At 45.3% G+C, this 72,089-nt stretch overlaps 2 protein-coding genes across 2 annotated transcripts; one reads left to right on the top strand and one right to left on the bottom strand.

Moving 5' to 3' along the window:
- Positions 1-51,745: 51,745 nt before the first annotated feature.
- On the bottom strand, positions 51,746-53,928 carry LOC123453090 (ras-related protein Rab11C). Its single transcript, XM_045129851.1, has 3 exons — positions 53,821-53,928; positions 53,437-53,657; positions 51,746-52,478 (listed from the first exon to the last, which is right to left on the bottom strand). Exons 2-3 carry the CDS (start codon positions 53,599-53,601, stop codon positions 51,996-51,998), a joined length of 648 nt encoding a protein of 215 aa, XP_044985786.1. The 5' UTR covers positions 53,602-53,657; positions 53,821-53,928; the 3' UTR covers positions 51,746-51,995.
- An 8,243-nt stretch (positions 53,929-62,171) lies between these two features.
- Positions 62,172-64,576, top strand: LOC123453089 (protein NRT1/ PTR FAMILY 5.7-like). Its single transcript, XM_045129850.1, has 2 exons — positions 62,172-62,640; positions 62,773-64,576. The coding sequence occupies exons 1-2, from the start codon at positions 62,487-62,489 to the stop codon at positions 64,368-64,370; spliced, it is 1,752 nt and encodes a 583-aa protein (XP_044985785.1). The 5' UTR covers positions 62,172-62,486; the 3' UTR covers positions 64,371-64,576.
- The last annotated feature ends 7,513 nt before the right edge of the window (positions 64,577-72,089 follow it).

The raw sequence follows: 72,089 nt of genomic DNA, 5'->3' as shown, positions 1-72,089 counted from the left end.
ATCCTAAAAAAACCTATCAAAGGCAAACCTATACCTTCCACATAGTCCACTTGAGCTGGATGATGACGATCTTGACTTCCTCAAGATGAACCACCTTTCTTGTTTGCGTTGGCATGATGAAGACTAGTTGATTGCTCCCCCGTACTCACTATAGGTGAGCCACTCTTAAACACATCTTCAAGAGTCCATTGCCTGTTGGAAATATGCCCTAGAGGCAATAAGAAATTAGTTATTATTATATTTCTCTGTTCATGATAATCGTTTATTATCCATGCTATAATTGTATTGATTGGAAACACAATACTTGTGTGGATACATAGACAAAACACTATCCCTAGTAAGCCTCTAGTTGACTAGCTCGTTGATCAAAGATGGTCAAGGTTTCCTGACCATAGGCAAGTGTTGTTACTTGATAACAGAATCACATCATTAGGAGAATCATGTGATGGACTAGACCCAAACTAATAAATGTAGCATGTTGATCGTGACATTTTGTTGCTACTGTTTTTCTGCGTGTCAAGTATTTATTCCTATGACCATGAGATCATATAACTCACTGACACCGGAGGAATGCCTTGTGTGTATCAAACGTCACAACGTAACTGGGTGACTATAAAGATGCTCTACAGGTATCTCCGAAGGTGTCCATTGAGTAAGTATGGATCAAGACTGGGATTTGTCACTCCGTGTGACGGAGAGGTATCTCGGGGCCCACTCGGTAATACAACATCACACACAAGCCTTGCAAGCAATGCGACTTAGTGTAAGTCACGGGATCTTGTATTACGGAACGAGTAAAGAGACTTGCCGGTAAATGAGATTGAAATAGGTATGCGGATACCAACGATCGAATCTCGGGCAAGTAACATACCGAAGGACAAAGGGAATAACATACGGGATTATATGAATCATTGACACTGAGGTTCAATCGATAATATCTTCGTAGAATATGTAGGATCCAATATGGGCATCCAGGTCCCGCTATTGGATATTGACCGAGGAGTCCCTCGCGTCATGTCTACATAGTTCTCGAACCCGCAGGGTCTGCACACTTAAGGTTCGGCGATGTTTTATGCGTATTTGAGTTATATGGTTGGTTACGGAATGTTGTTCGGAGTCCCGGATGAGATTGTGGACATAATGAGGGTTTCCGAAATGGTCCGGACACGAAGATTGATATATAGGATGACCTCATTTGATTACCAGAAAGTTTTCGGCATTACCGGGAATGTACCGGGAGTGACGAATTGGTTCCGGATGTTCACCCGGGGGGGAGCCCTCCCGGGGGAATCCCATAGGCCTTAGGGGTGCCGCACCAGCCCTTAGTGGGCTGGTGGGCAAGCCCAAGAGGGCCCTTGCACAAGAGAGAAGAAAAATCAAAGAGAAAAAAAGGGGGAAGTGGGAAAGTAGAGAAGGACTCCACCTTCCAATCCTAGTTGCACTAGGATTGGAAGAGGAATCCTCCTCCCCCCACTTCGGTCGACCCCTTGGGGCTCCTTGAGCCTCAACGCAAGATCCCTCCCCTCCCTCCTATATATACTGAGGTATTAGGGCTGATTTGAGACAACTTGGCCACGGCTGCCCGACCACATACCTCCACGGTTTTTCCTCTAGATCGTATTTCTGCGGAGCTCGGGCGGAGCCCTACTGAGATAGATCATCACCAACCTCCGGAGCGCCGTCACGCTGTCGGAGAACTCATCTACCTCTCCGTCTCTCTTGCTGGATCAAGAAGGCCGAGATCATCGTCGAGTTGTACGTGTGCTGAACGCGAAGGTGCCGTCTGTTCGGCACTAGATCGGAACGGATCGTGAGATGGATCGCAAGACGGTTCATGCAACGGATCGCGAGATGGTTCGTGGGACGGATCGCGGGACTGATCGTGGGATGGATCGCGGGACGGTTCGTGGGACGGTTCGCGGGGCGGATCGAGGGACGCGAGGACGTTCCACCACATCAACCGCGTTTCTTAACGCTTCTGCTGTGCATGCGAAATTTTTTGTTTCCATGTGACATTCCCCAACAGTGGCATCATGAGCTAGGTTCATGCGTAGATGTTATCTCGAGTAGAACACAAAAGTTTTTGTGGGTGGTGATGTGCGATTTGCTGCCCTCCTTAGTCTTTTCTTGATTCCGCGGTATTGTTGGATCGAAGCGGCTCGGACCGACATTACTCGTACGCTTATGAGAGACTGGTTTCATTGCTACGAGCAACCCGGTTGCTCAAAGATGACTGGCGAGTGTCGGTTTCTCCAACTTTAGTTGAATCGGATTTGACCGAGGATGTCCTTGGAGAGAGGTTAAATAGCAATTCATACATCTCCGTTGTGGTGTTTGCGTAAGTAAGATGCGATCCTACTAGATACCCATGGCAACCACGTAAAACATGCAACAACAATTAGAGGACGTCTAACTTGTTTTTGCAGGGTATGCTTGTGATGTGATATGGCCAACGACGTGATGTGATATATTGGATGTATGAGATGATCATGTTGTAATAGTTAATATCGACTTACACGTCGATGGTACGGCAACTGGCAGGGTCTTTAAACTAACGTTTGTGCTTGCAGATGAGTTTACTATATTGCTAGGACGTAGCTTTAGTAGTAATAGCATGAGTAGCACGACAACCCCGATGGCGACACGTTGATGGAGATCATGGTGTGGCGCCGGTGACAAGAAGATCGTGCCGGTGCTTTGGTGATGGAGATCAAGAAGCACATGATGATGGCCATATCATGTCACTTATGAATTGCATGTGATGTTAATCCTTTATGCACCTTATTATGCTTAGAACGACGGTAGCATTATGAGGTGATCTCTCACTAAATTTTCAAGACGAAATTGTGCTCTCCCCGACTGTGCACCGTTGCTATAGTGCATCGTTTCGAGACACCACGTGATGATCGGGTGTGATAGACTCAACGTTCACATACAACGGGTGCAAAACAGTTGCACACGCGGAAGACTCGGGTTAAACTTGACGAGCCTAGCATGTGCAGACATGGCCTCGGAACACAAGAGACCGAAAGGTCGAGCATGAATCATATAGTTGATATGATTAGCATAGAGATGCTTACCACTGAAACTATTCTCGACTCACGTGATGATCGGACTTGAGATAGTGGATTTGGATCATGTACCACTCAAATGACTAGAGAGATGTTCTTTTTGAGTGGGATTTCTTAAGTAATATGATTAATTGAACTAATTGTCATGAACATAGTGTAATGGTCTTTGCGAATTACGATGTAGCTTGCGCTATAGCTCTACTGTTTTATATGTTCCTAGAGAAAATTTAGTTGAAAGTTGATAGTAGCAAACTTTGCGGACTGAGTCTGTAAAACTGGGGATTGTCCTCGTTGCTGTGCAGAAGGCTTATGTCCTTAATGCACCACTCGGTGTGCTGCACCTCGAGCGTCGTCTGTGGATGTTGTGAACATTCGACATACACGTTTCTGATGACTACGCGATAGTTCAGTGCAAAATACTTAATGGCTTAGAAGCAAGGTGCCGAAGACGTTTCGAAACGTCACGGACTATAAGAGATGAAATTGTGATTTCATGCTTGTGCCCTTGTAAAGAGGTATGAGACCTCCGACAAAATTCTTTGTCCACGAAGTAAAGGAGAAAAGCTCAATCGTTGAGCGTGTGCTCAGATTGTCTGAGTACGACAATCGCCTGAATCAAGTGGGAGTTAATCTTCCAGATGAGATAGTGATGGTTCTCCAAAGTCACTGCCACCAAGTTGTGAGAGCTTCGTGATGAACTATAACATATCAAGGATAGATACAATGATCCTTGAGCGATTCGCTATATTTGACACTGCGAAAGTAGAAATCAAAAAGGAGCATCAATAGTTGATGGTTAGTAAAACCACTAAGTTTCTAGAAAAGGCAAGGGCTAGAAGGGATACTTCATGAAACGGCAAAACAGTTGCTGCACTAATGAAGAGACCCAAGATTAAACCCAAACCCGAGACTAAGTGCTTCTGTTATGAGGGGAATGGTCACTCAGGCGGAGCTACCCTAGATGCTTGGTAGATAAGAAGGCTGGCAAAGTCGAAAGAAGTATATTTGATATACATGATGTTGATGTGTACTTTACTAGTACTCCTAGTAGCGCGAGGGTATTGGATACCGGTTCGGTTGCTAAGTGATTAGTAACACGAAATGAAAGCTATGGAATAAAACGGAGACTAGCTAAAGGCGAGGTGACGATACGTGTTGGAAGTGTTTGCAAGGTTGATATGATCAAACGTCGCACGCTCCCTCTACCATTGGGATTGGTGTTAAACCTAAATAATTTTTATTTGGTGCTTGCGTTAAGCATGAACATGATTGGATCGTGTTTGTTGCAATACGATTATTCATTTAAAAGGAATAATGGTTACTCTATTTGCTTGAATAATCACCTTCAATGGTTTATTGAATCTTGATCGTAGTGTTACACATGTTCATGATATTGGTGCCAAAACATACAAGGTAATGATGATAGTACCACTTACTTGTGGCACTGCCGCTTGAGTCGTGTTGGTATAAATTGCATGAAGAGGCTCTATACTGATGGATCTTTATACTCACTTGATTTTGAATCACTTGTGACATGCAAATCATACCACATGAGCAAGGCCTTGTTTTCATTGAGATTAGACAAGATAGTAACTTGTTGGAAGTAATACATTTTGATGTATGCAGTCCAATGGGTGCTGAGGCACACAGTGGATATCATTATGTTCTTACTTCAATGACGATTTGAGTAGATACATGAGTATTTACTTAATGAATCACAAGTCTGAAATATTGAAAAAGTTCAATTCTGTTTCAGAGTGGAGTTCGTCGTAACAAGAGGATAAATTGTCTACGATATGATCATAGAGATGAATATCTGAGTTGCGACTTTTGGTACACTCTTAAGACAATGTGGAAGTTGTTTCGCAATTCATGCCACCAAGAACACCATGGTGTGATGGTGTCATAGCCGCGACCTATTTGATATGGTGCATGCCATGATGTCTCTTATCGAATTACCAATATCATTTATGGGTTATGCATTAGAGACAACCGCATTCACTTTAAATAGGGCACCGCGTAATTCCATTGAGATGACACAATATAGACTAAGGTTTAGAGAAATCTAAGCTGTCGTTTCTTGAAAGTTTGGGGCTGTGACACTTATGTGAAAAAGTTTCAGTCTGGTAAGCTCGAACCCAAAGCGAATAAATGCATCTTCATAGGATATCCAAAACAGTTGGGTACATCTCCTATCTCAGATCCGGAAGCAAAGTGTTAGTTTCTAGAAAATGGGTCCTTTCTCGAGGAAAGGTTTCTCTCGAAAGAATTGAGTGGGAGGGTAGTGGAACTTGATGAGGTTATTGAACCGTCACTTCAACCAGTGTAGCAGGGTGCAGGAAGTTGTTCCTGTGGCGCCTACACCAATTGAGTAGAAACCTGATGATGGTGATCATTGAGCTTTGGATCAAGTTACTACAAACCTCGTAGGTCGACAAGGTCACGTACTGCTGCACAGTGGTACGGTAACCCTGTCTTGGAGGTCATGTTGTTGAACAACAATGAACCTACGAGCTATGGAGAAGCGATGGTGGGCCCGGATTCCGACAAATGGCTGGAGGCCATGAAATCCGAGAGAGGATCCATGTATAAAACAAAGTGTAGACTTTGGAAGAACTACTTGATGGTAGTAAGACTATTAAGTAAAGATGGATCTTTGAAAGGAAGACAGACGATGATGGTGATAAGTCACTATTAAGAAAAGCTTGACTTGTCGCAAAGATGTTTCGACAAGATCAAAGAGTTGACTATGATGTGACTTTCTCACTCATAAGCGATGTTAAAAGTCTGCTGGAATTATGTTAGTAATTGCTGCATTATTTGTGAAATATTGCACATAGGAAGTCAAAACATTGTTTCCTCAACGGTTTCCTTGAGGAAAGATTGTATGTGATACAATCAGAATGTTTTGTCGATCCTAAAGATACTAACAAGTATGCAAGCTCCAGCGATCCTTCAATGGACTGGTGCAAGCATCTCAGAGTTGGAATATACACTTTGATGAGATGATCAAAGATTTTGGGTTTGTACAAGGTTTATGAGAAACTTGTATTTCCAAAGAAGTGAGTGGGAGCACTATAGAATTTCTGATAAGTATATGTGGTTGACATATTGTTGATCAGAAGTAATGTAGAATTTCTGTGAAGCATAAAAGGTTGTTTGAAAGGAGTTTTTCAAAGGAATACCTGGATTGATCTACTTGAACGTTGAGCATCAAGATCTATGGAGATAGATCGAAACACTTAATAGAAGTTTCAACAAGATGCATGCCTTGACAAGTTTTTGAAGGAGTTCAAAATAGATCAGCGAAGAATGAGTTCTTGACTGTGTTGTAAGGTGTGAATATGAGTAAGACTCAAAAGCCCGACCACGGCAGAAGAAAGAGAAAGGACGAAGGTCGTCCCCTATGCCTTAGCCGTAGACTCTAGAGTATGCCATGCTATTAACCGCACATGATGTGTGCCTTGCTACAAGTCTTTTAAAGAGGTACAGAGAGTGATCCAGGATTGAATCACTGAACAACGGTCAAAGTTATCCTTATTAACTAATGGACTAAGGAATTTTTCTCGATTATGGAGGTGGTTAAAGAGTTCATCGTAAAGGGTTACGTTGATGCAAGCTTTGACACTAATCTGAATAACTATGAGTAGTGAAACGGATTCGCATGGTAGAGTAGATATTTGGAGTATTTCCGAATAGCACATAGTAAAAGTATCTATAAGATGACATAAAGATTTGTAAAGCACGCACGGATCTGAAGGATTCAGAACCGTTGACTAAAACCTCTCTCACGAGCAAGACGTGATTAGACCCCAGAACTACATGGGTGTTGGATTCGTTGAAATCACATGGTGATGTGAACTGGATTATTGACTCTAGTGCAACTGGGAGACTGTTGGAAATATGCCCTAGAGGCAATAATAAATTAGTTATTATTATATTTCTCTGTTCATGATAATCGTTTATTATCCACGCTATAATTGTATTGATTGGAAACACAATACTTGTGTGGATACATAGACAAAACATTGTCCCTAGTAAGCCTCTAGTTGACTAGCTCGTTGATCAAAGATGGTCAAGGTTTCCTGACCATAGGCAAGTGTTGTTACTTGATAACGGGATCACATCATTAGGAGAATCATGTGATGGGCTAGACCCAAACTAATAAACATAGCATGTTGATCGTGTCATTTTGTTGCTACTGTTTTTCTGCGTGTCAAGTATTTATTCCTATGACCATGAGATCATATAACTCACTGACACTGGAGGAATGCCTTGTGTGTCTCAAACGTCACAACGTAACTGGGTGACTATAAAGATGCTCTACAGGTATCTCCGAAGGTGTCCTTTGAGTAAGTATGGATCAAGACTGGGATTTGTCACTCCGTGTGACGGAGAGGTATCTCAGGGCCCACTCGGTAATACAACATCACACACAAGCCTTGCAAGCAATGCGACTTAGTGTATGTCACAGGATCTTGTATTACGAAACGAGTAAAGAGACTTGCCGGTAAACGAGATTGAAATAGGTATGCGGATACCAACGATCGAATCTCGGGCAAGTAACATACCGAAGGACAAAGGGAATAACATACGAGATTATATGAATCCTTGACACTGAGGTTCAATTGATAAGATCTTCGTAGAATATGTAGGATCCAATATGGGCATCCAGGTCCCGCTATTGGATATTGACTGAGGAGTCCCTCGGGTCATGTCTACATAGTTCTCGAACCCGTAGGGTCTGCACACTTAAGGTTCGTCGATGTTTTATGCGTATTTGAGTTATATGGTTGGTTACTGAATGTTGTTCGGAGTCCCGGATGAGATCACGGACATCATGAGGGTTTCCGAAATGGTCCGGAGACGAAGATTGATATATAGGATGACCTCATTTGATTACCGGAAAGTTTTCGGCATTACCAGGAGTGACGAATGGGTTCTGGATGTTCACCCCGGGGGGCAGCCCACCCGGGGGAAGCCCATTGGGCTTAGGGGTGCCGCACCAGCCCTTAGTGAGCTGGTGGGCAAGCCCAAGAGGGCCCTTGCGCAGGAGAGAAGAAAAATCAAAGAGAAAAAAGGGGGAAGTGGGAAAATAGAGGACTCCACCTTCCAATCCTAGTTGCACTAGGATTGGAGGAGGAATCCTCCTCCCCCCACTTCGGCCGACCCCTTGGGGCTCCTTGAGCCTCAAGGAAAGGTCCCTCCCCTTCCTCCTATATATACTGAGGTATTATGGCTGATTTGAGACAAGTTGGCCACGGCTGCCCGACCACATACCTCCACGGTTTTTCCTCTAGATCGTATTTCTGCGGAGCTCGGGTGGAGCCTTGCTGAGATAGATCATTACCAACCTCCGGAGCGCCATCACGCTGCCGGATAACTCATCTACCTCTCCGTCTCTCTTGCTGGATCAAGAAGGCCGAGATCATCGTCGAGCTGTACGTGTGTTGAACGCGGAGGTGCCGTCTGTTCGGCACTAGATCGGAACAGATCGTGAGATGGATCGCAAGACGGTTCGTGCAATGGATCGCGAGATGTTTCATGGGACGGATCGCGGGACGGATCATGGGACGGATCGCGGGACGGTTCATGGGACAGTTCGCGGGGCAGATCGAGGGACGTGAGGACGTTCCACTACATCAACCGCGTTTCTTAACGCTTCTATTGTGCGATCTACAAGGGTACGTAGATCGGAAATCTCCTCTCATAGATGAACATCACCATGATAGGTATTGCGTGTGCGTAGGAAATTTTTTGTTTCCCATACGAAGTTCCCCAACATTGCTACCACAATGGACGGCAAGCTTCAAGCATGATATCTTCGTGATGTTCCACTTGAACTTGCACACGACAAACTTGATGACGATCACCACTTGACGTCATCCTCCATCGGTTGTATGAGATGTTCCTCTTGACGCAAGCCCATGGAAACACACCTAACCCCACATAGAACTCTCACGAAGACCATGGGTTAGTACACAAAGCATAATGGACAATGCTCACCATACCATGGGATCACTTGATCCCTCTCGGTACATCTTGTACGCTTTGTGTGTTGATCAACTTGATTTACCCTTTGACTTAGTCTTGATCAACCTTGTGTCTTTATGACCATTCTTTGAATAATACCTTGAATACCGCCTTGGTCATCATATAAAGTCCTTGAAACCAACAGATGGACTTCAACAAGTGCCTATGGACAAATCCTTCGAATATAACTTAAGGCAACCATTATTCCATAGGGATTGTCATCAATTACCAAAACCACATATGGAGAAATATGCTCTAACAATCATGTTTTTCTTAGGTTTTGGGTCATCAAGATCAACAGCGGGTTCTATATCAACATCATTATCTGGCTCTTTATCATTGCCAGGTTGAGCTTCTACATGAGCATCATCATTATCATTTTCGTTATCACTAGTCACTACCAGATTGAGTTTCAGCATCAGAGATAGAGATATCATTAGCATTGATAAAGGTTTCTCTAATTCAGGTTCACTATAAGTATGCAAGGTCCTATCATTTTTCTTTTTCTTTTTATTCCTAGAAGGACTAGGTGCATCAATATTGATTCTTTGTGAACCGTGTTGAGTTCTTTTAGGATGACCTGATGGATATAGTGGATCTTGAGTCATAGTTCCTCCTCTACTCATTAATTTAACATCAGGATCATTCATATTATTAGTCATTTTGTGAAGTAACCCACTTTGGGATTTAGCAACTTGTTCTAATTGGTTTTGGACCATAGAAGCACGTTTTCCTACACCTCTTACATCACTGGCAATTCTAAATACAAGTCACTTAAGCGAGCAATCATATTAGAGTTTTATTTCAATTTTTCATGCCATAGGAATTGATATGATATTGCTTCATAATATAATTATCAAACTCATATAAGCATTGACTAGGAGGTTTATTGTAAGGGATGTCACCTTCATAAATTTTTAAGAGAGAATTTACCTCCACCACCTGTGGTGGTGTTTGGAGACCATGGATTTCTTCGATAGGTGGTAAATTCTTGATATATTCAGCTTTAATGCCCTTTTCCTTCATACATTTCTTTGCCTCTTGCATAGTTTTAGGACTAAGGAATAAGATACCTCTCTTATTTGGAGTAGGCTTAGGTGGTGGTTCACGAAGTGTCCATTCATCATAATTCTTCAATATATTATTCAATAATTCCCCAGCTTGTTAGACAGTTTATTCCCAGAAAACACAACCAACACAACTATCTAGGTGGTCCCTAGAAGCATCGGTTAGTCCATTATAAAATAGATCAAGTATTTCATTTTTCTTAAGAGGATGATCAGACAAAGCATTAAGTAACTGGAGAAGCCTCCTCCAAGCTTGTGGGAGACTCTCTTCTTCAATGTGCACGAAGTCAAATATTTCCTGTAAGGCAGCTTGTTTCTTATGAGCAGGAAAATATTTTTTAGAGAAGTAGTAAATCATATCTTAGGGACTACGCACACAACCAGGAGCAAGAGTATTGTACCAAATCTTAGCATCACCCTTTAATGAGAACCAAAATAATTTGAGGATGTAGTAGTAGTGAATTTTCTCATCATTAGTAAATAGGGTGGCTATATCATTTATCTTAGTGAGATGTGCCACAACAGTTTCATTTTCATAGCCATGAAAAGTATCAGATTCAACCAGAGTGATTATCTATGGTTCGACAAATAATTCATAATCCTTATCGGTAACAAATATAGGTGAAGTAGCAAACCTGGGATCATATTTCATTCTAGCATTCAAGGATTTTTCTTTCAACTTGCGTAGTAGTTTCTTAAGGTCCTCTCTATCCTTACAAGCAAGAAAGTCTCTAGCAATTTCTTCATCCATACCATAACCTCGAGGTATTTCAGTTCTAGGATAATCATGGCTAAAAGGTATTTCAATATTTCCAGTAGCAAATACTTCATCAGTTTCAATAGTTTCATCAATTTCAGCACGCTCAATTTCTTTAGCTCTAGCAAGTTGTTCATCAAGAAATTCACCTAGTGAAACAGTATCATCAAGCAAGGTACTAGCATCATCATAAGCATCATTCATAGCAGAATTAGCATCATCAATTACTTGCGACATATCAGGATTAATAGCATGTGGTGTTGGTGTTGCAAGTATACTCAAAACAGAAGGTGAATCAAGTGCAGAGCTAGATGGCAGTTCATTACCTCCCCTCGTCTTAGAGGGAACAATCTTGGTTCTTGGATCTTTCAGATTCTTCATAGCGATTAATAAATAGATATTCCAAGTGACTCGGCAAATATGGCTATGCTCCCTGGCAACGGCGCGAGAAAACGTTCTTGATAAACCACAAGGATATGGGATCGCGATAATTTTCAAGGGTAGAGTACTCAACCCAAATTTATAGATCCGACACAAGGGAAGCCAAGGAATATTTGCAGGTATTAGCAGCTGAGTTGTCAATTCAACCACACTTGGAAATTTAGTATTTGCAGCATAGTGATCCGTAGCACAGTAATATGATAGTTTTGATACTATTGGTAATAGTAGGAGCAGTAACGGTAACAGTGATAGCAACTTTGTAGCAGTTGTAACAACAGTAGCAACAATAGTAACTTAGCAAGCACAATATGAGGAAAACTCGTAGGCACTGGATCGGTGACATTGCTGGATAATATTCATCATATAACAATCACAACATAGGGCGACACAGAACTAGCTCCCGTTCATTGATTTTATGTAGGCATGTATTCCGTAAAAAGTCATACGTGGTTATGAAAAAGAACTTGCATGACATCTTTTGTCCTACCCTCCCGTGGCAATGGAGTCCATAAGGAAACTAAGGGATATTAAGGCCACCTTTTAATAGAGAATCGGAACAAAGCATTAACATATAGTGAATACATGAACTCCTCAAACTACGGTAATCACTTGAAAGAATCCCAATTATTGTCACTTAGGGGTATGCGGATCATAACACGTAATAGGTGCACATAACTTGCAAGATCGGATGAGAAACATAGATATAATGGTGAAAACATAAATGGTTCAGATCTGAAATCATGGCACTCGGGCCCTAATGACAAGCATTAAGCATAGCAAAGTCATAGCAACATCTATCTCTCAACATATTGGATAATAGGGATCAAGCCCTAACAAAACTAACTCGATTACATGATGAATCTCATCCAACTCTTCAGCGACCAGCAAGCCAACTAAGGGATTACTCACTCCTCGTGGAGAGCATCATGAAAGTGGCGATGAAGGAGGGTTGGTGATGACGAAGACCGATGATTTCCCTCCCCGGAGCCCCAAACAGACTCCAGATTAGGCCTCCCGATGAAGAACACGTGGTGGCGGCGGCTCCGTATCATGAAACGTGAATGAAACTTCCTTTGTTTTGTTCTCCGAAAATATGATTTTATAGCACTGGAATTAGGGTTAATCGAGCTCCATGGGCCCCACTGGATACCATGCCACACAAGGGGGCCTGGCACACCCTGGTGTCTAGTGGGCACCTCGGACCTCCCCTCTCGTGTGTCTTGGTTCCAGTATTTTTTTATTCTATAAAAAATCTCTAAAAAATTTCATTCCATTTCAAAAACTTTTATTTCTGCACAAAAATAAAATCATGGTAGCTCTGCAAAAAACAATGTCAGTTCAGGTTAGTTTCATTCAAATCAGAGTCCAAAACAAGAGCAAAAGCGTTAGGAACAGTGTTATCACTAGTACACCAGAGTTCAAGTCCTGATGCTCGCATTATTTCTAATTTTTTTGTGATGCACATTCTGTGGGACGAGACTTTTATGTCGATGACGAGGTGCCTACGATGACTTTCTAAATCTCAAGATGATATGCCAGTTAAAGTTTCTTAGAGGTACTCATAAGAGTAGGATGCGTATGTACGTGTGCATTTATAAGGGTGCGTGTATGGGCGTATATATGAGCGCGTGCATCTATACTGTGTTGAAACAATTCACGATTTGTACGGAGTAGAACCTTAGAAATTTTAATACCATATCCTCTAACATTTTCTATTTGTTTAAAAAATATGTAAATATATTTATAATTTTTTTGGTCAACTTCTTCCAGCGTTTAAATCACATGGAAACCGTGTGATGGCTTTAAGGACGACAATTTCAAGCACTGAAGAGAGGATGATGTCAATGCCCCGCAAAAAAGAAGTACGATGTCAATGTCAAATCATATTACATATAAGGAGATCAAAACGTAAGTGCACTATAATGCACAGGGTCAACGGCGTGGTAGTGCTTATAGTTTAAAAAACAAGCACCTGAGGAGCAGCCGGTAGTCTTGTTTTTCTTTTATTTCCTTTTGCTGGAAAGGAGGAGGTCTTATTCTGGGAACAGATCTCCTAGGTAGCCCATATCCTCGGCAAATAATTCTTGGTTTCACTGTTTCAAGACAGGTGCCACCACGGCATCAGCACCTGAATACTAGTTTGTGGATGTCATTGATCTGACCAAGGGATGTAATCGATTCTGTAATGTAAATGGGGTGATCATTAGTGTAAAAGCAATGGTGGCAGGTGATCTTGCTCCCATTATTGTGTTCCAGAAAACAGTGGAACCACTGTGCCACGAATTGTGGATGAATTTGCATTTCGGTGTTGCTAAATCGAAGTTTCCGGAGATTTTTTCATGTCTAAGTTGGCGGCCAAAGTCATCCGATGTCTAGTCTGTGTTGAGACTCACATAAGGGTTTTTAAAATCAACAGTAAATCATGCGGCTACCATCATCGACTCGGCCATTAATTTTTTTTCTAAGAATTCAACTCAATAGGGGTAGACACTCGAGTCGCTAAATAGTTTGGCTTTGTGTCTCTGGCTCTAGGCTAATCTGTCGGGTTTGTTTAACATCCCTTTATTTTTCTTAAACAAGCGGGTCATTTAATTAAGCCGACTTTCTCAAAAAAGAACTAATTGAGCCGAGAATGAGCAGGTGAGTGTTTCTTGATGAATTCTTCTAATACTCAGTATACTTAAGGGACTATTTCTAATTGTGGCCTGAATAGTCGACTGATTTGCATTTCTAATTAAGCCCAGAGTGAACAATATACTTAAAGGACTATTTCAATGTATGCTTTGGAGGAAATGTACTTTCTCGATGTTTCTAGTGGTGTCGATTAAAGTTTCATAACAGATAGGGTCTACTGATTAATCAAGAATGTAGCATTGGTCAGCGATGACAGTGGAGATAGTAATGAAGTTAACCAACAAACCATGCATGCATTGCATGCGATCTGTGTACCCTTCCGACAGCATCAAGTTGGACACAATCGGTGATGCTCAGATGGACCATGGATGGATGGATGGAGGCCACAACTTTAGATTTTGCTTTATGCAGTGGTGCTTCCAACTACCCAAATTTGGCACATGAAAGACATGGGACGAAATCAAAATCGACATGCGTAGTGTAGCTTGTACTCACCTAGCACCAGCACTTACAGTTAGTGGGTGATAATGGCACAATGCAGGCCTTCACCTGACCTAAAAGAAATGGGATGAAAATCGACATGCCTAATGTAGCTTGTACTGAGCTAGCTAGCATAAGCACTTTGGATTAGTGGGTGATAACTCATAATAATACAGACCTGCGTGCTTCGGGCCAGATGCAAATTATTCTCCCTACAAAAGAAATAAAGTATAGACTAAAATGCATCGGGAGCTATTGGACTTGGTAAGAGTATCTCCTTGTCACCTTGTATTGGTTTGATCGTGTTGCTTTATATATAAAGCAAGGTGGAGGGAAATATCCCTTGGTTTCTGAGTGTATATACATCTGGTATGATTTTTTTAATAAATTCAAAAAAGTTAAAAGTTTTTTAATAATAAACTTGACTTTTTTTGCACTAGTATATAAGTTTTAACAAATAAAAACCATATTTTACTTCAGGGCAAAAGAACAAAATTTATTTGTTACTACTCACACAATTGGCTGAAAATTTTGTTATTTTCAAAAAGAAGTCAACGTTTTTTTCTTTTGTGGATTTTTTTTACAAGTACAATGGAAGGTAAGGTTTATTTCAAAACTATTTTCAGAATTCCGTAACTTTCCTTCATATAGGGTGTATATACCCCATAGACCAAAGGTTCATGTCCATGAGGAGAAAACCTATTTCAAGAGGACTTGGTTGGACGGTGTGAGCCTGTCCTCGATCACCATATATACAGATAAAAATAGTAAAATCGAAGGACGCAGAGTTTCTTCCTCCTGAACTAAAATGAGCTCGGTAAACAATAAAATAAAACAAAACTATATTATTTCGTGACAACAGTGATAAAATTTCATTTTCATAGTATCAATTTAGTTTTTTTTCCACGCCTTATAAGAATGTTATTTCATGCCGAATTTTTACACGCACTTAAAACTCTTGTCAGTGTTTGACACAAAAAAAATCAGATTTTTTTGATTGTGTTATTTTACTGTTTACCAAGCTCATTTGAGCTCGGGAGCAGAAGGGCACTTTCATAAATCAAACCTATATTGCACCTGGCGGATGACTTACTTCATATACCGATAGGCAGCGGCGGAGCTAGAAATTTTTGATTAGGAGGGCCAAGTGATGTAAAACCAGGTTGGGAAGGGCCAAACGTTGGGAAAACAAACTTTTAGCATCAAATAACCACTTAATATGCACTGTTCAAAAGCTAATTTGCAGCAAACTAGGAATGTTAGTGGGGGCCAGGGCCCCTGCTGGTCCCCCTGCCTCCGCCACTGCCGATAGGCTGGTCGACACACAGGTGTGCACATAATTCACCCATCAAAGTTCAAATCCGATATAAAGCTGGTGAATGCACGAAAAAAAATGCTGTTTACATAACAAAATGCCAAAAAAAGGAAGGATTGACCCGAGGCATCGTGGGAGCAAGACATACATATCAGTAGGTGAGGTGTTGCAATCCAGCCAAAGATATTGCATCCGTTGATGCACCCACAACGATCATGACATGAGCGCGCATCGCCATTCCAACATGCGCCGGAACTAGTGTCATTGTGGCTTGGATACGCGTTTGACCATTGATCATCAGATCAGATAGTGCAGTGACTTTGACACGGACCATGAGGGCTTGTCACTAGCTAAATCTCTGCGTGGATAAGGTACTTGGCGCATGCAGGTCCACGTGTTGACCGCTCCTTAGCTCTCCTTGTGTTTATCGGAGGGTCGAGGATCATTAATCGCGTGATCCAATGGTTCATCGCAATCCCAGGATGCTCGGAAGAGGATCACACTTAGAGCATCTTCAACAGTCCGTATGTTCAATCGTTGGTATAAGTGTTCACGTCAACAACCAACAGCACATCATATAAGCTCTTCAATAGAATGTATGTTAATCGTATGTAAAATAACTAAGGGGTCCACTAAATATTGAAGAAATAACCATACTTGCCTCGGAGCTTGTGCGTGAACCGTTGCTTCAAGTTCATATGATGTCGTTCTCTCTCTCTTCTTTATTATACGCCATGTCATCAAAATCATCTATGTGGCAATTTTACCAACGATGATCATGCGATCATTGGAGATGCCCTTACTGTTACTTCGCAATAGTTATTAAAATTATTCTCCCTCCGTCTCAAAATTCTTGTCTTAGATTTGTTTAGATATAGATGTATCTTGCCACGTTTTAGTATTTAGATATTTTCATTTTTAGACAAACTTAAGACAAGAATTTTAAGACGGAGGGAGTATATGCTTAGAGCAACTCTAATCGGCTCGTAATAATCAGTGAGAGGAGTAATAATCTGGTTTACTTTTTAACCGGCATCTAGTCGATCCCTAATCGGTGTTAGAGGAGTAAAAGTTATCAACTGTGCCTCACCTCGCCTCCCTATTTTTAATCCTCTTCGCCTCCTCTCCATCTTCTCCTTCCCAATCACCGCCGTCATGCCACCTCCCCCCGATGTTCCTGTCCTCCTCCCTGACCTACGTACTTCCCAATGGCTGTACCGCATGGCCGACGCTCCCTGTCGCCAATCTGTAGCACGCATCCACCCCCGCTGTGATGCTTCTAGAGGGGCCTTCTTGAGCCGCCGCCACCCCGCCGATGTGGCCCTTGCTCGCCGCATCTCAGACTTTCCCTAGAGCCCCTGCCCCCTCCTCGCCGTCGCAGAGGAAGTACCTCGGTGTCCGGCAATGATCGTGCGGGATGTGGGTGGCAGAGATTACGGACCATGAGACCCACACCAAGAAGTGCCTCGGGTCATTCCAGACAGCGAAGCTCGCGGCACTCGACACATAGGTGCACCTCAATTTTCCGTCATCGACGGTGCCCTTCCACCTCGTCCGGCCAACGTCCGGAGTGGTGAGTGTGGCCATGGCGAGGAAGGACGGGGAGGTGAGGGAGCTCCTCGAGGCAGAGGCCGTCGACGAGAAGTACATGACGGACCTCTGACGCCAGTACCCGGAGCTAGTAGAGGCGAAGCGCGCCATCTTCACGGAGCTGGCAGTGAACGAGGAGGTTATCGACATCTCCGATGACAAGGAGCAGGATGAGGAGTCTGACGTTGAAGAGTGGCAACGCATCTTCCCCGACTCCGGCGACGACAGCCCCGGCCGGAACCCAATGGACGGTGGGATGAGCCGACGCAAGATTGGCTCAACCTTACCAAGGATGATGTTGATGAAGAGTAGATCTAGTTTCAAGTTGAAGTTTAGTTTAAATTTTGGTTGTCAAGAGAGAGTGTGAAATTTCAGGATGTTTAAATCGAAAGTAGGTTAAACTTATCCAAATTTGAATTTTGCTCTGTTATATATAGAGCATTGGCTAGGTCCGGCCAAATCTTATAACGGAGTAAAAAGACTTCATTAAGGGTTTGCTTCACCGGATTCTCCGTTATATATGGACATATAGGGGATCGGTTAGAGTTGCCCTTTATACATGTTTATATGCAAAGTAATCCGTGGTAGGTCATGTCATGCTACAGCTTCAGGTAGGCCTAGATCCCGCAAGTCAAATCGATCGATGACACTGCTGCTGGATTTGGATTGGCAACCTATCTATGGGCATAATCAAACGTGGTGAAGATACGCTGTATGACGGGACGATGGACAATGCGGCGCCACTCACTCAAGATGCACGGCGCGAACAGCTGGCGCCCATATCGAATTCCACTCGCCCGATTGATCAGGATCGTGCATGCATCACAAAATCACGCATGTTTATCATTTTCTTCTCTGGATGAAAAGTTATATGTATGACCATGTGCTTTTGCGCCAGAAGAGAAACAAGAAAAATTCATGTATAGATGTCTGGATGTATGTTCTTGTCAGACATTTGTAGAATAAATAATAAAGATGGATGTATGCATCGATTGATGCAGAGGCCGGAAGTCTTAACCTCCTTTACAAAAAAAAAAAAAATGATCCAAAAACAGAGAACGCTGTCCAGTGCTGCTGCCATCTTTGTTATACTCCAGGTTTAGATCTTGTGATGCTGGTGGTAGAAGATTAATCCTAATTGGCTTAAAATTGTGCATTTTTTCTTTTTCTTACATATATAAAATTAAAATGTATTTTTGCACCCAAAAAAAAATGAAATATCGATGCCTAGATCAGCCAGAAGCAAAGAACATTCTCCAGTGCTGCTGCCACCTTTTTTTTTCCAAAAGGAGGCGTTGCCCCGGCCTCTCCATCGAGTGATGCATGCAGCCATTTTATTGATAACGCAAAATGGTCCGAGACAAAACTACAAAGTAGTCTGAGAAAAGAGAAAAACAAGACAAAAGAAATTACACGGCGATCAGACCACCGAAAAGCCGACTACAACCCATAGATAAGCTGGGCTAAGGACCAATCCTATTAGCATGCCGCCATCCATATCGGTTGAAGATAACCTGAGCTACCATCTCCCATCGGACACACCCAATAACCAAAGGCTCCCTGGTTTCCACAGGAGTGAGTAAGGACCACGTGCGGATCAATCCGGTAGCCCTGAAGATGACCTGCAAAAAGTTAATGTGATGTAATCTGTTAAAAACTAGATCATCTCTACAGTTCCATATCGCCCACAACAAGGCACAAGTTCCAACCCGAATTAGTTTGGCATAAAGTACATTAACCCCGTTTAGCCACGTCCCAAATAACATGCGAATGCTAGTAGGTGGGGTAATGTTAAAAGCAATTTGTAGTGAGCGCCATACTAATTTCGCCATAGGGCAATCCAGAAAGAGGTGTTTAATCGACTCATTCGTTTGACAGAAGCTACATCTTTTATTTCCTTTCCAGTTTCTTTTAGCCAAGTTATCCTTAGTTAAAACAACCCCCTTATGAACAAACCACATGAAGATTTTTATCTTAAAGGGAACCTTGACCTTCCAAATATGCATGGACTTTGGAATGGACGACGTATCAATAATATGGTCGTACATTGATTTCACTGAAAAAATACCATTGATGGTCAGCCTTCAACGAATGCTGTCCGGAAAATCAAACAGGGAAATATCCATCAGTCTTCTGACTAGATGTAACCAACTAAACCATCTATTTCCGATCAAGGCTCTGCGAAATTGGATATTAAGAGGAGTATGCCGCAACGGAAGTCTGTTTTTATACTCCAGGTTTAGATCTTGTGATGCTGGTGGTAGAAGATTAATCCTAATTGGCTTTAAAGTGTGCATTTTTTTTTTCTTTTTCTTCCATATAAAATTAAAATGTGCTTTTGCACCCGAAAAAAAGATGAAAGATCGATGTCTAGATCAGCCAGAAGCAAAGGACATTCTCCAGTGCTGCTGCCACCTTTGCCATACGTACTAATTAAGTTGATGACTATTGTGCAATATTTTTTCCCTGTTGTTGTCCAACAGAACACATTACTTACTTAATTGTAGTGAAGCTTTGGGTGATAGGTAGGCCAGCAAATGTCTTGACTAAATATAGTCTGGATCTTCTGATGCTGGAGAGCAAGAAATTAGTGTCAGTTGCATCTGTATATGTAAATAAATATGCTGAAGGTATCGGTTCCTTGTGTTTTATGTTACACGGCATGTGGTGTGGCTGTGTGTAGCAGGGAATTTCCAGCCACACCTCCATGATGGGACACAGAATGATTAGCTCTAATATCGTCCAGGGGTTAGTATCCTGGTCAACCGCTATGCATCAATCTTTTCTTAACCTTCAACGAGCTAGTATTAGAGCTAGTATCCTGGTCAACCGCTATGCATCAATCTTTTCTTAATATCGTTCAGAGGAATTTGAGCAGTAGCTAGTATTAGCAGTACTGGTACTTGATTACCCTCACTGGTACACTAGTTTCCACACTAAATTAGCCACAAGTATTTTATGTAGCCAGGTTCGGCTCTGATTGGGACAGGCATATAAATTGTGGGATGAACCCTTCTTTTCCATGATAGGCAAGGTACGTTGATAGGAATATTTAACATTCAACAAATGTCCAATTAACAGTTGGAGTATCATATTATCTATACATGATCGGAGAGGAAGAGCACATCTATATTGCTTTGAGTATCTCTCACTGAATTTGTTCCCCAAAGTGCGCATGCCATCATCATGGGTAAACTTTAGCTTTTGTTAATACTCCAGTTGTACTTATCTTGCTAATAACTACTCTGATGAAATGGGTTGTGCTAGTTTACGGCGGCGCAGAAGAGAATAAACCCTTCTTTTCTCTCTATTTATTTTCTTGTACTTGGATAAACCCCTTTTGACTCTGGAATGGTACGATGGCACGCACCCACTCTGCACTTGCTTAGCCAAAATAGGACATAAAACATACAAAATCTTAACTGAACCCTACCATCGCAAAGATCATTTGAGTTGGAAAATATTAATCGATGACATACACCCCCCTGCGTCCACTTGTCGACACAACTCTGATGTTATTTTCCCATTTTGTCCATTTTTATATTACAAGTGTGCTTCGGTAGACCCCCCCTTCCACAAAACGTAAAAGGGGAATATATACCCACCTTGTATTGTACACTACAGGCCGCACGTATGTAATATGAGGTAAGTATATGTACGACAGACCATAGTGTACAAAAGTATACAATACGAGGTGGGTGTACGTTTCCCTTTCTACGTTTTATGAAAGAGGGGTCTACCGAAGCAAAAGTGTTTATATAATTTTGTTTTGCGAGAATATGATTTGTACAGCTTAACGACGGCAGCGAAGTTGACTTTATCAAATTCAACAGCACATGATTGATCATCAAATTCAGAGAGCAGATTATCATGGGACACGGAGGGATGTAGTACTAGATTTCGGTCGCGCAACAGATTTTGCCTGCAAAAAGAATTATTTAGTTAACAGAGAAGAAAGTCATGGGCTATAGCTATCGAGGGAGTGAGAGGAACAGGATTCGGCACACGTTGTGTCAACAGATTTTGCCTTCTATCATGTTATTTCTGTGATCATCTGATCTACCCTTACCCATACCGGTCGAAAGGATTTGGCTGCCATTTTGCGGCGGCGAAAGAGAACATATTCTCCTTCGAGATGAACAACGGTTCAAGACCTCGAACTCACGAGAAATTGAATCGACTTATATTTGCTAGAGATCCTTCAGTGTGAAGATTTGCCTCCAAATAATTCTGTTCAAATTTTGTAACTGTCGCCCCTCATCAATCAGGCTGATGCGTGGTGTCTGAAAGATTGGGCATCCTCATCAGTCAGCATTGTGTTGTATCTGGTTCTGCATTTTTTCAGTAGCGTAATCGCGTGCGTCTTGCATGATTCAAGTATTTCGAGATCGACAGTGCATGAGAGTTATTTTATCATCTTGTATCGTTCGACCGTGTATTTTGTTCGACTGTTGCTTTATATATAAAGCAGGATGAAAACTTGATTCGAGGATGTATGAAAGATTGGGCATCTGAACAATCTTTTGCGATCTCGTAAGAAAGGGAGAAAATGGATGGGACCAGAATGAAAAGTTGTTATAAAGGAAGAGATGAGTGGACTGAAAGTTTAGTATTTAAGGTTGAATAGAAGCACGAGCTTTCCATGGCCTCTGTTTTAGAGAAAAGGCATGAACCCGACTTTATAAATAAAGTCACCATGCTGAATAACAAACCACATAACACCATGAGTTTCAACCGCCACCCAAGGCCAAACGAGAAGTAAAGAGTGAGATACATGGCATGCGAGCCAAAGCCACGACACGCGGGCCGGACAAACAACAAACTCCGAGAGAAAGAAGAACAGGAGTCAAACCCTCAGCCACCCCGAGATTTAGACATCAGACTCCTGCCGCGAAATGGAAGACGCCGAGGACCGAATCTTAGATAGCAGCAGGTCGAAGTAGCATCTGTCTTCAGGCTTAGTCAATAATCTCCACTACTGCAGGAACAAGCAAGCTTTAAATAAGCAATCAACAGGCTTAGCAGGAAAGATATGTTCAATGGTAAACTTGTTCATGGTAGTCCACAGGGCCCAACAGACCGACGCCAGCCTAATCCAGAACAAGCGTTTCGTAACACCAACCAGAGAAATGGTGAGGGTCCGGAACTCAGAAAAAGACGTCGGAGCCCAAGACGTTTGCAACCAAGATCTAAAGCAGCACCTGATCAATTTGGCCAAGACACAATTAAAAAATATGATTGGTATCCTCCAAAGCATCACACAAGGCACAACGATCCGAACCCGGGCCGTTGCATTTTCGAATCTGATCAGCCACGGGAAGGCGACCCTGAAAGCTTGCTACATGAAGATTTTAATCTTGGGATGAATACGCGAACGCCAAATCTGACAGAACTTATTCGTAGGAATACGAGCAATATATAGCTTGGCATACAGGGACTTAGCAGGGAAGCGACCCGAAGCAGAGTGAGGCCAGACCACCGAGTCCTCCGCCTCCGAGAGCAAGGGGAAAAGGGCAACAAGACGCTGCCATTGAACCAAATCTTCAGGAGACAGCGCACGATGGAAGGCCAAGTCCCAGTTGTCACCCGCAAGCTCCGCAATGAAAATCTCAGGTTTAGGACAGAAACAGAACAACGTGGGAAAGGCCACCGAGAGAGTAGAATCCCCACACCACCATTCAAGCCAAAAATGGGTCGAGGCGCCATTACCCACCAGAAATTTGACATGGTCCTTGAAAAGAGGACGAACCTTAACCAAATCCTTCCAGAACTGTGATCCCCCCATAGGGGAGGCAAACATAGGATTAGAGGAGGGGAAGTATTTCGCCTTGAGAATAGAGAACCAAAGGAAGTCTCGGCCCGGGGACATGATTTTCCACCTATTGGGGAACGTCGCATGGGAAACAAAAATTTTCCTACGCGCACGAAGACCTATCATGGTGATGTCCATCTACGAGAGGGGATGAGTGATCTACGTACCCTTGTAGACCGTACAGCAGAAGCGTTAGTGAACGCGGTTGATGTAGTGGAACGTCCTCACGTCCCTCGATCCGCCCCACGAACCGTCCCGCGATCGGTCCCACGATCTAGTGCCGAACGGACGGCACCTCCGCGTTCAGCACACGTACAGCTCGACGATGATCTCGGCCTTCTTGATCCAGCAAGAGAGACGGAGAGGTAGAAGAGTTCTCCGGCAGCGTGACGGCGCTCCGGAGGTTGGTGGTGATCTTATCTCAGCAGGGCTCCGCCCGAGCTCCGCAGAAACACGATCTAGAGGTAAAACCGTGGAGATATGTGGTCGGGCTGTCGTGGCAAAGTTGTCTCAAATCAGCCCTAAAACCTCCGTATATATAGGGGGAGGAGGGGGAGCCTTGCCTTGGGGTCCAAGGACTCCCAAGGGGGTCGGCCGAGCCAAGGGGGGCAACCCTCCCCTTCCAAACCGAGTCCAACTAGGTTTGGAAGGAGGAGTCCTTCCCCCTTTTCCCACCTCCTCTTTTTTTTCTTTTCTCTTTGATTTTCTTCCTATGGCGCATAGGGCCTTCTTGGGCTGTCCCACCAGCCCACTAAGGGCTGGTGCGCCACCCCTAAGGCCTATGGGCTTCCCCGGGGTGGGTTGCCCCCCCCCCCCCCGGTGAACACCCGGAACCCATTCGTCATTCCCAGTACATTCCCGGTAACTCCGAAAACCTTCCGGTAATCAAATGAGGTCATCCTATATATCAATCTTCGTTTCCGGACCATTCCGGAAACCCTCGTGACGTCCGTGATCTCATCCGGGACTCCAAACAACATTCGGTAACCAACCATGTAACTCAAATACGCATAAAACAACGTCGAACCTTAAGTGTGCAGACCCTGCGGGTTCGAGAACTATGTAGACATGACCCGAGAGACTCCTCGGTCAATATCCAATAGCGGGACCTGGATGCCCATATTGGATCCTACATATTCTACGAATATCTTATCGTTTGAACCTCAGTGCCAAGGATTCTTATAATCCCGTATGTCATTCCCTTTGTCCTTCGGTATGTTACTTGCCCGAGATTCGATCGTCAGTATCCGTATACCTATTTCAATCTCGTTTACCGGCAAGTCTCTTTACTCGTTCCGTAATACAAGATCCCGCAACTTACACTAAGTCACATTGCTTGCAAGGCTTGTGTGTGATGTTGTATTACCAAGTGGGCCCCGAGATACCTCTCCGTCACACGGAGTGACAAATCCCAGTCTCGATCCATACTAACTCAACGAACACCTTCGGAGATACCTGTAGAGCATCTTTATAGTCACCCAGATACGTTGCGACGTTTGATACACACAAAGTATTCCTCCGGTGTCAGTGAGTTATATGATCTCATGGTCACAGGAACAAATACTTGACACGCAGAAAACAGTAGCAACAAAATGACACGATCAACATGCTACGTCTATTAGTTTGGGTCTAGTCCATCACGTGATTCTCCTAATGACGTGATCCAGTTATCAAGCAACAACACCTTGTTCATAATCATAAGACACTGACTATATTTGATCAACTGGCTAGCCAACTAGAGGCTTGCTAGGGACAGTGTTTTGTCTATGTATCCACACATGTATATAAGTCTTCATTCAATACAATTATAGCATGGATAATAAACGATTATCTTGATACAGCAATTATAATAATAACTATATTTATTATTGCCTCTAGGGCATAATTCCAATAGTCTCCCACTTGCACTAGAGTCAATAATCTAGCCCTCACATCATCATGTGAATTACATTGTAATAAATCTAACACCCATACAGTTCTGGTGTTGATCATGCTTTGCCCGTGGAAGAGGTTTAGTCATCGGGTCTGCTACATTCAGATCCGTGTGCACTTTGCATATATTCACATCCTCCCCTTCGACGTAGTCGCGGATGAGGTTGAAGCGTCATTTGATGTGTCTGGACTTCTTGTGAAACCGTGGTTCCTTTGCTAGGGCAATGGCACCCGTGTTGTCACAGAACAAGGTTATTGGATTCAGTGCGCTTGGCACCACTCCAAGATCCGTCATGAACTGCTTCATCCAGACACCCTCCTTAGCCGCCTCCGAGGCAGCCATGTACTCCGCTTCACATGTAGAATCTGCTACGACGCTCTGCTTGGAACTGCGCCAGCTTACCACACCACCATTAAGAATAAATACGTATCCGGTTTGCGACTTAGAGTCGTCCGGATCTGTGTCAAAGCTTGCATCGACGTAACCTTTTACGGCGAGCTCTTCGTCACCTCCATACACGAGAAACATCTCCTTAGTCCTTTTCAGGTACTTTAGGATATTCTTGACCGTCATCCAGTGATCCACTCCTGGATTACTCTGGAACCTACCTGCCATACTTATGGCCAGGCTAACGTTCGGTCTAGTGCACAACATTGCATACATGATAGAACCTATGGCTGAAGCATAGGGGACGATGCTCATATGGTCTCTATCCTCATCAGTTGCTGGGCACTGAGTCTTACTCAATCTCGTACCTTGTAAAACTGGCAAGAACCCTTTCTTGGATTGTTCCATTTTGAACCTCTTCAAAACTTTATCAAGGTATGTGCTTTGTGAAAGTCCTATCAGGCGTTTTGATCTATCCCTGTAGATCTTAATGCCTAGAATGTAAGCAGCTTCTCCTAGGTCCTTCATAGAGAAACTTTTATTCAAGTAACCCTTTATGCTCTCCAAAAACTCTACGTTGTTTCCAATCAGCAATATGTCATCCACGTATAATATTAGAAACGCCACAGAGCTCCCACTCACTTTCTTGTAAATACAAGATTCTCCAACCACTTGTATAAACCCAAATGCTTTGATCACCTCATCAAAGCGTTTGTTCCAACTCCGAGATGCTTGCACCAGTCCATAAATGGATCGCTGGAGCTTGCACACCTTGTTAGCATTCTTAGGATCGACAAAACCTTCGGGTTGCATCATATACAACTCTTCCTTAAGGAAACCGTTAAGGAACGCCGTTTTGACATCCATCTGCCAGATTTCATAATCGAAAAATGCAGCTATTGCTAACATGATTCTGACGGACTTAAGCATCGCTACGGGTGAGAAAGTCTCATCGTAGTCAACTCCTTGAACTTGTGAAAAACCCTTTGCCACAAGTCGAGCTTTATAAACGGTCACATTGCCGTCAGCGTCCGTCTTCCTCTTAAAGATCCATTTGTTCTGAATAGCCTTGCGGCCCTCAGGTAGTACTTCCAAAGTCCACACTTTGTTCTCATACATGGATCCTATCTCGGACTTCATGGCTTCTAGCCATTTGTTGGAATCTGGGCCCACCATTGCTTCTTCATAATTTGCAGGTTCATTGTTGTCTAACAACATGATTGACAAGACGGGATTACCATACCACTCTGGAGCAGCACGTGGTCTCGTCGACCTGCGTGGTTTGACAGAAACTTGAACCGGAGTTTCATGATCATCATCATTAACTTCCTCCTCAACCGGCATCGCAACGACAGAGGTTTCCCCTTGCCGTGCACCACCATCTAGAGGGATGAGAGGTTCGACAACCTCATCAAGTTCTATCTTCCTCCCACTCAATTCTCTCGAGAGAAACTCCTTCTCAAGAAAAGCTCCGTTTTTAGCAACAAACACTTTGCCCTCGGATTTGAGATAGAAGGTGTACCCAACTGTCTCTTTTGGGTAACCTATGAAGATGCACTTTTCCGCTTTGGGTTCCAGCTTTTCAGGCTGAAGCTTTTTGACATAAGCATCACATCCCCAAACTTTAAGAAACGACAACTTTGGCCTTTTGCCATACCACAGTTCGTATGGTGTCGTCTCAACGGATTTTGATGGTGCCCTATTTAAAGTGAATGCAACTGTTTCTAATGCATAACCCCAAAACGATAACGGCAAATCGGTAAGAGACATCATAGATCGCACCATCTCTATTAAAGTACGATTACGACGTTCGGACACACCATTACGCTGTGGTGTTCTAGGCGGTGTCAACTGTGAAACAATTCCACATTGTCTTAAGTGAGCACCAAACTCGAAACTCAGATATTCACCCCCACGATCAGACCGTAGGAACTTGATCTTCTTCTTACGATGATTTTCAACTTCACTTTGAAACTGCTTGAACTTTTCAAATGTTTAAGACGTGTGCTTCATTAAGTAGACATAACCATATCTACTCAAATTGTCAGTGAAGGTGAGAAAATAACGATATCTGCCGCGTGCCTCCACGCTCATTGGACCGCACACATCGGTATGTATGATTTCCAACAAGTCACTTGCACGCTCCATTGTTCCGGAGAACGGAGTTTTAGTCATCTTGCCCATGAGGCATGGTTCGCACGTGTCAAGTGAATCAAAGTCAGGTGACTCCAAAAGTCCATCGGCATGGAGTTTTTTCATGCGCTTTACACCAATATGACCTAAGCGGCAGTGCCACAAAAATATGGCGCTATCATTGTTAACTCTAACTTTTTTGGTCTCAATGTTATGTATGTGTGTATCACTATCAAGATTCAATACGAACAATCCTCTCACATTGGGTGAATGACCATAAAAGATGTTACTCATAGAAATAGAACAACCATTATTCTCTGACTTAAAAGAGTAACCGTCTCGCAATAAACAAGATCCAGATATAATGTTCATGCTCAACGCAGGCACTAAATAACAATGATTCAAGTTCATAACTAATCCTGATGGTAACTGAAGTGAAACTGTGCCGACGGCGATTGCATCAACCTTGGAACCATTTCCTACGCGCATCGTCACTTCATCTTTCGCCAGCCTTCGTCTATTCCGCAGTTCCTGTTTCGAGTTGCAAATATGAGCAACAGAACCGGTATCGAATACCCAGGCACTACTACGAGAGCCGATTAAGTACACCTCAATAACATGTATATCAAATATACCTGATTTTTCTTTGGCCGCCTTCTTATCAGCCAGATACTTGGGGCGATTGCGCTTCCAGTGACCCATACCCTTGCAATAGTAACACTCTATTTCAGGCTTAGGTCCAGCTTTGGGTTTCTTCGTCGGATTGGCAACAGGCTTGCCGCTCTTCTTTGAATTATCCTTCTTGCCTTTGTCGTTTCTCTTGAAACTAGTGGTCTTATTCACCATCAACACCTGATGCTCTTTACGGAGTTCAGACTCTGTGAATTTCAGCATCGCAAACAACTCGCCGGGAGACTTGTTCATCCCTTACATGTTGTAGTTCAACACAAAGCCTTTGTAGCTTGGCGGCAGTGATTGAAGGATTCTGTCAGTGATAGCTTCTTGCGGGAGTTCAATCCCCAGCTCAGCTAGACGGTTTGAGTACCCAGACATTTTGAGCACATGTTCACTGATAGACGAGTTCTCCTCCATCTTGCAAGCATAGAATTTATCGGAGGTCTCATACCTCTCGATCCGGGCGTTCTTCTGAAAGATAAACTTCAACTCCTGGAACATCTCAAATGCTCCATGACGCTTCAAAGCGACGTTGAAGTCCCGGTTCTAAGCCTACAAGACTGCACATTGAATTACTGAGTAGTCCTCCTTACGTGCTAACCAAGCGTTCTTAACATCCTGGTCAGCCGTAGCGGGTGGTTCATCTCCTAGCGCAGCATTAAGGACATAATCCTTCTTCCCAGCTTGTAAGATTAGCTTAAGATTACGAGCCCAGTCTACAAAGTTGCTTCCATCATCTTTCAACTTAGCTTTCTCTAGGAACGTATTAAAATTCAGGGTGAATGTCGCGTGAGCCATGATCTACAACACAAATATATTCAAAGTGGACTTAAACTATGTTCAAGATAATTAGAGTTTAACTTAATCAAATTATTCACTAAACTCCCACTCAAAAAGTACATCTCTCTAGTCATTTGAGTGGTTCATGATCCACTTACACTAGCTCAAGTCCGATCATCACGTGAGTTGAGTATAGTTTCAGTGGTAAGCATCCCTATGCTAATCATATCATCTATATGATTCATGATCAACCTTTCGGTCTCATGTGTTCCGAGGCCATGTCTGCACATGCTAGGCTCGTCAAGCTTAACCCGAGTGTTTCGCGTGCGCAACTGTTTTGCACCCGTTGTATGTGAACGTTTAGTCTATCACACCCGATCATCACGTGGTGTCTCGAAACGACGAACTGTAGCAACGGTGCACAGTCGGGGAGAACACAATTTCGTCTTGAAATTTTAGTGAGAGCTCACCTCATAATGCTACGGTCGTTCTAAGCAAAATAAGATGCATAAAAGGATTAACATCACATGCAATTCATAAGTGACATGATATGGCCATCATCACGTGCTCCTTGATCTCCATCACCAAAGCACCGGCACGATCTTCTTGTCACCGGCGCCACATCATGATCTCCATCAACGTGTCGCCATCGGGGTTGTCGTGCTACTCATGCTATTACTATTAAAGCTACATCCTAGCAAAATAGTAAACGCATCTGCAAGCACAAACGTTAGTATAAAGACAACCCTATGGCTCCTGCCGGTTGCCGTACCATCGACGTGCAAGTCGATATTATCTATTACAACATGATCATCTCATACATCCAATATATCACATCACATCGTTGGCCATATCACATCACAAGCATACCCTCCAAAAACAAGTTAGACGTCCTCTAATTTTGTTGTTGCATGTTTTACGTGGTGACCATGGGTATCTAGTAGGATCGCATCTTACTTACGTAAATACCACAACGGAGATATATGAGTTGCTATTTAACCTCATCCAAGGACCTCCTCGGTCAACTGCGATTCAACTAAAGTTAGAGAAACTGACACTTGCCAGTCATGTTTGAGCAACGGGGTTACTCGTAGCGATGAAACCAGTCTCTCGTAAGCGTACGAGTAATGTCGGTCCAAGCCGCTTCAATCCAACAATACCGCGGAATCAAGAAAAGACTAAGGAGGGCAGCAAAACGCACATCACCGCCCACAAAAACTTTTGTGTTCTACTCGACAAGACATCTACGCATGAACCTAGCTCATGATGCCACTGTTGGGGAACGTCGCATGGGAAACAAAAATTTTCCTACGCGCACGAAGACCTATCATGGTGATGTCCATCTACGAGAGGGGATATTCGATCTACGTACCCTTGTAGACCGTACAGCAGAAGCGTTAGTCAACGCGGTTGATGTAGTGGAACGTCCTCACGTTCCTCGATCCGCCCCGCGAACCGTCCCGCGATCGGTCCCATGATCTAGTGCCGAACGGACGGCACCTCCGCGTTCAGCACACGTATAGCACGACGATAATCTTGGGATGAATACGCGAACGCCAAATCTGACAGATCTTATTTGTAGGAATACGAGCAATATATAGCTTGGCATACAGGGACTTAGCAGGGAAGCGACCCGAAGCAGAGTGAGGCCAGACCACCGAGTACTCCGCCTAAGAGAGCAAGGGGAAAAGGGCAACAAGACGCTGCCATTGAACCAAATCTTCAGGAGACAGCGCACGACGGAAGGCCAACTCCCAGTTGTCACCCGCAAGCTCCGCAATGAAAATCTCAGGTTTAGGACAGAAACAGAACAACATGGGAAAGGCCACCGAGAGAGTAGAATCCCCACACCACCATTCAAGCCAAAAATGGGTCGAGGCTCCATTACCCACCAGAAATTTGACATGGTCCTTGAAAAGAGGACGAACCTTAACCAAATCCTTCCAGAACTGTGATCCCCCCATAGGGGAGGCAAACATAGGATTAGAGGAGGGGATGTATTTCGCCTTGAGAATAGAGAACCAAAGGGAGTCTCGGCCCGGGGACATGATTTTCCACCTATTGGGGAACGTCACATGGGAAACAAAAAATTTCCTACGCGCACGAAGACCTATCATGGTGATGTCCATCTACGAGAGGGGATATTCGATCTACATACCCTTGTAGACCGTACAGCAGAAGCGTTAGTGAACGCGGTTGATGTAGTGGAACGTCCTCACGTCCCTCGATCCGCCCCACGAACCATCCCGCGATCGGTCCCACGATCTATTGTCGAACGGACGGCACCTCCGCGTTCAGCACACGTACAGCTCAACGATGATCTCGGCCTTCTTGATCCAGCAAGAGAGACAGAGAGGTAGAAGAGTTCTCCGGCAGCGTGACGGCGCTCCGGAGGTTGGTGGTGATCTTATCTCAGCAGGGCTCCGCCTGAGCTCCGCAGAAACACGATCTAGAGGTAAAACCGTGGAGATATGTGGTCGGGCTGCCGTGGCAAAGTTGTCTCAAATCAGCCCTAAAACCTCCGTATATATAGGGGGAGGAGGGGGAGCCTTGCCTTGGGGTCCAAGGACTCCCAAGGGGGTCGGCCGAGCCAAGGGGGGCAACCCTCCCCTTCCAAACCGAGTCCAACTAGGTTTGGAAGGAGGAGTCCTTCCCCCTTTTCCCACCTCCTCTTTTTTTTCTTTTCTCTTTGATTTTCTTCCTATGGCGCATAGGGCCTTCTTGGGCTGTCCCACCAGCCCACTAAGGGCTGGTGCGCCACCCCTAAGCCCTATGGGATTCCCCGGGGTGGGTTGCCCCCCCCCCCCCCCCCCCCCGTGAACACCCGGAGCCCATTCGTCATTCCCGGTACATTCCCGGTAACTCCGAAAACCTTCCCGTAATCAAATGAGGTCATCCTATATATCAATCTTCGTTTCCGGACCATTCCGGAAACCCTCGTGACGTCTGTGATCAAATCCGGGACTCCGGACAACATTCGGTAACCAACCATATAACTCAAATACGCATAAAACAGCGTCGAACCTTAAGTGTGCAGACCCTGCGGATTCGAGAACTATGTAGGCATGACCCGAGAGACTCCTCGGTCAATATCCAATAGCGGGACCTGGATGCCCATATTGGATCCTACATATTCTACGCAGATCTTATCGTTTGAACCTCAGTGCCAAGGATTCATATAATCCCGTATGTCATTCCCTTTGTCCTTCGGTATGTTACTTGCCCGAGATTCGATCGTCAGTATCCGTATACCTATTTCAATCTCGTTTACCGGTAAGTCTCTTTACTCATTCCGTAATACAAGATCCCGCAACTTACACTAAGTCACATTGCTTGCAAGGCTTGTGTGTGATGTTGTATTACCGAGTGGGCCCCGAGATACCTCTCAGTCACACGGAGTGACAAATCCCAGTCTCGATCCATACTAACTCAACGAACACCTTCGGAGATACCTGTAGAGCATCTTTATAGTCACCCAGTTACGTTGCGACGTTTGATACACACAAAGTATTCCTCCGGTGTCAGTGAGTTATATGATCTCATGGTCATAGGAACAAATACTTGACACGCAGAAAACAGTAGCAACAAAATGACACGATCAACATGCTACGTCTATTAGTTTGGGTCTAGTCCATCACGTGATTCTCCTAATGACGTGATCCAGTTATCAAGCAACAACACCTTGTTCATAATCAGAAGACACTGGCTATCTTTGATCAACTGGCTAGCCAACTAGAGGCTTGCTAGGGACAGTGTTTTGTCTATGTATCCACACATGTATATAAGTCTTCATTCAATACAATTATAGCATGGATAATAAACGATTATCTTGATACAGCAATTATAATAATAACTATATTTATTATTGCCTCTAGGGCATAATTCCAACAGTCTCCACCACTTGATCATAAGGCATTTGTTCATCACCGCGGTATTAATGATGCCCAACCCTCCCAGGTTTTTGGGCCTACATATGATGTTCCATTTTACCAACCGATACTTACGCTTATTCTTCGTAGAGTTCGAGTAAAAATCACATTTATGCTTATCGAAACCGTCATGCGTACCCGCAGAGTGAAGGTAGAAGCCCATAATGAACATGGGAAGGGAGGAGAGACATGAGTTAGTCAAGGCCACTTTTTCGACGTTCCTATTATATCTACCCCTCCACATCAACACCCTATTACCAAGCTTGGTAACAATAGGCGTGAAGTCCTTGGCGTAAAGCTTATCCGGGGTAATCGGGAGACCCCAATTATTTAAAAGTAAAGGAGCCCATGCTACAATTAAGGAGGTGTGCCACTCGTAAAGCCTCAACATCATCATCACCGGTGATAATGACCTCGCTCTTCGCAAAGTTGATTTTGAGCCCCGACAAGGCTTCAAAGTAAAGCAGGATGAACTTGAGATGAGCAAGGAAGGAATCATTAAGCTTCACCATGATAATGGTACCGTCTGCATATCGAAGGTGGGTGACCCCGTGGGGAATGTGATGTGATATAACCGGAGAGATGTGACCAGAAGCAGCAGCCCTAAACAGGATACGCAAAAAAGCATCGGCAACAAAATTAAAAAGGATCGGGGATGCTGGATCCCCTTGCCTCAGGCCCCTGCCATTGGCAAAAAAAGTACTAGTTTGACCATTGACCGAGATCGCCGTGTGACCATCCGAAACCAACTGCATAATCCAATGCACATAAGCCCCGTCAAAACCTTTGGCGAGCAAAACCTGTCTAAGGAAAGGCCAACTGACCGAGTCATAAGCTTTTTCGAAGTCCATCTTTAGGATCACCGCTTTTGCATTGCGTGACTTAAGATCATGAACAATCTCATGAAGGTAGAGAATCCCATCAGGGATAAATCTTCCTTTAACGAAGGTAGATTGGAAAGGGCTAAGCGTGTGATGCGCAACAAGAGACAAACGTGTGGAAAAGCCCTTGGCAGGAAATTTCGCCATATTATTGATAAGGGCAATCGGCCTAAATTGGTAGATCAGCTCCGCACTCTTGACCTTGGGAATGAGGGAGATAACATCATAGTTAAGGCGCGATGTATCCACCGTCCCAAGACAGAACCCTTGAATGATCTTATAGACAAGGGCCTTAAGTTGTGGCCAGAATTTTTTAAAAAGGGGATGTAGAAACCATCAGGGCCCGACGCAGCGTTGAGATAAGAAGACTTGATAACATCCCAAATCTCCTCATCAGAGCGAGGCAAAATTAAGGCATCATTCCCAGCAGGAGAAATTCTAGAAGAGGCATCCCATAAAGAGTGGGAAATAGACAGACCAGACTTTGGCCTAGCCGCATAGAGGGAAGACAAGAAGTCATCCACATGTGCCATAATGTGAGCCTGGTCAGAGACCTTCACCCCATTAATGATTAAACTATCCAGGGCACATCTCCTTCTCCTACTAGTAGCAATCGCAAAAAAATAGGTCGTGGGGGTGTCGCCTTTCAAAATCCAGTTCAAAGTGCTCCTTTGGCGCCAATAGATCTCCGACTGCCGATGCAAAAGCATAAGGGCCTCTTCGAGACCATATCTCGAGCCCCACTCACTCTCAGACAGACCCTGCCCATCAGCCAACTCGTCGAGGCTCGCAATCTGGGCCTCTAGAGAGCCCTTCTCCCGGCAAGCCTCTGCCGCCCAGTTGCGTGACCAACCACATCGAAATTTTTGAATAGCGTAGGAGCACTTGTGCCAGTCATCCATGGGCCTCAAGGAACGTCAGAAGGAAGAAAGAAGCCCAGAGATTTTCGAAGCTATCAGATCTGGGAGACCAACAACGAGAAGCCACAACGCGTCGAACTGAAAGCGCGAAGGGGAAACATGATACTCCAAACCAGCATCGAGAATAAGAGGCGCATGGTCCGAACCCACTATAGACTTGACTTTCAAGGAAGCACGGGGGAAAAGGGAATCCTAGGTTGGGCAGATAAAAACTCGGTCAAGCACCGACCGAATAGGGTTAGACTGGCGATTTGTCCATGTGAAGCGGGCTCCCACCCTAGGAAGTCCTCGAAGAGTACAGTCATAGATGAAGGCGTTGAAAGCATCAGCCAGGGGCTAGGAAAAATTGCTAGAGCTCTTATCCGCAGGGGAGCGGAGAAGGTTAAAGTCCCCCCCCCCCAACCAGCAGAGGAAGCGCACATGCATCAATTTTGGTCGCGATCTCATCCAGTAATAAGGAGGACAAAGAGTGATCGGCATGACCATAGACAACGATGATTTCCCAAATGTGATTCAGACTCCGATGGTGCACCACCGTGCTGGCCCAAAAAACACCATGATCGAAGGCCACAAAATCAAACATATCATGCTTGGTGCCCAGGAGAATCCCACCAGAATGACCCGAAGAGGGAAGGAAGTTCAAATCAAATCTGTCCATCCCCGCAACTGCGGAGAGTTTATTAGGGGAGAAGGATTCCTTCAAAGTCTCTACAAGCCCAATAATATCAATGTCATAACCTGTGACAACATCCCTAATTTGGTCGCGGCGCACCCTAGCGCCGAAACCTCTAATATTACGGAAGAGGGCTATCATTTGAAAGACAAGTTTTTGATACGGAGACTCGACCTGCAGAGGGCAACACAGGATTTGGCACGCTTAGAGATAGCCCGCTTGGAAGGTGGAGGGGCGGACTGGCACTACCAGTAACACCCGCATCCACACCCGCTGAGGTTGCGGCGATCCCATTCGCCACAACCAGATCTTTTGCCTTCGCAATGGCCGCCTGCGCCATCTCATTAGCCCGGATAATGGAAAGAACAGCCGACGGAGAACCAAAACCCGCATTAATGGAAACCCCCACATCCTCAAGCACATGCAATAGATGATCATCGGACAGAGAAGGCAGCACTAGCCTAATAGGGGAGGGCGGAGGGGAGGTATTGGGAGAGAGAGGAATACCTGAAGGCGAGAGGACTCTGGCCGCAGCCTGCCGCTCCGCACGCTCCGACATAGACTCCCCCGAGTCTCGCACCCGTTTGCCCTTGCGGTCCATGGAGGTGGGCGTGCGGATGGGTGGGGAAGGAGACGAAGGGGAAAGCGGTGCCGCCCTAGAAGGAGATCCCGATGCAGCCCCCAGGTCAGCATCAAGACGATGACATAGCCCCACCACCGAGGTCTTGGAACCCGAAGCCGCCCTGCTTTTAGCAGAAAACATTCTCACCGTGGAATTTTTTTTTCTCACCGGAGCGAACACATCACGAGCAGGAGATGCGGCCATATCCTCGATGCCAGACTTTAAAGGGTACAGAGGCCTAACTGGCATGTTCGAGCAGACCCCCGAGATGAGGGTGCCTACCGGAGCAGACATCTCATTGACCGCAGACGCCAGCACTGTCTCCACATGTTGAACATCATCTTTGGGAGCATTATGCTTGATCACATCTTGCACCTCAGGACCCAGTCTATCCCATTCAGACCTGGTGAAACGGGCATCAGTGCCCCCACCCGTACCACCACTCGGGTTCATCCAACCACCAACAGAGCCATCATCACGTTTCTCAGAAGAGGAGGGGAAAGGATGAGGTGAAGGAGGAGGCGCCTGGAAGGCCTCGGCTCCCTCGAGCCGCACCCGCAGCCGGATACCATCAGCAGAGGGGAACACATCTACCGGACCATGTAGACACACCGGATCCACACACCAAATCTTCAGACGAACTAGACCCAACCTGACCAAAGACTCGTCATCCACCTCGATAGGCTTCCCCAACAGAATACCAAATGCCATAAGAAAAGGGACCGATCTGAGCTCAGCAGGAACGCCCTCCACCAACACCCAGACTTCAAAGAGTTGACCGGCAGACTTGAAGCCATTAGTCGCCGCTTTGACATAGATCACTAGTTGGTTAAACGGGAGGGTGAAACTAGTGCAGGAGGCGATCATCCTTAAGCTCTTAGAAGAAGGGAACACCATAGAAAACTCAAACTCAGATAATTGATTCATCTGTCAATCCCAACCATCAACAGCCCAGACCCTCAGGCCTTCCAGCGGGACTTGAGGAGTGATCTTCTGCCCTTGAACAGAGATGACACCAGCATTTGAGAGAGCGGGGGCAGTATCCACACGCGGCGGATCACAATCCAAGGCAAAGAAGGCGCATCCCGAGAGGAGGCGAGGAGGCCTCCATCTGTCCGCCGTCAGACACGGTGCTCGCGCGGAAGGAGGGAGGCCAGGGACGATTCTAGGGGGACGAGGGGGGCTAGTCCCCCCCTAACAAATTGATTTTTCTATTATGATAGTGGTTGTTGTGGTCAAAAAACTTCATTTCATATCAACTTTGCCCCCTCCATGAACAAACTCCCCCCCCCCCCTATGCTTGCATGTTGGCCCCGTCCCTGAGGTAGGCCGCCTCCATCTGGCCGCCGCCGGCGCCGTGCTCGGGCGGGGGGAGAGAGGCTGCCTCCATCTAGACATCGACGGTCGCGTCCACGTGGAGGAGCTGCCCCCATCGCGTGTCGTTTCCCCGCGCTACACAAGATCGACCATGGCCGCCTCGAGTTCGTCTCGGAGAAGATGCTCGCTCGTGTTGACCCCCTGCAGTCGTTCGTCAACTGGGCCACGCGTGCAGCATCAACTCGGTTGATGCACTCGGGATTCTCGGATCGAGCACCTTGAGTGATTGTGTGGTTGGTGCACGAGGGTCCTCCTCCTCCTCCATGGCCGCCCATAGCCCCTGCCTTCGTTCGCCGATTTGGATCCGACCAGCCATCCATCCTTGACCCTAGACTCCCCCCCCCCTTTGTGGTGCTGCTTCCTCGCCGTGCTAAGATGATAGCAATACGATGCGCCCGGCTGCAACTGGTGTGTTGTTGTGCTGCTCACTGCTCCTCCTCCTCTCTATGACACTCTTGATGGCTTTAGGTGAAATATCATGTCATGCTTTCTGTAATTCTCGTCTCAGATGTTAATTGAATCTATTGCTTGCATTATATCAAGCCTAATCTTCAATATTATCTTAAGAGGACATATATCTATACTCGGTTTATGTATCATCTAAGTTTACATGCTAACCATTGGACCGTTCTACCAAAACAATCTCCCACATTAACTAAAGCGTATATACATTTTTTATTGATTATATTTTAATGTAGACGAATTGTGTTAATGTGGAAGTCTGATCGATTTAATTTGTGAACTTTAATAGTAGTTTCATGGTACGGTCTTATTTGCTATAGTTTTGGGAAACACTTTGTACCAAGTGTCTGATAGAAGCCATCCGTCAGACCAGTCACATCTCGTGGATTCAGTTTAAATCTTACGGTTGAGAGTTCAACCCACCATTCACGCCAAATCCTCTCCCATAACTCTCTCCACATATATCTCACTTACCCCAGACGGCCAAACCCACCCGTCGCTCCTCCTCGTCTCCATCGTGTGTTCCCGTGCCCGCGATTCGCCAATCCCCTCGCTGCCCTCACCTCTCTGCCATGAACCATCCCCGCCCGCGAGACCCACCACGCCGGTCCGCCTTCCCATCTGGTGGATCCGACCGACGACGCCATGACCAGCGAGCTCGCAACCTCATCACTCCCTAGTCATCTTCTCTTGCTTTGGGCTGTACGGTTCGGTCCTTTGTCATTCTTTCGATATATTTTTGATAAATAGGTCTTGTGTTCACTATCTGATGTGTTTTTCGTTGTTGCAAATCAATTGGATGTTATTGGCAGGATCGGCAGCATCAATTGCCTCTAGATCTCAGGCATGTCAGTGATGAATTTGGAGGATTGGTTCGATGAGGAATTGAGGACCAACTGCGGTTTGCAAGAAGCATGTGGCCAGGCCGTTCAAGTCATTAGATACTTCCACATACATAAACGTACCTGCACTGCTGAAACAAATGAACCTACTAGTGCTTGTACGAAGTATTTGAGGACATTTTTCACAAGCAAATTGATGTAAATATGTATCATGTGAGAAGCATGCGATAAGAATATACAATGTATTGTAGTATCAACACTTGAAGGTAGCACCTTTGTAAATTGTCAAAGCAAGTAACATGAACGTATGAAGCATTTTTATTTTCATGTCGACTTGGAAGCAAATTTATTTTCAGTCAACATGGAAACAACTTCCGTTTGACATGAAATCAAATTTATTTACAGTCCACATGGAAGCAAATTATCGTTCAACATGAAAGCAAAATTTCGTTTAGCATGGAAGCAACACAATTTGTTTTAGATCGAAGCACACTTCATTTGCGCTCGATGCAATTTAAAGGAACAATGGAAGCATGAAATACTTCATCGGGAAAGAATATGTGATTCGTAAGGAAGGAAAATGCATTTGGAAAGTCTTTACGCTGTTTTTTTAAGGAAATAAAATGTGATTCAGAAGGAAGAAAATTGCATTTGGAAAGTCTTTACGCTACATTAATCCTTCCCAAATTTGTTTCCTGGAACTGCTCGATCGGTTTCCAGATTTGAGATTAATTACCCTAAATTATGTGCTTCTATATCTCATGCTTCTAAAGGAGCTCTACTTGTACTAAATCCAACGGTCCACTAGGCTGTGATCCAACGACAGCGCACTAGTCTGATGGAGTCTAGAAATCAATAGTCTGATTCCTAGTGCTTCCCTATAGTTTTAGTTGAGGTATACATGTTTCAATATACCCGTTGTCAGTCTATTATTTGTACCATCAATGTAAGGAGCTACTCTTAATTCTGCAATATATAATCAATGGTACAGACTTATTTTCAACATGTGACTGTCGCGGGGGGATCATTCAACTTCACCCATGATATGTGCATCAAGTGCTATTGTCAATGGTGAGAACAACAACCTGATCCCCTCACCTTTTTTTCTATGATGTTCAACTATAGCAACCATGTTTGATGTTTAGTTTAATGTCGTTTTCAAAGCTAGCTTAGTCGATGCTAAATGTTCCATGTTATTAAATGCATCATCAGTCATCATCGGAGCCTCTTGTTCATATTTCTATGCCATATAAGTAATTTGGTGTGACCATCATTTATGAAAAACTATGAATAACCTTTGTATTTGCTTACCAATTTTGTGCCTGGTTCTTACGAGGCCTGACTTTCACCACATACATATAAGTATTACATGGTGCACAATGACACATGAATCGATTATGTTTCTTTTTCTATCTGGTGCAACGCACGAGCATTTGTGCTAGTTTGATCAAAATGTACTTGCACAAGCTGGACTACTGGACCTCCAAAATTTGACATTCTTGGATCCATTTTCGGTCAAAAGTCACATGGAAACGGTATGACGGCAATGACAACGACAGCTTTCGAGCACTGAGGAGAGTACAGTGTCAATGTCAAATGATATTGCATAACCTGATCAAAACTCAAGAATACAAATGGTCAACTACGTGTTGGTTTTATATAATTTAAAAACAAGCACCTCAGGAGCAGCCCCTAGTTAGTCTTCCTTTTCTTTTGCTGGAAAGGGGGCGGTCTTATTCTGGGAATAGATCTCCTAGGTAGCCCATATCCGGGGGAAATAATTGTTGGTTTTACTGTTCCACGAACCACGATAGGTGCCACCACGGTATCAGCACGTGAGCATACTAGCTAGTTTGTGGATGTCATTGATCTTGTTGTTGCAGCCGCTCTCTGCCTCCCTCGCCGTGCTTTCGTCAGAACGAAACAGAGGAAGAAGAAGGACAGGAGCCCATGGATTTTTCCGGCGCACGTACGACCCAGCCGCACGGAAGGCCTTATATTGTCTCCCTCGAGCAACAACTCGAGTCCCGCATGTATTACAGCGATTCATGGCTACAGGATTTATATCCAGCTAGTGCACGTACGGCTCAGCCCACCCTGCCCTGCTACAATGCCACGATCTGCATGCCTGGCGGCCGCGAGCTCCCACGACGCGCACGCCACGCCACACGTATCCCCCCGCGTCCCGCGCTCCCAGGCCCGCGCACCCGACGCGCACGCACGCAGTCGCCACAGGCCGAGTCCAGCGCCCCGACGCGGTCACTCCTCCGCGTATCTCGCCTACACGCAACGGCCCACGCGCTCGAACGCGTGGACACACACGACCAAACCTGCCACGGGCCGAGCCCGACGCGTCTACCGCGCGCACGCACGCGCTCCGCATTGTCGCTCGTCGTGGCTTATTACCCTACAGTTCACCCCCTAAGCCACGGCCTAGAGCAGACCGTCGTCGTCGACGCCGGCGTCTGCCAGCAGCGCGCGTTCCTCCGCCTGCTCCTTCCGTCGCTGGGGGCACTCCCTCTTGAAATGGTCGTGCTTGTCGCAGTGATAGCAGCGCCCGCATCGGTTACCGCGGTTGCCCGACGCCACGCTCCGCCCGTTGTCGTCGTCGTGCACTCCTCCCTGCTGCCGCTCCCGAGCCCGCCACTGCGCCATGGTCAGTAGCAGCTGGTCGCCACCACGCTCGCCGCCGTCTTGTCCACGGCGCTGAACCCGCTCGTCAAACGTGCGCAGACGCCCGAGCGCCTCGTCGAACGCCATGGTCGTCGTGTCGCGGAACTGCTCGATGCCGGCGACGACGGGGAACAGCCGATCCGGGACGGTATCCAGCAGTTTCTTCACGAGCGCCTCATCACCCAGCGTCTCACCGAGGTTCGCATACCGCACTGTCATCCCCGCCAGCCTCCCGGCGCACGCATCCAGCGCCTCGCCATCCGCCATCTTCAGGCGATCAAACTCCCTGTGCAGCGTCGCCAACCTCGCCGCGCGCATCTGATCGGCGCCGATGAACCTCACCTTCAGGGAGTCCCATACCTCCCTGGCGGTGAGCTTCGTCGCCACCTGTAGCAGCACGTCCTCCGACAGCGCTCCGAGGAGCATTGCGCGCGCTGCCTTGTCCTTCTTGGTGTTCACCACCGCGTCGCCCGGTGCCACCGCCTCCCATACGGTGTGAACGTCGAGGACTGCCTGCGCCTTGATCGCCCACACGGTGTAGTTGTCCGACGTGTGCATCGGCATCGCCATCGACACCGATCCGCCCGCGCCTCCGCCGTGTGGTACGATCGTCATTGTCGCTGGCGAGCTCCCGAACCGTGGCTCTGATACCAAATGTTATTGCAGCCGCTCTATGCCTCCCTCGTCGTGCTCTTGTCAGAACGAAACAGAGGAAGAAGAAGGACTGGAGATGATGGATTTTTCCGGCGCACGTACGCCCAGCAGCGCGAACGGCCTTGTATTGTCTCCCTCGAGCAACAACTCGAGTCCCCCATGTATTACAACGATTCATGGCTACGGGATTTATACCCAGCTAGTGCACGTACGGCTCAGCCCACCCAGCCCTCCTACGATGCCACGATCTGCATGCCTAGCGGTCGCGAGCTCCCACGACGCGCACGCCACGCCACACGTATCCCCCCGCGTCCCGCGCTCCCAGGCCCGCGCACCCGACACGCACGCACGCAGTCGCCACAGGCCGAGTCCAGCGCCCCGACGCGGTCACTCCTCCGCGTATCTCGCCTACATGCAACAGCCCACGCGCTCGAATCGCGTGGACACACACGACCAAACCTGCCACGGGCTTATTGCCCTACAGATCTGACCAAGAGATGTAATCGATTCTGTAATGTAATGGGGTGATCATTGGTGTAAAGTAATTGGTGGCAGGTGATCTTGTACCCGTTATTGCATTCCCAAGGAGCAGCAGGATCACTCTGCCACAAATTGTGGCCTGAATTTTCACATTTCGGTTTTGCTAAATCGAAGTTTCCAGATATCTTTGCATATGCTCGGGACATCTGTTTTTTCCCGGGAACCCACATCTCAACAGAGACTTCGCCTCCCCAATCCCCTTTCCGTCCTTGCCGCCGCCATAGGCTGCTGCCCGGTCGGCTATAGCCAAGAAAGGTGGCGATCTCAGACTTCACTTTCTTGCCCGAAGCCTGGCCCAAAAAACCAAATAAAGCTCGAAATGTCCATATAGATATGTTTTTATACAAAATAAAGGTATAATAAATTAATATAATGTTTTGGATATTATAGCTTTAATTAAAAATGTCGATGTTCATGTGTTTCGGGCTGGGTTCGGGCTTGGAACTTTTTCTTTGGGCTTTGCCAAGCCTAGCCGAACCCGACCCGGCCCGAGGAATGATCAGGTTTAGGGGTGGCCAACGCCACTAGGATCGTTGGCGGTTGTTCTGTCCGGTGCATCCACATAGCTCCATGGTAGATCGGCGGTTGTGTTCGTGATCTGGGTTGGACGCATTCACTTATCTCTGCTCTGTGTGCTCCTTCGTACGGATATGGGTCAGAAGACTTATCGGTCCTAGATGTAGATGGGGTTGGAGGTGGTGATTCAGATCGAAAAAAACCCAAGTCGGCACTGGTCAACCGCAACAGTGACGATGCTCTAAGATGTCGTTTTTTCTTCATGAAGATGTTCGTTAGATCTGCTGTCATCTTCATCACATCATTTGTCTCCTGGATAAAGCCCTAATTGTGGTGGACGGTGACGATGCCTTCGGTGTTGTTCCCTTTTTGAAAACACTGTCCAGAAAGAGAGTTGAACGGTGGATACCATTGTGTTGGCGTTGGCGAGGTGGCGACAATATCTTAGTGTGAGTACGCCGGATACTAGCTAGCTCATGACTAAGCTGATTACTCTCTCGCCTAATAGCATTAACCTGCACATCTCTCCAACCTAAGAGCATGTCTAGTAGAACCCTCAAACCCTTAAAGCCTTAAAGCAGTTTTAAGGGTTGAGAAGTGTCAGTTTTTGGCACTTTTAAGGGTTAAAAAACAGGGGCAAAGACTAGAACCCTCAAATCCAACCCTTAAACTGCTTTAAGGGTTGGGTTTGAGGGTTCTAGTCTTTGCCTCAACCCCAACCTTTAAATCTATCATTTGACATCTCACAATTTATGACTACAAGAACACAATCAACCTCTAAACAAACTACCAAATGACAATCATTGATGCATGGTTTAATAGTTTACATCACAAAATCATCACCTTCCCCCTCTCATGGGCACCATCACCAAAAAGTTGCACCTCGGCGCCATCTCATAGACCACATGCGGGCTCCATCAAGCATCTCCATAGGCGTCGGTGGAGTCGTCCACACCGCCATCGCCACAACTACTCATCGGAGTGTCACCTCGAAAAGTAGAGGACGCACCACGGAACATCCTCTTCCTCTCCGTGATGTCCTCCTTGTAGTCCTTCCACCATTGCAATTGGTCTTGATCCATGTCCTTCTTGGACATCATCATGTGCTCCTTCTCTTTCACCATGAGTTCTTTCCATACCTTTGCCTCTTTGAGCTTGATCATCCTCTCCTCCAAGTCGGCCTTGCGCTTTGCTTCTTCACGCTTTGCTTCAACTTGTGCAAGCTTGACCTCTTTCTTCTTCTCGGTGATAAGAAGCTTCGTCTCCAATGTCTTCGTTGTCAATTCCTCTCTTGCCTTCATCATGTGCTCCATCTTCTCCCTTAGGCTTGACGCCTCTCCTTCCATCTTCACCCTTAGCTTGCCCTTCTTGGTTCCATCGGGCTTTCCCAAGTTCCTCTCCTCCTCATCTTCACTATCATCCATCCTAAGCATTGCCGACTTCTTGGGTGCGGTCTCTTGATCCCTCAACTTCCACTTGTCAAAGGTTTGAAGAATTGCCCAAGCATGCTTAAATGGGAATGGCTTGCCCTTGGAAGCGGCAATCTCCTTGTACCTCATGCCGGCAATTGTCTCCTGTCAACCACACATAATCACATAAGAACCCACCAATAGCATAGTACACACACATAATCAAAATAGTGAAGAGATATGTACTCACATAGTCACTCTCCATGCCTCGGTGTAGTTTGTCGACCGCGCGTGTGGGCGGGAAGCGGCGGCGAATGCCTCCTCCCCTATCTCGGCCACCTCCTCCTCGTCATCCCCTTCATCCTCCTCATCTTCCTCCAAGTCGTCACCAACCCTAAAGGGTTCTAGAGGCAGAGCCCCGAGGTCCACCTCCGCGTCTTGGAGGAGGTCCATGAACGAGGATGGGGTTGCCATTTCCTCGAACACCTCGTGCGCGGCGGGAGGAGGTTCGGCGACGGCGGTGGGCGGGGCCGCGGGCTTCTTCCGCGGCATCTTCACGGCCGGGGACGAGCCGGCGACCTTGGAGGAAGCCCCTCGCGGCCCACGGGAGGCCGCCTTCGGCCGGCTCTTCTTGGGGGCGGGCGCGGCGGCAGGGGCGGGCGCCGGGGCGGGGACGGGGGCCGGGGCGGGAGCCGGGGAGGCGGGAGGAGGCGGTGCGAGGCCCGCCCGCTGCCGCTTGGCCCCGACGTGGGTCGCCGCCACCACGTCGGCCACGGTCGGGTGTCGGGCGGGTGCGGGGGCGGGGCCCGAGTCGGGCGGGGCAGGCGCGGCGACGGGCACGGTGCCGGGCGGGGGCGCGGCGGCGGCGGAGGCCTCCATGGTCGGCGCGGGGCGAGGCGGCGGGAGGAGGTGGGGATGAAATTTCCCTCCCGCGCGAGAGGAAAGAGGAGTGCGGGTTGGGGGGGGGGAGTTTTTTCTCCCAACCCTCACTTCTAGAGGTTGGGAAACAGTTTGAGGGTTGGACCTCTAAATTTTTTTACGGGTTCGAGGGTTTAGATGTTCTAGTCTATGGTTTTTTTCGATGAAAACTGTAAAAAAAACAGTTAATTTTAAGGGTTTAAGGGCTCTACTAGACTTGCTCTAATAGCATTAACCTGCACATCTCTCTCAACATGCAACATGGCCTATATCTCATGCACTAAGCCTGCACCTGAAGACCGATTTTTAGCTGTTTGCTCATTACCCTGTATCAGTGAGTAGTTAATATAAGAGCTGTGAAAATATCCATTTATCCTGTAATATATAATATGCACCCTGGTGCGTATTCTAGAAAATATTAATCAATAGTAAATCATGTGGCTACCATCATCGACTTAGGGATGGAGACAAATCAAAATCTGGGAAATTGACTTAATAAGGGTATAGACACACCCTTTATTTTTTAAACAAGTGGCGCAGGTCATCTAATTAAGCCGACTTTCTCAAACAAACAAAAACTGATTTGGAGTGAGCAGATGAGTGTTCCTTGATGTTTTTTTCTTCTATAATAGAAGACTATTTCAGTGAGTGCTTGGGAGCAAATGTACTTTCTCGATATTTCTATTGGTGCCAATTAAAGTGCATAACCGATGTGATCTACTGACTGACCAAGAAGTGGGCACTGGTTAATGATGATAGTGAAGATAATGAAGTTAACCAAACAACCATGCATGCATTGCATGCAATTAATCCATGTACACCTCCGACACCATCAAGTTGAATGGCCTGATGTACCATGGATGGATGGATGGATGGATGGACGATGGGAGGATGGAGGCCACAACTTTAGATTTTGCTTTACGTGGTGGTGCCTCCAACTACCCAAATTTGGCACATGAAAGAAATGGGATGAAATCAAACTCCACATGCCTATAGCTTGTACTCAGCTAGCACCAGCACTTGGGATTTAGTAGGTGATAATGGTACAATGCTGGACTTCACCTGAAAGAAATGGGGTGAAATTCGACATGACTAGTGTAGCATGTACCGAGCTAGCACCAGCACTTTGGATTAGTGGATGATAAGTCATAAGGCCGACCTTCGTGCTTCGGGCCAAATGCAAATTAATCCCCCACAAAACAAAGAAAATATAGGGTAATATAAAATGCATCGGAAGCTATTGATTGCAATTTTTTGTTGATAGCTTACCAAGCTGATCGCTTGGTGCATCGGAAGCTATTGAACTTTGTGAGACGGTGAAAATCGGTCCTTGGTCTCTAAAAATTTGCACTCGAGGTCCGAATTTCTTAAAGGGCCCACCTATGGCCTGAACAAAAAAATTTGGGTGACGTGGTCACTTATCCAATGTGCAAGTCGATCCAACATTTATTTTTTTTCCTTTCTGCAATTTCCTCCTCCCATGCATTCAACTTTTGATTCACAACCATGTCTTTATATTATTTGTGGTCAAAGTGAGGCCCTGGCCTCAAATACCTATTTGTTCCCCACCCCAAATCCCACCTTAGTTGAACCCGATGATACTCGGCCTCTCCACCAATTGTCCTCCCTGCTGCTGCATGGTCCTCCCCTCTGCCACTCGTCAACCCTTCCATGTGCGCAACTCATCATATCAAGCGGAACGAAGGAGACCGGAAGCGTCAACATACCGCATACCTAGGATGGTTGCGAAGGAGGTGTTTCTCATTAGCCGTTTGTACGTGAGGTCCATGGCCACCGTTGCTGATAAGATCTACTCCCTCCGTTTCATAATATAAGTTTTTTTAAAGATTTCACTAGAGGACTACATACGGATGTATATAGACATACTTTAGAGTGTACATTCATTCATTTTGCTTCGTATGTAGTCCTTTATTAAAATCGCTTAAAAGACTTATATTTAGGAATGGAGGGAGTACATATCTATTGATAAAAAAGGTAACATCGAACCGCTATTGCACCTACCAGCGCTCTCGGACTTGTTGCACATAACGATACATTGGTCGACGCACTATTTTTCAAAATCAGTTTCAGGAAAATTTCAGCATCGATCGAAATCACAAAATTCAATGAATTTCTGTGGTTTTGAATTGCATTTTGGCCAAATGGCCAAAATATTCATTTGAATTCAGTTAATTACTTGTATTTTTGAAGAGTATTTTGGAAAACATTTGAATTCCTGTGTACTACCGAAATCGCTTAAATATTCTGTCGAAAGGTAAATATTACAGTGTCTACCGAATTCAATGAATTTCATTGAAATCTCACTAAAAGTGAAAATCACGTGGGCATACAGTCCATCCACCAAGATTCAAATCCTATAGGATGCTGGTGAATGCACGAAAAAAAAAGACATTGTTTACATAGCAAAACGCCAAAATAAAAGAGGACGGATTGACCCGAGGCATTGCGAGAGCAAGGCATAGTACATATCAGTAGGTGGGGTGTTGCAATCCAGCCAAAGATATTGCATGCGTTGCTGCACCCACGTCCATCATGACATGAACTCGCATCACCTTTCGAACATGCGCTGGAACTACTGTCACTGTGGCTTGGATCCGCGTTTGACCATTGATCATCAGATAGCGCAGTGACAAATACCGTGAGTGGTCGTCACCAACTAAATCTTTCCCTAGATAAGGAGGTGGATGAAGGTCCATGTGTCGACCGCTCTTTAGCTCCCTGTGGAACATGCGTCGGAGATCGAACGAACGAGGATGGCCACATGATCCGAAGGCTTGTCGCAATCCCACGATGCTCGGACGAGGATCGCACTTGCTGTACTTTGTAATACTCCTAGTTAGTAAAATACTATGCTTAGTACATGCTTATCTTCAAACTAATCCGTGGTAGGTCATGTCCAGTGCTACAGCTTCAGGTAGGCCTAGACCCCTCAAGTCAAATCGATGACCCTGCTGGTGGATTTGGATTGACAATAATCAAACGTGCTCAAGATATATACGATGTATGATGGGGTGGACGATGCGGCGCCACTCACTCGCAATGCAGGGCGGGAACAGCTGGTGCCCAAATCTGAATTCCACTCGGCCCATCGATCATGATCATGCATCCATATGACAAAATCATGCTTGTTTTTCTTCTTTTGTATATAGAAAGGATATGGAAACCATGTGTTTTGCACCAGAAAAGAGAGAGAAAAAATCGATGTCTGGATAAGCCAGAAGCAGAGAACGTTGTCCAGTGCTGCTATCACCTTTGTCATAGGTACTGATTAAGTTGATGAGTTTGGTGCAAACATAGTATGCTTTTTGTTGTAGAATAAAACACATTGCTTAATTTGTAGTGCAGCTTTGGGTGGTAGATAGATCTTCTGATGCTGGATGCAGAAGATTTATTCTAATTTACTTAAATTGTGCGTGTTCTTTTTCTTCTCTAGATATACTCACAATGTGCTTTTGCACCCCAAAAAAGATGAAAAATCGATGTCTAGATCAGCCAGAAGCAAAGAACCTTCTCCAGTGCTGCTGCCACCTTTGTCATCCTAATTAAGTTAATGAGTTTTGCGCAATATATATGTTTTCATGTTGTTGTCCAACCAAACACATTTACTTACTTAATTGTAAGTGCAGCTTTGGGTGGTAGGTAGGCCAACAAATGTCTGGACTAGATATAGTCTGGATCTTCTGATGATGGAGGCAGAAGATTAATTAGTGCTTATTGCATCTGGATGTGTAAATAAGTAGTATATTGAAGGAATCGGTTCCTTGTGTCTTATGTTGTGTGGCATGAGGTGTGGCTGTCGGTAGCAGGGAATTTCCAGCCACAACTCCATGATGGGGCACAGAATGATTAGCTCCAGTTTCATTCAGTAATAACATCTCGGTCAACCGCATGGCCTGCAAATCAATCCTTTTTTAACCTGCATCTAGCTAGAGTGGAATTTCAACACTTGCTAGTACTCAATTACCCTAACTGGTCTACTAGTTTGCAGACCAAATTAGCCACAAGTTTTTTATGCAGCCAGGTTCAGCTCTGATTAGGACAGGCATATAGATTGTGGGATGAACCTTCTTTTCCATGATAGGCAAGGTACAATTGATGGGAATATTTAACATTCATCGACATCCAATTCATATACTACACTCATAGTTGCCATCCATCCATGATAGGGGAGGAAGAGCACATATATATCATTTTGGGTATCTCACACTGAATTTGTTCCCCAAAGTGCGCATGCCATCATCAGGTCGCAGGGGTAATCTTCACCTTTGATTAATACTCCAGTTGTAGTTATCTTGTTAATTCCTAGTTTACTGGGTGCAGAAGAGAATAAACCCCTTCTTTCTTCTCTCTTTATTTTCTTGTACTTGCATAAACCCCTTTTGACCATGGAGCTGAACCATGGCAGGCATCCACTCTGTACTTGCTTAGCCACAGAATGCAGGACACTGGGCATCAGGATAAAGGAGATATGACATAAAACATACAAAATCTGAATTGAACCCTACCATCGGGCGAGTTGGAAAATATTAATCGGCAACATACGCCCCCCAGCGTGCACTTGTCAGCACAACTATGATGTTATTTCCTCATTTTACACATCTTTATTCGATGCAATATTTTGCAAGAGTACGATTTGTACAGGTACCCAGAAAGCCAACTTTCTCAAATTCAAAAATACTTGATTGGTAATCATAAGCAAAGAGCAGATCATGATGGAACATGGAGAGATGTAGTGGTACTAGATTTGGATCGCACAACAGATTTTGCCTGCAAAAAGGAGGGATTTAAATGACAGAAAAGAGAGGTATAGGCTGTAGCTGGGCGACCAGCAGATTCCTGGAAGTGAAGGAACAGGATTCGGCAAACGCCGTGTCGACCGATGGGGAGTACTTCATCAGGCCCCGGACCAGACTCTACATTTGACAAAATCGTTCTGCGAGCATCTGATCTGCCCCTACCCATACGGGCCCAAAGGATTTGACCGCCATTTTGCGGCGGCGAAAGAGAACATATTCTCCTTCCAGATGAACAACGGTTCGAGATGGCGAGCTTGCGAGATGTTGAACCGACTGATGTTCGCTCCAGAGCCTTGTGTGTGAAGGTTGGCGCTAATAATTGTGTTCAAAGTTCGCAGTGGTATCAGTTGATGTCTGAAAGACTGGGCATCTGAACAATCTTTTGCGATCTTACGAAAAAAAAAGGCGACGAAATGCCATGGAATGGATTGGCCGAGCTATGAAAAGATGGCATAAAGGCAGAGATGAAGGAACATCTCTGAAAGCTCAAAGGAGGTTTAAGGTTGAATAGAAGCATGAGCTTTGCATGGCCTGAACTGTACTGACAATGCAACGTGGAAACAGATTATGATGTATGCTAAAGCAGAAGAGCACAGGACCGATTCCATCAGAATGTAACGAAATGCAATCCAGGTGCATTACACGAGCACTGTGCACTACACAAACCATCCGAATGCAAGCAGGATCTTTTTCGTGTTCGTGTAATTCTGTTCAAATTTTGCAGTGGTCACCACTCAGGCTGATGGCTGATGTCTGAAAGACTGGGCATCTGAACAATCTTTTGCGATCTTGTCGCGAAAAAAGCCATGAAATGTCGCGGAATGGATCCGCCGAGCCTGAAAAGATGGTATAAAAGCAGAAATGAAATTAAGGTGCTGAAAGTTTGCAGGAGATTTAAGGTTGAATGGAAGCACGAGCTTCGCATGGATTAGGCATTATGCAGCTGTGCTGGCAATGGGCCACGAAAGCAACATATGCTAAAGCAGAGGAACACGGGACCAATTCCGTGTGAATGCAACGAACTGAAATCCAGATATATTACACAAACACACTGAGAACACATTGAAAGATATATTACACAAACACACTGAGAACACATTGAAAGATATATTACACAAACACACTGATAACACATTGAAAGAACGCATCAAATCAGAATTCAGAACAGTATAGTTGAAGCCACAAGAGAATGTGCAAGCAGGATCAACGGAAAGAAAGAAAGCCATACAAAGTGGAACGGGTGAGCTGCTCCTCGGGTCACAACAACAATGTTCACGACATGTCATTTGTAGGACAAAGATGTTCGGATGAAACCACAATCCACATAACAAGTAAAAGAGATATAGATATCGCATTGTTCGTGCTCCTGTAATTCGGGGCATCAAATGTCATAGGACAAACATATACCTGAAAGGAAACATGATATTGCTCTGAAACTGTAGTAAGTCTGACTGACAAACAATGGTCTCTACCAAAAATTTGCAACTACACACGGTATCTACCAAGGATAATTTCTTTCTAGCAGTATGAACTTTAATACAACCTCACCAGAATTACAGGCCAAAAGGAGTCATAGGGACCCAACTAACACCTAGAGCGCCGCGAGATCCATATGAGCATCCTTTTGCAGAAGCACCACTTCTCTGTTCACACCCTAGGTAGAGCAGCACCCTTTCTTTGTGTTACCGGATGAATCGGCAACATTGATGGTGGTTCCTTGAGTCGGAGGTCCACTGCCAGCAGCCTCCTGGGCAGCAAGCGCCTTCTTGCTTATGATCTGATGGATGTCGGAAAGGATAGTCTGAAACGCCTTCTCGACATTCAAGGCTTCCAGTGCTGAGGTCTCGAGGAAGGATAGCCCTTCCTTCTCTGCTAATGCCTGGCCATCTTCCTCTGGGACTGACCTCAGGTGGTTGAGATCAGACTTGTTTCCAACCATCATTATAACGATGTTGGAGTCAGCATGGTCACGGAGCTCACGAAGCCACCTATTGATGTTTTCAAAAGTTTGCTTCTTTGTTATGTCATACACCAAAAGTGCTCCCACAGCTCCCCTGTAGTAAGCACTTGTGATTGCACGGTACCTCTCTTGGCCAGCAGTATCCCATATCTGAGCTTTAATGGTCTTGCCTTCTATCTGTAATCATACTTCCAGACTCGATCAGAAAACCAACAGAACTAAAATGGTAATACAAACACTATCTCAGAGAAATGGAACATGAAAATTTACTTGCTAAAATAAAACTTGCCAAAGATATACACATGGCAATAGAAAAACAAGCAAATGATAGATGCATTATCCTAGAATTAGTAAAATTCACTTCAAAAGTTTGACTATACTAGAGCAGTAACACGCGTACATGATAAAATGAAACAGCTCCTAAACTTGAAAAGTTTAAGTGCTCTTTTAAGATGTACTCTTCTATATAAACAGGCCATGTTCCGAGAGATGAAGATCGAAAGGTCTGATCCATAAATCATGACAATACAGTGCACAGACGCTACGTGAGCTGAGTCAGCCATTCATATTCAAGTGCCAGCGAAAACTAAATGCCATGCATAACTGCAATTGCTGTGACAGTTTATGAGCATTGGTTCAACTGAAACCGGTCTTACAAGACTGAGAAAGGAGTGTGGACTTGTAGATAATTTCCATAGTTTCTATGTAAATAAACCAGCACAACAAGTCTTGGTCACAGTTGCAAGTTTCCTTCTTCATTTTTGATGAGGAAAGACGGTTGCTATAAAAGCCAGATCTGACTTAAAAGTTGATATACTGCCCTTGCAGAATCAACTTAGCACATTTTTGTGCAACCAATTCCAGGGGTCTCCTGACCACAGATAAAACAAATGGCACACACAGCACAATGATGCAAAAGCAGCCGTGGGTACTAGACTACCTATCAGCAGGCAACACGTGCAAAAGAGGCATCATCATTATAGAGATTAGCTTAACTTGGAACGATCTAGATCAAAACCGTGGGTACATCAGGTGCGCATGCATCCCCAGTCCCAGACCACTAAAAGCGTGGGGAGAAGAAGAAGAAGAAGGAGGAGGAGGAGGAAATCCCTAGATCGTGATGGTGGGAGGCTACCTGGAGGGTGCGGGTGGCGAACTCGACGCCGATGGTGGACTTGGACTCGAGGCAGAACTCGTTGCGGGTGAAGCGGGAGAGGATGTTGGACTTGCCGACGCCGGAGTCGCCGATGAGCACGATCTTGAAGAGGTAGTCGTACTCGTTGTCCACCCGGTGCGCCATGTGTTCCTACCTCCTCCGCCGCCGCCCGCCCGCCCGCCCGCCGCCGCACGCGGATCCTGCACCAACCGCGCGGCCGAGATCCAGCCAGCCGAGGCGGAGATCAGTGGGTAGGTAGTCGAGGATACGGATGAAGGGGAGCGGGCCGCGGGATCCGGCCGGGGCGGGCGGGGGGGGGGGGGGGGGGGGGATCGCCGCGGGTGCGAGGGGAATCGCGCGTACCTGGGATTGGATTCGGTTGCGGATTCGCCGGTGGGGGGAGGCGCGCCGGAGAGGAGAGGGGGGTGGGTGGGGAGGGGGAGGGAGGGTGGAAGGAAACCGAAACGAAACGAGAGGCGGAGTGGGGGCGGTGGTGGTACTGGTGGGTATACAGCGGGGCAGCCACCCAAGGCCAAAATGGTTGCTGATTAATTATTGGGGATTACTGTAGTTCACAATTATCATCGGATCACTGTTTTGTTATTTATTTACTTCGGGTTTTTTTTTACTAGACAAATTTTATGTACTACTACTTTCGATGGAATCACTGTTTTATTTTATTGTTGGGGTCAGCTTCCGCTGTTTTTCAGCACCGTCGGTTTGTGCCACTGACAAATGGAACATCCCTTGTTTCTCAACTCTATCTTGCGTAGACGAGACCGACACTCTTTCAGTACTAGGGGAGATAATAGCTCCTGGTAGCTAATGCCTTTCTTTTGTTTTTTTTAGGATTCGTGGTAGCTAATGTTTTCTTATTTATTTTTTGAGGATTCGTGGTAGCTAATGCCAAATAAACACGATCCGAGCCGCAATAATGACCGACTTCGGGTCCCAATTTTAGCGACTAGCAGCTCCATGAGTTCAGGGTTTCAAAATACTCCCTCCGTCACAAAATAACTGTCTTAAATTTGTATTAGCTTCAGTACAAATTTGTACTAAGTTTGAGACACTTATTTTAGAACGGATGGAGTAGAATTTACTATCCAGTTTTGTGCACAGATTGATTGTGGTACGTGAGAGTGTACCGCAACAATTTCCTCACGTGCACATTGATTTTGCATCGGACAAGCTTGTTGACACTGTTAAACTTTCAAAATTTGCAGAACTCATATAGGGCGTGTAAACAGAAAAAAGATGTTCCCCAAATACATCACAACTTAACAAAAATATCCTGGCAAAGAAAAAACTAGTAACAAAAATATGTGTATTTTTTTAAAAAAACAAATAAACTACGAATAATTTGAATTAAAAATGTGCAAAATTTAGGAGAGCTTAATAGAACATATTTGAAAGTGCAAAAGGTAAACTTTGACATATAAGAACACACGTGATTCGTTCTATTTAAATCTCACGAAGTTTCATTTTCTGGATTAAGAAACTTGCATAACGAGACGAATATCGTAAGAAGATTAAAGAACAAGATCAACTAAGTTTTTGATAATTATCTAGAATTTTAAGCTTTTCTTGAGTGTTAAGATTCAGTTTATCTCTGGTTCATTTTTTTCATGAAAAATTCAACAATATTAGCTCGTCAATACAATATGAGTAGAAATAAAGATAAACACATCAATATACATATTCTGCCTAAGGGCATCTCCGACAAGGACACTCAAATCACATGCATCCGTCTAGACCAAACGGTTCGGACGTCTGTTTCGTGTACTACATGACCTAGGGCGGACCATTCATGCAACTACATGGTTGGTTGAATCCCAAGGGGAAGCATATGTCAGACGACATGTACCGGCTCTGATTTTAACATCGTTGAATTTGAAATCGGCAAATTCTAAAAGCTTACTGAACATCCGGTTATCTTAGATGTATTTTTTCACATTTATACTATTGTTGTACTAGGGATAATTACATGTTTTTTATGGATGAATTATGCTATTTTTCATAACTATTTCGAGTGTTGCGGTTAGGACACAAGTTTGAATGGCCGACTCCCGTATCATTGTTCGTGGACTAATCCGGACCAGTTGGTGGATGGTATTGATTTTGCGGTCGGCGTTGGAGATGCCCTAAACCTTCATGGGTTTTCGAAAGGTGCAAAATGGTATTGAGAATTGAATGGTCAACCCTTTTTCTCTCGCTTGGTCGACATGTTTGAGTAACAAATTATAAACCTGCCTCTATTTTAAGCTTGTTTAAGGACGGTTTTGGCATTAGACAGATCAATAAATTCTTTTACCCCATTTTCCAAACATTGTATTTGTAATATGTAGCTATTTTCACTTTCTTTACGTGCACCTTTGGCCTTTTTGATAAAAGGCCAGTTGCACATTAAAAATACATTTCTTCACATTTTCCAAACATGCAATGCTTGTACTTATAATGTACAAAATAATTAATTTGTTGCACTTTTGATGATTTAGTTTTGGGGTTTCAAACTTTTCCCTTGGTTGGATGTATTTTATATATACACTAGTTGCACATTTTCAAACTGTGTGACTTGTATTTGTGTTAAGTGCAACAAAAAGTATGTGTAACTAAAACATGTTTTCCATAGCTTATTCTAAAAGTCAGTAAAAGAACTAGCTTTGTCTAAAAAAAGCAAAAGAACTAGCCCCTAAATGTGGTTTACCTTTCCTCCCCTCCACCAGGTTGTGCATCGTGGCTCACTTCTCACAAGCAAGTTGGTGTGTAACCCCCTAGGTCAGTTTGTGCTCTACGACGCCTACGAGCCCATCCTCTATTCCTAAATAGCTACCTCCCACTAGTGATTTTTCCTACACTCTGGTGATGCCACATCACTCGATGACGTCATTTTCGGCAGGTTTTTCGCTGACTTTGTTTGGTGCCTATTTTTCTTTTTGGCCACTTCGTTCACCAGGTAAATGGAACGCTTCGTTTCCCCTGAAGGCCCACGACACCGGCCAGTTTATCTTCCCAAGCGAGTCCCCATGGGGCGTTTTATTTTCTCTCGCAGAGGATTCCAATGGCTGCCTCCTTTAATCTCCAATCTCCACGATAGCCCCTCTTCCTACTCACATTCAATTCCCATCAAATAGAGGCATTGGTAACCGATGCTATTCCTAAACAACCTTCTAAATGACCTTGGATGGGTATTCAACAGCCCCTCTCCTTCATCTTCTAAATTCCCGTCCTCATCCTGCCCACCCCACGCTACCTTGAAAAATATAAACGACCTTCATGTGACGAACTTGAAGTCTTTGTTGTTCACAAGATCGCCTGCTGTGGCACGCATACTGCCTGAGACACATCAGCGTACCTCTCAGTCTATTGCAATCTATTTTGACACTTTTTGACAGGTTTTCCATATTCCTCCATTGCCAATCTTCCTATGCTCCGTTGCGTCTTTTGCTGTCAGACTTCTATCATGCATTTTACATGTTGATTATTTTTACCCTGCTTGCCATCAGTCAATCATAGGTCTGTAATAAATCTTTGAACCCCCGCTCAATGATGTCAATGACTATGCTTTGATCAGCTTACTCTTTCTGCATTTGTTAAGGTTCAGTCCATTATTTTAATCATACTAAAAGCATGTGCCTGTTAAATTTTTTGCACGCTAACAAAAGTTTGTTTCCAAAAAAAGTTGCAACTGTATGCATGTCAAAGCAGAAATTTGCGTGAGGGTAAATCAGCTAACTTGATTAAACTAAACCAACTCTTCTGAATTAACCAGCTCGCTGTACTATTCAGTTAATTCTCTACTACTCACAATGCAAAAAAAAAATTACATCATTTAAACTTCAGTCTATTCTACAAAGAATATACATGCTATGGCGCCTTCCATGCCGGTTACCTATATACTCTTATATTTGTCTGAATAAACTCTTATATCATCTGCATTGATGCCCACCTATTCTAACCGGGAAACATTCTGATACTTCTATATGCTTTGAACACTACATATACTCTTATATTTGTGTGAATAAACTCTTATATCATCTGCATTATATTACACTTCTCTACTGCCTATAGGTCCAAGAAACACACTAACCCATCTTACGACCATTCATTCTCCCATATATCGGGTAATTTGAAAGAATGAACAAAATGGGACACCATATAAGCAGGTCGCAGTAATTGAAGAAGACTGCAAGAAACATCAAATAGATCATGCTAAGAATATTGCTCATGCAATCATACAATTTATATTTATACTACTAATAAATTTGAGTTATTACATATATGAAAGCATGTTGTCTCTTATAATTACCTCCATATGCTCATATTGTTGATTCAATGTGTTATCTTTGCTACAATATGGACGTTAGTCACAAAATTCTTAACAAATTCCCGCAGCAACGTGCGGGGCATCATCTAGTTGCACATAAAGACCCCAGAAATATTTGAAACGGTGTATTATGCTATTTGAGATTGGGCCGATCCATTTGCATAGTACTCTAGGAGAGTCGATCCACTGTAGCAGTTTAGAAAAAGGTTTGCTCCTTTGAGAAAGAAATCACAAATTGGGGAAAAGATCATGAAAATTGAAAAAAAACTCACAAATATGAAAAATAATCACACACTTAATCTTTATTTGTTAATTTCAGGACAGTTTCTATATTTCATTTAAAAAATCATGAATATAAAAAAATATGCACGAATTTGGAAAAAGTTAATGAATTTTGAGGGAAAGATTTCATGAAATTGTGAAACGTTCATGAATTTGAGGGAACAGTTTGCAATTTTTTTGTTAAAAAACTTCGTGAATTTCATAAAAGTTCATAAATTAAAAAAACACAAATAAAAAAATAAAAATCTATAAAGTTCATTCACAAATTAGAAATAAAGTCAGAATTTAAAAAGTCGGCAAAGTCGAAGTTTTATTCATGTACTTGAAAGAGGGAACACTGAAAAGTTCATGAAAACAAGTTCAATGTTTCAGAAAATGTTTATTATTAGTTCAAAAAGATCATGAAATTGGAAAAAATCATGAGTTCGAAATTTTCATAATCTGTAATGTTTGTTCAAAAATATAAAGTTCAAATAACAAAATAGTGTTACAAATTTTGAGAAAAAAAACACATTTTTGGAAGAAAAAAAAATCAGTTTTATAAATTCAAGCATCTTGGAAAAAAGAATTGAAAAATATAAATGAAAGGAAAAAAGAACAAAAAATGAAAAATGAAAATAATTCAATAAATGAAAAAGTAAAAAACATAAATAAATAATGAAACCCGAAACAAAAACATGTAAGAAAACCCAGCCCGGAAGCTTCCGAAAATGAGCGACCACACTTATGCTCGAAATCTTTTAATGAGCCAGACCATAGAACACAATGTTAGTTTAGCTCGGAAGACCGAAATCATTAGTGAGTGAATATATTTTCTAACGACTACTCTCACCTTCAGAGTTTGTGATAAGTGACGCACTCCATGCGTGACACTTGTCGTATTCTGGTAGTTTTTCTTTTTTTCGTAGATTCATATTTTCAAAACATTTTATCCCCTAAACCGTGCATTTAAATTTCGAACCGTTTTCATCGTTGACTTTCTCGCGTCGAGATCTTCAAAACTAGATCTAATCTTAATAGGTTTTGACAAAAAAAAATATAAAAAAAACCGGAAAAAAACCGGACGAAAAAACCATGCATCACGCGATATAAAAAAACAGAAAACGCGGTTATTTTCCCTTTCCGAGAGGCACGGATCGTGCCTCTCATGAAGGCAAAACCGTGCCTCTCGCGAAAGTAAAACCGTGCCTCTGACGAAAAAAAGAGCAGAAATCACGTTTCCCCCCCTTTTTGGGAGAGCCACGGGTGTGCCTCTCGCAAAGGCAAAACTGTGTCTCTCGCAAAAAAACAAAAAACGCGTTTTTTCCCTTTCGGGAGAGGCACGGACGTGCCTCTCGCGAAAGCAAAACCGTGCCTTTCACGGAAACAAAACCGTGCCTCTCGTAAAAAAACAGAAAACGCGTTTTTTTTCCTTTCCGAAAAGCATGTGCGTGCCTCTCGCGAAGGCAAAACCGTGCATTTTGTGAAAAGCAAACCTGTGATTCTCGCAAAAAAATGAAAATGCGTTTTTTTTCCTTTTCGAGAGGCACGGTCTTGCCTCTCAGAAGGCAAAAATTATGCCTCTCGTGTAAAAAGTGCATTTTTTGCGAAAAAAATGAATTTTTTTCTCTAAAAGTTACGAAAGACCAGTGAGAAACCATAACATAAAAAATCAGAAAAACCCACACAAAAAAGGCGAAAACGCGTGCGAAAAAATAAATAAAAAAACAAAAGTCAAAGAAAACGCTCAAAGCACGACACGTGGCGGGTGCTGGAAACGCGCCAAGTGGCGGCGCGCGGGAGCAATCATAGAAAGGCTTCCGAGAAAATGCTCGCCAACTAGTTGCTCCCTCGGAAGACTGGGGGATTGAAAACAAACACCGTGAACCACCAATGAATGTTTGACTACGCGCATCATGCCCAACTAGACTCTAAGAGCAACTCCAAACAAACGACCCAACCGGACGGTGATTTGGTCCGCTTTTTATCCATTTCGGTCGGCCGGCGGACACCAACGTCCATTTCGGTGTTTGGGTCGGTGCATGCGCCCAACGCTGACCCGACCCTTTTTTTGTCGGTGTGTAAAAAAAAGCATTTTCAAAAATAATAAACAAGCATTAATTAAACATTAAAAGCCGACCACGAAGGTCGACGAGAGCCTAGATGTCTCCATTACATTATAATTGAACAAAAATAATAAACACCCTAGGCGTCCTCATCGTCGGCGGTGAGATTGGGCTGCGCCGGCGCGGGCAGAGCTGGTGGCGCAACACGGGCGAGCTCCTCTCCAGACGCAGCACGCTCTTATGCTGTAGGTAGGCGACCTCCTCCGAGAGCAGCGCGCGGGCATAGACGACGGGGGTGTTGTCGTTGTTTTGGGCGGAGCCGGCCATGGCTGCTTGTGACGGCGGCGGCGCAGCACAGGCGTGCACCTCCGTTAGGGTCCTCTTATGCTGGAGGTAGGCGACCTCCTCTGGGCGCAGCACGCGGGGCGTAAACGGGGGCGTTGCCGTTGTTTTGGGTGGAGCCAGCCATGGCTGCTGTCTAGGGTCGCCGACGAGGGAACAAAGGGGTGGCGAGATAGGGACGGGGTCTGGAAGCAGATGAGGCCGAACCCTCTTCGCACGCTTGGATTAAAAAAGACTGATCGTAGTCGCTGACACGTTGGCCCGCGGAGGGTGTCCGTCACTAATTATGTTGACAGCGAGTAGTTGGGACAGAAACCGAAAAGGCGCGCGCGTCCTCATCGACGCATTTCAGTCTCAAATTTAAACAGGAAAATGGATCGACGCGGATGCGAAGCGAACTCGTTTTGACAATGCATTGGTATGTTGGGCCATCACTTTTGTCCGCACGTATTCAAACAGACGACGGTGGACGAAATGGGTCGTCATGTTAAAGTTGCTCTAACTGGCTGGCACGAAATATTTGAGCTTTGCTACAAGTACGGACGTTTTACATGATTTTTACAGGCAAAGTTGAAGTGGCTTATTTTAATTGATACTTAGATGAGGCCAGCCCCATCCTAAGAATTGGGAGGGAGATTAGTGAGGAGGAAAACCCATCAATCCGTAACCTTCTGTAAAAAAAGTCCGTAGGTCTGGCATTTTCCAAAAATTTCATCACACGAAACTTGAAGCACCCTTGAGCAAGGCCCGCCAGGAACGGTCAGTTTGACTGTTTTTTCATATGCATGTTTGTACCAGTGCAATTTACACTACGAAAGAGAATGCTAGTTGGGTTAAATGCAGGAGACCAAACGACACAAAGAACATGTGTGAGAGCATGAAAACCCTCGAAACAGTCTAGAAGCATACACCAAAAAAACGTACAAATAACCAAACAAGCCAAAACTGTACGTAAGCAGCGAGCCATCCATCTCTAATTGCATCATGTACACGGGTTCATCGACCACATCAGCAGGCCAAAGAGTGGATGGAGCACATCGTTCATCGGATGGCTGACGGAACTCGGAGGCGTCGCGCCCACGTCCTCCACACATCACCGGCCGTCCGATGCGTGCGGCATCCGGCCTTTCCCGCCCGAAGAAACGCTCGCACGCATGGAAGATGGAACACGTGGCTCCACCGCAAAAGTCAGCGCTACCTGTGCTCAGATACTCTCACGTGTGCTGTGCTGTGCTGTGCTGTGTTGCTGCACTGTATAGCCAATGAATACGGTGGCTGGTGTGTGCTGTACGTACTGGTGCTAAACGAGCTGAGTGAATGTACATACGTTACTGCTATTTTTCAGGAATACATATACAACGTACGTACGCTCTTACTCCTGCCGTCACATGCAAGTCAACACCTACGTACGTACGTTACTGCTATTCCATAGAAATCTACTACTACTAGCAATCGACATTTGGATATGAATGCGATTTTCGAATCTTTTTAATAGGTCAAAGTAACGCCACGAGTCTTGCAAAACGTGTGCAAAAACGTCCTGCCTCTACTCAAAAAAAAAAAAAACTCGGCGGGCTGGAGCATTTACTTACTCCCTAATTTGCCACGGGCTGTCAGCAGTAACTGTACTAGCTGTCAGTAGTAACTGTGACACTTCTGCAAATAGACACACGCAAAAAAATACAAACAACAAAACAGTCCTCCAGCCGATTCGTTGGCCGTCCGTCCGTCCGTCTCAGAAAGAGCTTCAGGAACACGGCCTCCTTTCGCGGATTCGATCCACGCGTGCGCGGCGCACACATCTCCTCCGATGCTCCCTCCCTTTCCTCCCCCAGCTTCTCCTGCCTGCTCCCCTCGGTCCATGCCGCACTAGATCGCTAGCAGCCGCCTATATAACGCCGAGAACCTTTTCCTCCAGCCTCACACCACCACCAACCACGCATCAGTCGACTACGTGCTGTGCTCCGGCGAATCGGAAAGAAACCGGCCGCGCGCGGTTCTGTCTTCTGGAAAGGCGTTGATTGATTCGGCCGGTGATGACGAAGCAGCACCAGCAGCCGCAGCAGGGTTTAAGCTTCCGCCATATCCTCGAGGAGGAGAGATGGGTGGACGACTCCTCCGTCGACCACCGCGGCCGCATGCCCCTCCGCGCCGCCACTGGCTCCTGGAGGGCCGCCATGTTCATCATCCGTAAGCTCGCTACCTCCTCGAACTGCCTGCCAGATCTGTCCGTCTCTTTCCCTGTCTCTGTTCAGTTGGTTGATGGTGGCAGTGTGTGGTGTGAACGTTCTTGACTTGTTGTTGTGTCCGTGGTTTTGGCAGTGATCGAGTTCAGCGAGCGGCTGAGCTACTTCGGCATCGCCACCAGCCTCATGATCTACCTCACCAAGGTGCTGCACCAGGACATGAAGGTCGCCGCCGAGAACGCCAACTACTGGATGAGCGTCACCACGCTCATGCCGCTCCTCGGGGGATTCCTCGCCGACGCCTACCTCGGCCGCTTCCGCACCGTGCTCCTCTCCACCGTCGTCTACCTCCTCGGCCTCGCCCTGCTGGCCGTGGCGCAGCTGGCGCCGGGCCTCAGGCCGGAAGGCGCCTCGGTTCCGCGGGTTCACGAGACGCTCTTCTTCGTCGGGATCTACCTCGTGTCCGTCGGCACCGGCGGCCACAAGCCGGCGCTTGAGAGCTTTGGCGGTGACCAGTTCGACGACGGCCACGCCGGCGAGCGGCTGCAGAAGATGTCCTACTTCAACTGGTGGAACTGCGCGCTCTGCTCCGGGGTGCTGCTCGGGGTCACCGTCGTCGTGTACGTCCAGGAGCGGGTCGGATGGGGCGCCGCCACCGTGCTGCTCGCTGCAGTCATGGGGTGCTCCCTCGTGGTGTACCTCGCGGGTTGGAGGACGTACCGGTACAGGGTGCCGCAGGGCAGCCCGCTCACGCCGCTGCTTCGGGTCGTCGTGGCCGCCGTCTCGAAGCGGCGCCTTCAGCTGCCAGCCGATGCAAGCGAGCTGTACGAGGAGGACTGCGGCAAGAAGAGGCTGCTCTGCCACACCGACCAGCTCCGGTGTCTCGACAAGGCGGCAATCGTCGAGCATGATGGCGAGGTGTTGCGCGGGGCGTGGCGACTGGCGACGGTGACGCAGGTGGAGGAGACGAAGCTGGTGGTGTCGATGGTGCCCATCTGGGTGGCCACTCTCCCGTTCGGCATCACGACGGCGCAGGTGTCCACCTTCTTCGTCAAGCAGGGCAGCGTCATGGACCGGCGCCTCGGCCCGCACTTCGTGCTCCCGCCGGCGTCCATCTTCGCGCTGGCCGCCATCGCCATGATCGCCACCGTGGCGCTATACGACAAGGTGCTCGAGCCGTGCCTGCGCCGCGCGACTGGGACGGAGCGCGGGCTCAGCGTCCTTCGTCGCATCGGCGTGGGCCTGGCGCTCGCCGTGGTGGCCATGGCCGTGGCCGCGGTCGTCGAGCGTCGGCGCCTGCACTCCACCGCCACCATGTCGGTGTTATGGTTGGTGCCACAATTCGCGCTGATGGGCGTGGCCGACGGGTTCGCGCTGGTGGGCCTCCAGGAGTACTTCTACGACCAGGTGCCCGACACCATGCGCAGCCTGGGCATCGGGCTGTACCTGAGCGTGATCGGCGCCGGGAGCTTCCTGAGCAGCCTGGTGATCGCGGCGGCGGACCGCGTGAGCTCGCACGGCGGGCGGCGGGGCGGGTGGTTCGGCAAGGACCTGAGCCGGAGCAGGCTGGACCTCTTCTACTGGCTACTGGCTGCTATCTCCGCCGTCAACCTAGGTTTCTACGTGATCGTCGCCGCCCGGTACTCGTACAAGCAGACCGTAAAGGGCAACAGGGTCGGCGTCGAGATGGGCGGCGCCGGCGACGTTGAGTTCGCCACCGCCACCGCCCCTTAACCAAGTTGCAGCAGTGCCGTAGTGGTAATCAAGTAAGGATCCAACCGTGGGCTAGGTAGGAAGGATGGTCGAAGCCAATGGCATCATCGTTGGCTGAAATCTGGTTCGTGAGGATTAGTCAAGGGATTAGAGCATCGGTTTTCTTAAAACCCATATATATCTCTGAGATAAGTATTTGCACATCTAAATCCTATATTATTAATCTTACGTAGATATATTATCATTTTATATGCTTGTTTAATCAGTTAGATATGCAATAACTATATCACATTTAGATGTGTTCTAGACACACCCATCATTAATTTTGCTAAAACATATCTAAATGTGTCTTAGAGCATCTTTAACAAGCGTCCTAAAAAATATACAACACCAAAATAGCGTTTTTAGCACACTAAACAAATGCGTTCCAATCCAGCGGCCCCACCTGCAGTAGCATAGAGTTTGCAGCACGCGTGGACGGGCGCATCAAATACGCGATACCGTTTTGATCCGCGCACCGGATCGAGTATAGCGCGCGCAATTTTTGCGCGACTTCTGGAGCGCCCAAGTCGGATCCGCGCGCGCTAAAAGAGGTTTTTTTACAGAGCGCCGCTTAGATAGCACGTCTCTTGGAGTTGCTCTTAGGATGTGTGTGTTTCTATGTGGTCGATCGTTTTGTGTAGCGGACTGATCAAATGATGTCGGGTCTCCTCGCCTCGTGTAATAGCGGATGCATATAGTGAAGTCTTGCAACAATTCAGGGGCTTCTCTACTAGATATAGTGTTGGGCCAAGTCCCTTTACATGGAGGTGTGTTGGCAGTCCAATATCAGCCCATTAATTCAACACATGTCTGTCGTTGATTCTCGCTGCATCCAATGATTGTGAGTATTTTCTGGTGAAGGAAGCAAGGAGAAAACCCTAGCCACTCCATCCCTACTGGTGTTGGCTGCCATTCGAGAGTGTAAGAGAGAGCACAAAAAAACACAACCTGTGAGAGAGAAGAAGTGAAGTTTCTGTCCAGATTTAAGCTAGTGATTGGAGGCTCAAACATGCTTGGATCGATCCCAAACTTGGTGACACCATTCCTTACTTTGAGTACTTCGATCTAGTTAGCTGGTTTGAGGATTTGGTCAGTGAAGCATCATATTTGAGAATGACTTTTTTAGCTCTAACTCTTGCAGTTTCAGAACAGAGTAGTTTGGGGAGACAAACTGTTTGGGTGGGCAAACGGTGTCCGATTAAGCTAAAATTTTGAGGGATCTCACGAACTTGTGTATCTACTTGTCTGCCAAATTAGGCGTTGTTTGGTTCAGTGGTTTAAGGTCAGTTTGTAAAATACTAAAGGGGACAAAAGTTGTGTGTACTCTACTTTCGTGAAATCTTGCCTCTTGTGGTTGTTGTTGCTGTTGCCGGTTGACAATGTGGTGAGTGTGTTGTAAATATCTCTAGAGGTTCTATAGAAGGTTTTTTCACGTTAAAACCCGTGTCACATGTGCATGTTGTTTGTGTTATTCCGCTGCTTACTTGGTGGTTGAAGCTGTCCTCAAAGTTCATCACAAGTGGAGGGGGTTGTGTAGTGTGCATATTTAGTGTGTCAGTTAATTTGTGCAGGTCATTATTGTTGTCCAAGCCCAGCAAAGTGGTATCAGAGCCTTGGTTTTATTATACAAATTGCTGAGTTTCTTTTGGTAAAAGATGAAAGTGAATACCAGCAGGATGATATCTTCGAATGGTACAAATTATCAAGCATGGGAGGGCAAGATGGGAGACTTGTTATATGTCAAAGAATACTCGAAGCTAGTGTTCTCTAGTGAGACGCCGGAGGGCATTGAGCAAGGTCAATTGAAGGTACTTCATCGCCAAGCCTGTGGGTTTATTCTCTGCTACTAGGCTCATTACCGGGCAGCTGGGAGACCTTTAAGATCATGGTTTGCAGTTCAGCGCCTAATGGAGTTGTTACTTGGAATCTTGTGAAAACTAGGGTACTAAATGAAGAATCCAGAAAGGTGGCTGAAGGTAGTTCTTCCTCACATTCAGATGTGCTAGTCATTCGGTCCAGAGGGAGAAGCAACAACAAAGGTCTAGGTAAAGGGGCAGAAAAAGGTAGGAGCAAATCAAAAGGCAAGTATGTTGATTATGAATGCCATCACTGCCATGAGAAGGGCCACATTAAGTGGCAATGTGATAACTGGAAGGAAGACAAAAAGAAAAAGAAGAAGCAAGCTCATAGTGATAGTTACACAAAGGGAAACTAAGTTACTGTAGTAGAAGAGGACATAATGCTTGTTATGCATGAAGAAAATATGGTAGATTTGGTTCCACTGTTGAGGAGAGGATCACTATTGTTTCTGATCAAACCGTCAACCTTGTCGATGGTGACGAGATGATTTCGATACCGGACAGTGGTAGTACCATTCATGCTACATCTCGTAGAGAGCTCTTCAGTAACTATATATCCGGTGATTTTGGTGTTGTGAAGATGGGAAACAATGATAGGGAAGCTATCATTGTAAAAGGAGGTGTGCATTTGGAGACCGCAAATGGTACAAGGTTAGTCCTCACTCTGTGTGACATGTTGAGGCACGTCGTCTCAATATTATCTCAGTTGGTTTGCTTGATGGAGATGATTACTTGAGCAGTTTTGGAAAAGGCTAGTACAAGCTCACCAAAGGCAACATGATTGTTTCAAGAGGTAAAATGGTCTCAGTTTTGTATCATGTTCATACTAAGCTTTCTAGTACCCCCTTCAATGCGCTGGAGAAAGATGATCATTGTGCTCTATGGCACAAGAGACTTGGGCACATGAGTGAGAAGGGGATGACAGTGCTAGTAAATAAAAAATTGTTGAAGGGTGTGAAAGGAGTTCACATCAAGAAATTTTCAGATTGTCTAGCAGGGAAGCAACATAGAGTTGCCTTCAAGACTCTACCTCCTCACAAGAAGCCTGAGAAGATGGACTTGATACATTCCGATGTTTGCAAAATGTCAGTAAGATCTCTTGGTGGTGCAAAGTACCTTTTGACTTTTATTGATGACTTTTCCAGGAAAGTTTGGGCCTTCACTTTGAGGACCAAAGATCAAGTACTACGTGTATCCAAGCAATTCCAAGCCTCGGTTGAGAGAGAAATTGAGAAGAAGATCAAGTGCATTCACACTAATAATAGAAGAGAGTTTATTGGGCCATTGGATGCATATTGCAAGAAACAAGGTATTAGGCATCAACTTATTCCTCAAAGAGACCATAGCTGAATGGTCTTGATGAGAGGATGAACATGACAATTGTGGAGAGAGTTGGATGTTTGCTATCAAGTACAAAGCTACGTAAACACTTTTAGGGTGAGGCTTTGATGACTACCGTTTATCTTATTAATCTCTCACCAAACTATCCTTTGTAGGGAGATTTTCCTAATAGGGTTTGGTGTGACAAGGAAGTCTCATATGGCCACCTGAAAGTTTTTGGGTGCAAAGCCTTTGTTCATATTCCTTAAGATGAAAGGTCAAATATTGATTCGAAGACATGACAGTGCATCTTTCTTGGCTATGGTGGTGATGAGTTTGGTTACAAGTTGTTTTAACCCTATGGCAAGGAAAGTTGTGAGAAGTCGTGATGTTTTGTTTGTAGAATACCAAACAATTGAGGATATTATGAAGACAAAGGGGCAAGTTCCTCCTTAGCAGCAGCAAGAAATGATTGATTCTGACCCAGTTCGTGTAGCTCCAGCTCTGATGCAGAAGATGTACAAGATGATGTACATGATGGTGCAGGTGAAGAAGATGCTCCCTAACAAAGCAAGAGTATGATGCTGAAGTTGATGATCCGGATCAGCAGGAAACACCAACAGTAGAAAGTCCACCAGCCGCTCCATTCAGGAGATCCAACACGGGTCAAATTCCTTCCAACAGGTATCCCTCAAATCAATACGTGTTGTCATTATCTGACGGTGTATAACCTGAATGTTTTACAGACGCAATGAAGGAGGACTGGAAAAATGCTATGCAAGAAAAGATGGATTCCTTGCATAAGAATCATACTTATGAGTTGGTGAAGTTGCCCAAAGGCAACAAAATCTTGAAGAACAAGTGGGTCTACAAAATCAAGCAAGAAGAGCACACATCACATCCAAGGTACAAGGCGAGGCTAGTTGATAGAGGCAAAGTTGTCCCTATCTTTCGATGAGATGGTGATTATCGTTTTTGGTGGATTAGACTTTGACGACCCGACTACGAACGTGTGAGGACGTCGCACCTTAATAATCGCTAAACCAACTCTGTGAGGTTATTGACCACCCCGGAGCACGATCAACCTGACCACGAGGGTCTGTTTCCTGCACGCAAACGAAGAACAAGCAAGAAACTAAGATTGCAATCTGGAGATTGCGAATATAATAGGAAAGCTTCATTGATGAATGTGGGGTTCTATGACGCCTTTGTCTGGTCGTGGAACACAAACGAAGAACACAAAGTTGCAGCTATGGCGAACTTGTAATCTAAACAAAACCCAGGTCTAAACGGCGCCCGAAGGGCTATATATATGGGGGGATAGAGGAGGAATTTGGTGACCCCTTGAAGGAGGGGTCCGAAATCGACCCTAACTCAGTTTCCCCACACACACGGACTCTAAAAATAGCCTATAATATGGTATTTCGAAATTACATGGGCCTGGCCCAAAAATAAGTTGGCGCAACACCTATAATAGCCTATGGACGAAATTTATAAAGTCGCGTCTTGAATATTTCGTCCAAGCCTTCATGCTCCTTATGGTGGTTCAAAGTATGAAAATCACTAGTGGAAGCTCCATTGTTCTTTCCCGTGCGTGCACCTTCTTCTCCATGCTTGATCCCGCTCCAACGGATATCCTTCTTGTCCATGCCAGGTCCTTCATTCATAAGTACAACAAAAGTATGTAACTTAGACAGGATCATATGTTCATAAACATTAGAAGGATTTCCAAGAAACGAAAGTACCTGGTAATTCAATTGGCATGAGCGAGCTCTAGTAACTGGCCTAGTATGTATAGCAGCTCGGGTTGTGGGTGTAATAACAATATTGATGTATTCATCATCCTCCCCTTCTTGAACTAAAGTCGTCCTCGACGGAAGCTCATATTCCTCACCCAAATATGGCTTCAAATTTGCAATGTTAAAAGTGGGACTAACCCCAAAATCTGCACGCAGCTCAAGTCTATATGCATTATCAGTTATTTTTTCTAACACCTTGAAAGGACTATCAACACGTGGAATTAGCTTTGAATTGCACAAATCAGGAAACCTATCCTTACGCAAATGCAACCAAACAAGATCTCCAGGTGCAAAGACAACATGTTTTCTACCCTTATCTCTAGCAAGTTTATATTTAGCATTCATACGCTCAATGTTTTCCTTAGTTAACTCATGCATCTTTAATATCAAATCAACATGTTCTTTAGCATCAATATTAACCTTCTCCAAAGATGGAAGAGGTAACAAATCAATAGGTACACGAGGTAAGAAACCATACACAACTTCAAAATGGCACATCTTAGTAGTAGAATGCAATGAACGACTATAAGCAAATTTAGTATGAGGCAAGCATTCTTCCCACATTTTCAGGTTTTCCTTCAAAACAACCCTAAGCATAGTAGACAATGATCTATTGACTACTTCAGTTTGTCCATCAGTTTGGGGGTGACATGTGTTGGGGAACGTTGCATGGGAAACAAAAAAATTCCTACGCACATACAAGATCTATCCATGGTGATGACCATCTACGAGAGGAGAGATCGGATCCACATACCCTTTAGATCGCTAAGTGGGAAGCCTTAAGAAACACGGTTGATGTAGTCAAACGTCTTCGCGATCCGAATCGCAAGTCGTCCCGCGATCCGATCATGATCTAGTATCGAACGGACGGCACCTCCGCGTTCAGCACACGTACAGCTCGATGATGATCTCCGCCTTCTTGATCCAGTAAGAGGTGCGGAGAGGTAGATGAGTTCTCCCGTAGCATGACGACATGGTGGTAGTGGTGGTGAACTAATCCGGTAGGGCTTCGCGGAGCTCTACTGAACTAATCATAATGAAGAAGATGATCTATGGAGGAGAGGGGAGCACGTGGCATTTCAGGCGGTGGCTGCCCTCAAAATCTCCACTATATATAGGAGGAAGGGGTAGGTGGGCTGCCTTGGCCCCTCCTCCAAGGAAGAGAGGTTCGGCCGAACCAAGGTGGGATAGTCCTCCTCCCACGAGGGAGGTGGACTCCCTTGCACTAGTAGAAAACAAGGATTTAGTCCCGGTTCTTCAATCGGGACAAAACAATTGGGACTAAAGGCCCAAACCTTTAGTCCTAGTTTGCTTACGAATCGGTCCCAAAGGATCTCCACGTGGCCGCTGCGGGGCGCCCATGTAGGAGGACTTTTAGTCCTGGTTGGTAACACCAACCGGGACCAAAAGGCAGCCATGCGTCAGCAGCTCCCAGGAGCTTGGGTTTTTGTATTTTTTAAGGGGGCGGTTAGGGGTTTTGGAGGGTTTTATTAGGGATTTCATATTGTGTTAGCTAGCTACTACATATAAAGAGAAGTGACTTCTTTTTCTCCGTGCTTGGTCGACGATAGCTACTGTATTTAGAGAGAACTCTACGCTAGCTAGTAATTAAATGAAGGAACCATTAATTACACAACATCGTCATGAACATATATAGAGAGAACTGCCTCTCTTTCTCCGTGCTTGGTCGAACAACTCGACGCTACTACATATAGTACACGATCATGCATATATGCAATATATAACATCTCTTGCATTCCCTAACTGGCTAATATCTATCGTCCACCAAAATCAATAAGGAAATTCTAATGATATTCCCCGTCTGATGGTATGACATGCTCAACAAAGAATCCCGCCAATTCCTCTTGAATTGCTCGTATGCGATCAGTTGGTAGGAGTTCTTTCCTCTTCTGCTCGATCTAATTTAAAGAAGGGGTCAATATATATATATATATATATATATATATATATATATATATATATATATATATATATATATGAATAAACTCAACACATTTGATGATAATAAAATAAAAATGTGAATATTGTTTACGTACATCAAGTTCTTCAAAACATGTGCCCTTCTTAGAGGTTGTCTGGTGAATGCACTCGCAAACGAAGTATCCACATAAATTAGTCCCGATTTCTTGCCTCAAGCAGTACTTTACAAGAATAGAGGTCAATCAAAATAATAATCAAGCATGATAATGGTATTGAAACTAGAATGAATGAAAATCAAGATGCGCTTTGCTTTTACCGGATCAACTTTCTCCTTTGGAGGTGGAGTTTAGGTGCAAAAAGGGCCTTATTATAGGCAGCCACGGTTTCCGTGTTTTCCTCGGGAGTTATCTCATATGGTAACTTTGGAAGAGGCTTGAGGCTTGGACCATATTTGAATTTCTTCCCGCCTCTAGTACTGCTAGCCGCCGGAGCGGCGACATCTCTCTTCCGCCGTTGTTGACGCGAGGAGGCGGAGGAGTAGGAGGTGGAGTGTGCTCATGCACCAGAGGAGGCGGAGTGCGCTCACGAGCCGGGCGAGGTGGAGGAGGAGGAGGCAGAGTGCGTCACGCGCCGGAGGAGGTGGAGGCGGAGTGCGCTCACGAGCCGGGCGAGGTGGAGGAGGAGGAGGCAGAGTGCGCTCACGCGCCGGAGGAGGTGGAGGAGGAGGAGGCGGAGTGCGCTCACGTGCCGAAGGAGGCGAGTGTGCTGACACGTCGGAG

This window comes from Hordeum vulgare, chromosome 5H, assembly GCF_904849725.1.
Source record: "Hordeum vulgare subsp. vulgare chromosome 5H, MorexV3_pseudomolecules_assembly, whole genome shotgun sequence".
In the NCBI taxonomy this organism is placed as follows: Eukaryota; Viridiplantae; Streptophyta; class Magnoliopsida; order Poales; family Poaceae; genus Hordeum; species Hordeum vulgare.
This window is presented reverse-complemented; position numbering and strand designations above follow the sequence as displayed.

Coding starts and splice junctions, on each gene's coding strand:
- LOC123453090 (XM_045129851.1), bottom strand. CDS start 53,601: ATGGCGCACCGGGTGGACAACGAGTACGACTACCTCTTCAAGATCGTG. Junction 52,479..53,436: donor TCGCCACCCGCACCCTCCAG/GTAGCCTCCCAC, acceptor GTATGATTACAG/ATAGAAGGCAAGACCATTAA.
- LOC123453089 (XM_045129850.1), top strand. CDS start 62,487: ATGACGAAGCAGCACCAGCAGCCGCAGCAGGGTTTAAGCTTCCGCCAT. Junction 62,641..62,772: donor GGCCGCCATGTTCATCATCC/GTAAGCTCGCTA, acceptor TGGTTTTGGCAG/TGATCGAGTTCAGCGAGCGG.